This window comes from Juglans microcarpa x Juglans regia, chromosome 5S, assembly GCF_004785595.1.
Source record: "Juglans microcarpa x Juglans regia isolate MS1-56 chromosome 5S, Jm3101_v1.0, whole genome shotgun sequence".
NCBI lineage: Eukaryota > Viridiplantae > Streptophyta > Magnoliopsida > Fagales > Juglandaceae > Juglans > Juglans microcarpa x Juglans regia.
Genome location: NC_054603.1, coordinates 10157918 through 10230006, shown reverse-complemented (window position 1 = coordinate 10230006; position 72089 = coordinate 10157918). Strand labels below are relative to the sequence as shown.

The window sequence follows — 72089 nt, the reverse complement described above, 5'->3', positions numbered from 1 at the left end:
AAATGGATGCTTTAAAAATGGATATGTGGATTTCTGAGTGTGTGGTTTTCTGGGATCCTTGAGAAGGAAATTGATTTGGTACAAATATGGTAATGTTAAAAGATCTCGATTTTCCCTTTTATTGTCAAATGTGCATATTTGTCCGTGTTATTATTTTTGGATGTCATTCTATTGGCCATAGTCGCTAAGAATGTGAAATCTCACTATGGTGTCTCCACCTGCGGCTCCATTCCACAAAACCGTAGACTTTGATGTAGAGGAAGATTATGAGCTTGGAGAATTGGCTCTACCTGAGGAGTGAAGACCTGGGGACTTCACCCTTATATTGTTGCTGTGATGTTGCTTTTCTTTTATTGTTGTTGGATGACTATAATAAAGTTATGGATTATATTGTTGGGGTTGTAATTTGAATTTCTGGTACTTTTAGCAGTGCAGATTGCTGCTTTTATTTTTTTCCCGCTGTGAATTAACTGTACACATTTATCGAGCATGCAAGCACACACTATTTTCACGTTATGTGAGGGGTATTTGACCCAAGTGCCCAACATTCCGGCATCGTGACTTTTGTCAGAACCCAAGTGGGAGTCGAGGGCACCACACTAAGCAATTGAAGCGAGGACTCAAATTTGACTACAATATAATCCATGTATGCAAGAATGATTGTGTCTTATTTTGGCTATAAAATGAGCATGTGAGCGAGTGTTCAATGTACTATGAATTAAGATAGACATCTGACAAGCAGAATGTGTCCCAAAAAGTGGTATGCCACTTTACATTAATATCGATATTACAACGATTATATTATGTCACGTGTAATGATTGTAGACATGACATGGCATTCATCAGCCTGAGTTAGGAATGAGAATGTATTGTCACATTCTGCTAATTCTCAAGTATAGAAGGAGTTTGATTGAGAACACCCATGTTTTGCTGAAGAATTGCAAAATTTGCAACTTGGGTTGGCAATAAATGAGTTTAATCTATTTGAAAACATGAATACTAGTTATCGTACTTGACTGGTAGTACTTAAGCCATATAATTTACCATCATGGAAGTGCATGAAGGATCCTTATTGCTTATTCCTGGTCTGGCATCACCGAGAATTGAGATAGATGTACATTTATAGCTATTGATTGCTAAGCTGAAAGATTTATGGGAAAATGGCGTCTAGACATTTGACACATCAACAGTTGAGTCATTCAAGATGCATGCTTGTAGTGTTATGGACAATAAATGATTTTCCTATATATAAAAACTTATCAAGTTGGAGTATTGAGGGAAAAATGACATGTCCAACCTGTAACAAACACACCCAATCCGAGTGGCTTACGTATGGGATGAAACTATGTTTCATGGGTCATTGTCGATATTTACCTATTGACCATAGATGGTGTGGAAATACTAGAATGTTTGATGTCACTATTTAATAGGGCACCCTACACCATATTTATCTGGGCAAGATGTACTTATACAATTGGTGGATATTTCAAGTAATGACTTAGGAAAAAAAATGACAAAAGCAGAAACAAACTACAAATGAGTTGAATTAGATAAAGAAGAGAATATTTTTTGAACTGTCGTACTAGTCGATGTTGAAATTGTGGTATAGTCTCGATATTATGCATATTGAGAAAAGTACATGCGGTTCAGTGTTTGCCACATTGATGTCAGTTGAAGGCAAAACAAAAGATACAATATACTCACGTAAAGTTTTAAAACAGTTGGGAATAAGATCTGAAATGTACTTGCAACAAAGTGGCTCGTCTATCTATATGACAAAGTCTTGTGATACAATGTTAAGGAACAAAAGGGTTAGATTTTACGAGTAGCTAATGAATATTAAATTACCAAACGAGTATGTCTTGAATCTAACAAGATGTGTACGTACACATGACTGAAAGATCATTGGGTTAAAAATTTATGATTGTCATGTTTTTTACAACGTATCTTGCTAGTTGATATTCGTGGTTATTTGACAAGGGATGTGCGTGTGGCTTTGATTGAGTTAGGTGCATTTTTCAAATATCAATGTGCTAGAATATTGAATGTACGAGCTTTGGAACAAATGGACCAGAAAATTGGTATAATATTGTGTAATTTGGAGAATATTTATCCACCGTCATTCTTCAACATAATGCTCCACTTAGCCGTTCATTTGTCACGTGAGGTTTGACTTGTAGAACTAATCCAGTATAGATGAATATATCACATTGAAAGATTCATTGGAAAGCTGAAACGCATAGTGGGTAACAAGGCCCTCCCAGAATGTTCAATTGTAAAAACATATATTGACGATGAGTGGCATACATTATGTTCCAAGTACTCTCGTGGAGTTGACATGAGGTTTGATTGGTCAAAAAAAAACTTTGATGTTGATCAAGCTAGACAAACAAATAGATTTTTTGTATTTTCCTAACATGTATGTCCACTTGGTATAGAGCGTGATTATGATTTATGTGGAAAAGAGTTTGGAAAAGTTCAATGTTACGTGCTAAATAATTGCCTTGAGAAAGAGTCACTTAACTCTGTCATTAGTTTTCAATTAATATTATAATTTCCTTAAAAAAAATTATAAGATTATAAGTCATTTCATAATTTTCAATTTTAGTGGTCGTATCAACGTGCTCAAAGAGTAAGGAGTAACTGATATAAACCAGAAACATGAAAAAAGGTTCTCGATATGGTTCGAACAATGGGTAATGACATTATAGATGCCATTTTAAATTATTACCTTGCAAATATGATTGTTTACAAATTATATATATTTGTTATATTCAAGATATAGGTTGTACAAATACATGCAAGTAATCCGAATGATATCACTGAATAACTATATGCATTGGTGCGTGGCCCATTGAGATGCGCAGTTCGATATTCTAAATGTATTTCTAGGGGAAGTAGATATTAGACAATATATCGAGAACGTTATTGAAAAATACGAAACAATGGTATCCTAGTCGAAGGAAGTCATTAGGGAGAAAACATTATTTTCTATGAGATTATTGTCAATATAATTTGGCTTGAAATATTTGGGGGAGCTGTAGTATACATGTTTAAATGTGATTGGTTGGATTTGAGCAATCCTCGAAGGGCCATGCGCGATGATGAATACTGTTTTAGTATTAATACATCACGAAAATGGTACGATGATGATCATTTTTGTTTTGGCTTCTCATGTATCTCAAGTTTTCTATTTAGATGATTCTGATTTAGGAAATCACTTGCGGGTGATACAAAGATTTTTTCCAAGAATTATATATGACTTTATCTCCAAGGCAGAGGGAGAAGACAAAGATCAAGAAAAGGGTCCCTCTACATAAGAAGCATACAAAGAGAGCTCACTTGTCTTTAACTTTTTTGTGGATTTGAGGCAGTATGAAATAATTCTGTAATAGACTAAGCTAAGAAAAATGGGATCTAAGGAACAAAACAAACTAATTAGTGGCAAATTTCATTATGTAGAATGATAGCAAAGTATGTCTTCGAGGGGAGCTCATCCAAACAATCAAACAGTAAAAGTTATTCAAGGTTCCAGATGCTTCTCTAGGTTGTTACCAGGCTAGATATACCAGAAATGAGAAAAGACTAAATTGTCCTTTAGAGCAACTATTACAAAGAAACTAGTAAAACATAATAATATCATTGGACTAGGCCTTGGGCCCGTTTTGCTATCCGTTGCTTCCATCTTCCTTCTTAAGGCCCAACGATTTACATTAGGCCAAACCCACATGCATTGACCCGTAACTCTTTCTCCTTAAGCCTTCTATCTTCACCATTTGACTAAGTCTTCAAAGAACCGATGCCTAGAGTTGTTGTGTCCCTTCCTTCTCTCATGCTGTCATCTGAATCTTCTCCTCTTGAAATAGTGTGTCACAGATTCCTTTACATATGGATGATATTGAGGGTGAAGTTGTTGATGCAACAATAGAAGAAAATGTTCAATCATCTAAAGTTTCTACAGATGAGGAGGGTGAATGATTAACTGAAACTGATACGGATAAGTGATGAGTTTTGTGTTCACATGATACTTGTAAAGGTCAATAAAATCATGGTGAAAGCTTCATATTCCGGTGGTGTTGGAGTGAAGACTGTCTATGAGGTTGGAGCTTTAGGTAAGCCCAGTTACCCCCTTGAAACTGTTGTTCATTTCTCCCTTTGTCAGCATAACATTTCATTCGTTCTTGAGATCTGACTAAGTTGTGTTTCAACAGGGCCCAAAAATGATCTCTGTCGCGCAAGGTATTTTCTACTTCCTCAATTCTGGTTGTGCCTACTATGTAGCTAGATAGTTTAGGGGGCATGTAGCCGTATAGGGCTTGAAAGGGTGTAATTTTACTAGAGGCATGTTGACTTTAGTTGTAGCACCACTCAGCTATGCCCACCCACTTAGACCATTCCTTCAGCCTATCAATGACATAGGATCTCAAATAGTTCTCCACCCACTTCTTAACTGTCTCTGTTTGGCCATCTGTCTATGGATGGTAGGCTATAATGATGACTAGCTTGACCCCTTGTAGGGTTAGGAGTTCCTGCCATCTGCTAGTGAATGTGGGGTCTCTATTAGATATGATGGAGTTTGACATGCCATGGAGTTTAAATATGTGTTTGAGGAAGAGTTGGGCCATGGTTTTAGCAATGTATAGGTGAGTTATAGGGATGAAGTGAGAGTATTTGGTAAACCTGTCCACAATTACCCATAAGGCATTAAAGCCACCAGAGTTAGGTAAACCCTCAACAAAGTTCATAGTTATGTTAGTCCATGGTGTTGAGGGTACTGGAAGTGGTTGGAGCAGCCTTTGATGATTTAAGGTAGGTTGAAAGTGACTCATTTTGATGATTTAATGCACTAGATCCGTGGCCTGATTGAAGGATGGCAGAAAAAGTTTCTATCTTCTGGGGCTCGCATCTTGTTGCTAAGGCATATTGTGGCAAGTATCCTCATTCACCTATTTCTATTTTGTATGCTCCCAAGGCTATGGTGGCTAGCTTCAATCGGCTCATGAGTAAGTTCTTTCTGGGGTTCCTTTAATGGTAAGCCAAAAAGGAAGTGGGTTTCTTGGGTCAAGGTGTGCAACACGATTCTTGAAAGGGGCATGAGACTAAAGGAAATTTGAAAATGTGCAGGTATCGCTTTTCGTCAAGTTTGCATGGAATTTATTAACTCAAAACTCAATTTGGGTCAATTTCTTCAAGGAAAAATATGTCGAGGATAGTCATGTCTCTTTGATTGATGCCAGTAAAGGCTCTTTATTCTGGAAGAGAATAGTAGCAGTGTTACCTAAGGTGTTGGATAACTCCTTGTGGAAGTCAAGGGATGGTCGGGTTTCCCTCTGGCGGGATAATTGGTTGAAATCCGGTCCTCTTATTAACTCTTATGGGATCTCGGAGCTCCTTTTTCTCATAATAATGGAGTGTCGAATACAGAATGGGTGGGATGTGGAGCTTCTTCAAAGACTAGTGGGGGATTACAAGCTTGAGGAAATTTTGGCATCTTTAGGTGAGCATAAGGATGGAGCTGATATCCTGATTTAGAAACAGTCATTGAATGGTAATTTTTCTTCGAAATTGGCTTGGGATTGTATTCGTGTTAGAGCCCTAAAATCTGAATCTTTGGATTTGGCACTAAGCGCTTCCAAAGAAATACTCGGTTAGATTGTGGAAGGCTTTAAATTTTTGCCTCAGTGTGGATGTGCGTATTAAAGATGTGGGCATTCCCGTGGTTTCTAAATGTGAATGTTGTGAACGGGGTTGTATAGAAGATCAAGATCATGTATTGGCCACTGGCTCGCTAGCAGCGGAAGTTTGGCACAGGGTGTCTCTAAGTTTAGGGATGCCTTATGATTCCTCTAGGCCTTGGAAAGCTATTATGGAGCTCTGGTTTAGACAGGCCTCACACTCTTCCCAAAAAGGTACGTTGCTTGCTTTGATTCCGGTTATTTTAACTTGGTCCCTTTGGGTGTGATAGTGCAAGGCTCGTATGAAAGGGACAAAAGTTTTTGCGCAGTCATTGTGGTGTGCAATTAAGGCAGCAATTGCATGGGTGGGATTGTGCTTAAGGGCGAGTAAAAAAGTAAAAGATGGTGATGATCAAATATTGGCTGCCTTTTCTTACTTGGATGGCCTCGAGTCATTAGTCTGGTATGTGGAATACTTTTGGTGATATTCCGTGGAAGCTTAAAGGTATTTTAAATACAAATAAAATTGGTCTCCCCTCTTTGAGATCTTAATTTGGTAGGTTGTTGGTTGGCTCAAAGCAAGTCTCAAAGTTGATATTTGGTCTGCAAGACAGAATATGAGCGTCAAATGCTTTTATTTTGGTTGGTTGGTTTTTTTTTTTCTTATTTTCAGGCTTGTTAGTTGTTGGTTGTTTTTATATATTTTTATTGGCTTCTTTTGACACTTGGTTTTTGGGTTAGGTTATACATTTTTATTGTAATCCTCAGGTGTAATGATGTTACTACGGCATTCCTCTGCCACAAGTGAGGGTTAATAAATAAACTTGAGACAGGGCCACTATGTGTGTGGCTACTGGCTCTTTATAAAAAAAAATAAAATAAATAAATAAAAGGTGGTTGGAGCAGCCCACTAGGAAGGGTGTTTCCCACCTTAACAGTCTAACAAATGTCACAGCTTTTAAGAAAATGTCTCACATCAGACTTCTGGCCAGGCTAATAGAAGTCCCTTTTAATTCAATATAAGGTCTTATCAAAACCCAAGTCGACCCCTAGGGAATTGCCATGAAGTAATTCCAATAGTTTCTGAATGAAGGGAGGATTGGCAGGAATGTAAACTCTCCCTTTGTAAAAGAGTATCCCACTCTTGACAGCATAGAAGGATTATGATTGTCCCTGTTTGTGCTTCTCCCAAAGTTCCTTGATCATGTCATCTATGTCATACAATGCCTTGATTTCTACCATCCAATCCCAATTGGGAATAGAAATTAAAGACACATCACTTCAGAGTCAACTCCCTGTCTAGATAGGGCATCAGCGATTAGGTTCTCTTTACCCTTTTTATACTCGACTATGAAGTCATAACCCATGAATTTGGAGATCCATTTTTGTTTTTTTTTGCATAACAGTTCCTACCCCCTGGTCTAGTAAGAACTTGAGGCTCTAGTGATCTGTTTTGATTACAAAAGGTTGGCCCAAGAGGTTATGGTGCCACTTTTGGACTGCAGACACAAGGGCCAGAAATTCCTTTTCATAAGTAGAAAGCCTTAAGGTCCTCCCCTTCAAGGCTTCACTGAAAAATGCTAGGGGCCTCTCTGCTTGTATAAATACTACCCCAATAGCTTCCCCAGAAGTGTCACACTCAAAGACAAAGGGTTTTTGGAAGTTTAGTAGGGCTAGGACTGGGGGTTCAGTCATTGTTGTTTTAAGCTTATCAAAAGCCTTCAGAGCTTCCTAATCCCAAGCAAAACTATCTTTTTTCATTAAACTAGTAAGTTTGGCAGCTATAGCTTCATACTAAGTGCAGCCAAAACTGCACTTACTCAACCTAACAAATAGCTGATTTTTCCGTAGGATCTCAAAAGTCAGTTGTAGGTAGTGTACATATGTCTCCTCATCACTGCTATAGATTAAAATATCATAAAAAAATAAAAATAAATTTCCTTAAGTGAGGTTTAAAAACCTGGTTCATCAAACTCTAAAATGTTAAAGGGGCATTGGTAAGCCCAAAAGGCATAACAAGAAATTCATAGTGCCCCTCGTGTGTTCTGAATGCAGTCTTGGGAATATCTTCATGTTTGACTTGAATTTGATGATATCTTAACCTGAGGTTGAGTTTAGAAAACACCTTGGCTCCATGGAGCTCATCCATTAACTCCTCTACCACAGGGATAGGATATTTGTCCTTCACTGTGACATTGTTTAAGGCATAGTAGTCAACACATAAACGCCATGTACCATCAACCTTTCTCACCAACAAAACATGAGAGGAATAAGGGCTTTGACTAGGTCTAATGACACTAGATTCTAGCAACTCCTTTATGAATTTGTTCTATTTCATCTTTGCTAGCAGCCATAACAAGTTCACCTTTAGCTCCAATCCCAGCTTTGTGTTGATCTCTAAACATAGCTCCATCTACATTAAGCTTCAGAAAATTAACAATAGATGGTTTCCAATCACAGTATTTCTTAACCTCTTCAAGAGATTGTGTACATCCTCTAAAGAGATAAAGCATGCTCAACAACTTGCCTTGGCTCAAGTATCACCTATTCATGCATCTTTTTATTCCGCCTATACCAAAATCTCCAAAATATTTAGAAAAAAATAGTCAAAGCCTCTATTTTACCAAGAGCTTTAACTCGCATAACAACCTCCAAAACTGTGTTATTTCTTACCACATCTTGCATAACAGGCAAAAAAATACCCCATTGATCTTTTATGATGGACATTGAGCAAAAAATGAGCCAAGTCTTCACTTCCAGCATTACATAAACAACACACCTCCTCACTAATAATTTTTTTTGTTGAGATTATTTTGTGTTGGTAAATCATCATTACAAGCTCTTCATGCAAAGACCTTAATTTTGTTTGGAACGTGCACCTGCCAAATAGTCTTCCACAAAGCCTATTGTGTATTGGCATTCAAACATTCGCCTGAGATTTTCTGTGATCCCTGCCTTATCAACCTATAAGCACTGAATAGGCCATTCTTCTCTTGAATCCAAGTCCACCTATCTGGCTGAGTACCTGGGCAGATTAGTATTTTCAAAATCTCATATGCAACATTTGGATTGAATAGAGCTATTACTTTTGCTACATTCCACCAATTAATATTACTGTCCAATTAACTATCTATTGTTTCCTCCACATTTATTGCAACTCTATCAGGATTGGCCAAAGCAACATTACTAAAACATGGAATCCAAGGCTCAATCCAAAGCTTAGCATTTTCCCATCACCAATTCTCTATCTACAACCTTTGAGCGGCCAAGATTTTGCTTACCCTCCAGGTTTGAGTCAAAGAAATTTTCCTTAGGAAAGTATCTAGCCTTATAGATTTTGTGAAGCAGTGAGTTTTCAGCATTAAGAATTCTTCATCCCTATTTAGCAAGTAAGGCTAGATTGAAAGATCTCAAATATTTTAAACCAAGCCCACCTTTAGTTTTAGACTCACACATTTTTTCCCATCTAACCCAATATATCTTCCTCTCCTCCTTCTTCTGACTCCACCAAAACCTAGCCATCATGGATTTCAAATCTGAACATGGTGTACCATGTAATAAGAAGCAACTCATTGAGTAAGTTGAAATAGACAAAGCTACATATTTAATGAGAACCTCCTTACCACCTTGAGAAAGTACTTTTTCCTTCCAACTTTGTAGGTTATGCCAGACTTTGTGTTTAATATCATAAAAAGCCTTGGTTTTTTATCTTCCAACAACTGGTGGTAGACCCAAATATTTTTCATACTGTTGTTCACAACTTGTTCTCCACATACTCAAATGCTCTTCACGCACACCATCAGTGACATTTCTACTAAAGACCATAGAGGTTTTCTCCCTATTAATCTTCTATCCAGAGGCCTTCTCATAAACAGCTAGAAGCCCTTGCACATACCTATTCTCCTCCACATTTGCTCGACAGAAAATCACACTATTATCTGCAAACAATAAGTGGTTTACCTGGGAGCACCCCTACAAACACTTACACCAGATACTCTATTCTCAACCTCAGCATTGTTCAACAATGAGATTAAACCTTCTGTGCACAGTAGAAATAAATAAGGGGATAATGGATCTTCTTGTCTGAAAACTCTAGTAGGAACAATTGGCCTTTTAGGACCACCATTAATCAACACAAAATAAGTAACAGTGGAAATACATTTCATGATCATAGCCACTGGCTGTCTCTCAAACCCCATGGTAATCATAACAGCCTCTAAAAAACCTCACTCAACACAATCATACACTTTACTCATATCTAACTTAAGAGACATAAATCTTTTTTTTCCAACCATCTTGTGAATAAGTTCATAAGTAATAAGCACATTATCAGTAATCAAACGGCCAAGAATAAAAGCACTCTGAGACTCTAAGATATTACAAGGTAGCATACTTTTCAATCTATTTGCAATTATCTTAGACATCAACTTATACACAACATTGCATGAACTAATAGGTCAAAAGTCAGCTACTTTAGAAGGGAATTTCTTCTTAGGAATCAATGTGATAGAAGTGTGATTCAAAGAGTTGGGAAACTCACTAGTGTTTAGAGCTTGCAAAACAACTACAATTACTGATCCACCCACCACAAGCCAAAACTTTTGATAAAATATTGGTGTCATTCCATCTGGACCTAAAGCTTTCAAAGGATGCATCTGCCTCAAAGCTTCTATCACCTCTTGCTTAGTATACCTTGTTGCTAACCCTTCATTCATTTGATTTGCCACTCTTCATGTCAGGTTGTCCAGAAAATTCATAGATCCTCTCTGATTAGAAGTGGAAAACAGATTCGTAAAAAAATATAGAATAACTTGATCTTCACCATCCCCATTCTTCCATTTCCCCAATTTCATCTTAAATCTTCAGGATGTTATTCATTTTTCTCCTATGTGTAGCTTTAGCATGAAAGAACTTTGAGTTCTGATCACCTTCTTTCAGCCACAGTACTTTAGATCTCTATCGCCACACATGTGATGCCCCGTTAATTTCTATTAATAGAAGATTGACAAATGTATCCAATTGTAAACCTTGTTAAGTTCTTATATTAATTTTGCAAAAGTAAAAAATATTGTAGTTTCTAATTATAAAAATGTGAAAATTTAATTACTAATTTGACGATTAATCACATTGAAAAGAGTTAAAGAAAAACTACATATTTATGAGCCTACTTAGAGATAGATCTAGGTTAAAAATGAAGAAATAATAACACAGACACGACCATATACAAACTTTAGTACATATTAAGATATTTCTATGAAACAAGTTTTAAAATAATAATAACAAGAATTTTTCTTCATAAAAACATCTTCCAAAAAAAAAATATGAAAACACAATTTCATGCCTAGTTAGCTTGCTACCTCATCCATAGACCATACTGACACATACGGAACTCAGTTAAGCCATAGCTTGTAAGTGTGTTCATGAACTGAGATGGGATCTACCGAATAGACCATGAAGTTTGGTCCAGCGGTGTGCGACAACGTTGGCATGGAATCAGATATTTTGTTCTTTTTTTTTATTGTTTTTGCAATTGTTGTCAAATTGACGAGACCTGACTTGCTGGATGGGTTATTTATTTCGATATCTTATCCTCTCATCTCATATCACCTACTTACATCGTCTTCATCTGCATCTCATGTTGCCCTTTATTAAATTCCTCCTATAAATAACTTCGTTTTAGCATTAATATGTCCCACTTCAGTCACGCTTTGCCGGCATCACCTCCCGACCGACTACTGTATATATATATATAACAATGAAACAAAGAAAAGACCATTTGCTGTTAGTATTTGCTCAATAATGTCTCCATGCACGTGATTCTTCTAAACCATTCTCTTACGTCAGTATTATCTAAACTTAAGGATTTTAATGGAGAGATAAATATCCGAAGTCAATCTTAAATAAACATTACAGATGATATATATATACATGCTTTTATATATATATATATATATATATATATATATATATACACACACACATAAAAGGACCTATTTTATACATGATCTACGCTGATAACCTAACATTTTGTAAATAACATTCCCTAAGTTGACTGGATAAACAAAAATAAAGATCGATGCATGCTTCTTGTATCAATGTTTTTTTTTTTTTTTTTTCCCACAATGAGAAAATAGAATTTTTGACTAAAATATTGTTGTCATTTTATAATACACCCCATTTCTGAGAAATTATGTACTTTCCCTTAAAATTTTAAATTATTTTATTTTTCATCTTATTGTAACTGATCATTTAGTTCTTTCATTAAACAAAATTATACATCATGTACGATTCAATTATAGTTTGATTGAACCACGGCGAGAAAGCTTTTTACTTCCTGCCATGCAAGTTGAGTACGTATATTCTCGTTACAAATAATTATTTTCATTGTAAATAATTTTAATTTTTTTTTGAAGTGGACAGACATATTTAGTACCAAAGTTTCAAAGCAAGATATGAGTAGCTTGCACCAAATAAATGTTTATGAACGTAAGTAATACAATTATCTTTAATTTCTTGTTTCTTTTTCGGCTGCTAAAGTAACACTATTGCAAATCATACATTATACAATACACAATAGCTACGTGAACACTATTCACTGAACAGCAGCTAGCAGGACCACAGGTCCACATGCATCTTTATCATCGACGTTCATTATCAACGAAAAGCCCCATAATAGATATTTCAAAGATTTGAGGGAGGCAATTTGAGAATGGAGACCCTTCTCGGTTCCCAGCTCTCAGCTCTCAGCTCTCAGCCAACCTGGAAACCCATCCTTGAACTGGCTAATGGTACTGTACCCAGCCTAACACTGTCAGAAAATTGTTCTTAAGAAAAAAGAAAAAAGAAACAATTATTCAACCGACAAGGAAAGCAACGAATGAAGGATGGCCATATCACCATCAAATTAAACAACTTTATGACCATGACACACCCTGTCTGTGCACGTGTCATAAGCTCCGCAATAGAGGGAGCCGGGGAATAGGGCATGAAATTCTAGCACGTGTGCGTACCTTATAACGAAAGTGGGACTTTGAGGGTTCCTACCAGGAAAGAAGGACAAGTACCTTTGTTGCAGCAGGCACGCACGCATTATTAATTCAAAATTTTTTAGGTATAGTCACTTTCCTTATGCATTAATCTATTAATATAATTGTTTGTATCATTTTTTTTAATATAAAATAATTATTTTAATCAATTAAATTAGTATAATTCATAAAGAATATATAAAAATGATTGTATATAGTAAAATTTAATTACTAAAATAAAGAAAAAGTTTAAATAGTGAGTTTAGATGAGAAAATATGATAATTGAAAGTTGAATAAAATATTGTTAATAGAATATTATTTTTTAATATTATTTTTATTTTTAGATTTAAAAATTTGAATTATTTATTATATTTTATTTAAAATTTTAAAAAAATTGTAAAAATTAGATGAGATGATCAGAGATCAACTCATTAATCTTTTACATTTTTCTTTACACATACACGCGCATATTACACATGCAAATGGCAGTGCATGGCAGCTGCTAAGAGTGACTTTGAAAAACACCAAAGCTAGCTATACTTGCATTATCAATATGGGAAATTGGTAACCGATGCTGGAAGCTCGTTTGTTAGAGAATAACCTACATGAATGAAACAGGGAAATGTTCTTTAATAAACATGCTCGATATTACTAATAATTAGCTCGATCTTTGTAGATCTTCGAACTTCCGTACCAAAAATATAAGCTTGTAATTAAACTAAATAAGACTAAATCATGCATTCAGGCGGGAAAAAAAAAAATAACCAAGCCTAAATGGGCAGGCATTTCATTCATGATACCCAAGCATGTTCAAACATGTCTTTCTCTTATCATAGAAAAACAGCAGATCACAAGTACTTTCGGGGAATCAAAGATGTCTCTATTATTTCAGAGCCAGTACTCAATCTTACACACGATTTATGTGGACCGCTCATCATGCAGTACTACTGCTTCACTGCAGTCTGATCACTTTAATTTCTCTACTTTATTTAGTTCCACATCATTTCCATGTTTAATTTCTGCAGGAAGCTAGCTTGCTAGGCCAGATTATATATATAATGTACTCACACTTTAAAGGAACATTTTCTTTCTTTTTTTTTATTTTATTTTATCTTATTGGAAGATTAATAAACAAGTTTAAAGTAAATATAAATCTTCAAGTCCCATTGATTTATCATCAACCAGCATATTAATTATATATATAGTACCTATATATAGCAAGTAAAGTGAATACTTTAAACAAGAGGTGCAGTAATATTTTGGATTGAAATTGCTACAGTCACAAAAAGATTCTATAAAATTAAACTCACAAATTGAAATGACTTCATATGATCATACGTTAGATCTATTTTATAATAAAAATAGTTTTATAATCTAACATATGATATCAAGTCATATCAGTTTGTAGATTTACTTTTATTGAATTTTTTTGTGGCTAAATCATTACTTATCATTTTCTTGAAAGCTTACAATATTATACAATGAAGTAATTCAATTTTTAACTACAAATTTATGCAGAAAAGTAAAGCAGTGAAATTACCTAATTCAGACCTGCTGTTTGAATTGCCATTCTGGTCAATAGGTAGTAGCTGCAGGACAATAATGCAGGAGAAAAGAATGAGAAAGGAATAGATTTAAAAGATTGAAAGATACAAGAGATTAGGAGATAGATAAAAGGAAGTTTTGCTTAATTAACCATTACTCCGATAATGACTGATCATATATAGATGCATACAAAATGTCTGCAAATAGAATCTCACCTCTCTACCCCTTATTTATTGTAACCATATCATATATATATATATATATATATATATATATAAATAGATATAATCCCTAGGTCAGAAATAACTCACCCACTAATTGTCATCAGAATTATCAGTAGTACCGTTACAACTAGCTAGTCTTGTAAACTACAACCTTTTTTCTTGGATTTATCCTTGATTTTCAACGAATTATAGGAATTTGAATATCGAATTAATGATTGATTCACAGGCGAAATAACTGAAGAAAACACATCAAAGCGGGAAATTTTTTTACTGTTCATGTGGACAATAATTTCTCGAGGAGTGTTCCAATCAACGATGTTGTCGAGAATTTTAGATATAAATCATGATTTTTTATTAGTTTCCCCGACCATATGGCATGGAACTTGCCTCCACAAAATTTTCCTTGCCAGGCTAAACATGATCATATATATATATATATATATATATATAAGGATTTAAAGAAGGTTGTCATTAGGTAATTTACCTATAGATGTAGATGTTAATCAAAGGTTAATTAAGTCCATGTGCATGTCAATATATATTTCTAATTATTTAATGTCTTCTCTTCAGATCTGCCTCAGTACTTGACAATAATAAATGTACTCGAGTTTCTTCTGATCACTGCACTACTAGTTCTTGATCTTGATATTATTAAATGGCCTTCTCATCATTTGGTACCTTCATACAGTATTGGAGATATATATCCACACAATCTTGCAGGGATAACCAACTTCACCAGTTGGTTTATGGGTTATATATCTTCGTACTCAAATAATTTCTCAAATAATAGAACTGATCAGCCATTCAAGAAATTAATCTTCCGATTGAACACTATATATAATGAAATTTTGCTAAATCAACTTTAACAACAACCTCTCATCATGATGCATGATCAGTCATGTGTTGGTTGACAATTGAATCCAATTCTTTCCATTATTTTTGTATCTGATCTAATAGGGTTAAAAGAAGGAAGGTACTCTAACTCTAAGTTGTCCAAGAAATAGGATTGATGGCATATTCAAGTCATAGTACATGGTTTCATTAGACAAAACGATAATTTGTTCGACCTAAATGAAGTAGGTAGATTTTATATAAAGAAGATTTAGTTCATCATGTTTAATTTGATAAAGGTAGGAGAAGAACCCAATTCGACATTGATAAAAAAAAAAATTAGAGAAATCATAACCAAGTTAAGATGATATGGTTCAACCTATTCTTCTTTCGCCAAAGATCTTACTATTTTCAAAGAAGTTGGATCCATTACACCAGTTTAGATTTTCATTCAAAAGTTCTTATATGTTTCCTTGCCCTCTTACGACCCATAAAAAATGAACTTGTTCATTTTCTTTTCTTATAGGAACATATACAAGACCGTCTCTATAAAAATAAATTAGAATAGAGGGAATTAAATATGTCATTTTCAAATTTCGCAATAATGACAATGCATGTCCTACTAATTAATTAATTAGTAGGACATGCATTATCATTATTGCGAATGTCCTACTAATTAATTTAATTAGTAGGACATGCATTATCATTATTGTGATCAAATTTGATAATGACATATTTAATGGTGCCATTCCCTCTATTCTTTTTATAAAAAGATTTAGTACCTATGCAAAAAACATGATTTCATCGACATGAAAGCCTAACTACATTGCATTACACGCCTTGAATTTCACTCAAGTCGTATGGTGAGTTGCTAAACTTGTTTTGAAAATGCTTGGATTTCATCATTGATCTCGTAATATATATAATTAGCCAACACTCAAACATTACGACAAAACATATAATAATATTAATCTACTGATCAAGACCCTTTTTCTAAGGAATTGTTAGACTTCCAAGGTTTTCAACTTTAAATGTTTGCTTGAAGATAACGGCCACCTCCCTTAATTATTACATTGGATCGAGTGGGGTAGAGCATGGGAATGACTCCAAGTCTCCATGGATGGACGTTATGTTAATTAGTTTCTCACTTTGCTAGGTTAACTAGGTCATTGAAGCTGTCTTCGCGCGCTTCAACAGTTTATTTTTTTCACGTGCCAATTTGATACCATCTTCAAGATCGAGGGAGTGGATTCTCAAAAGAAATATGATGTCCTTTATTTGTATGTGCTTCATGCATGTCTTGAATGATGTACAGTGTACACCATAACCAAAAGGTCACCTTATAGCTAGGAGGAGGCTGATTATAGTCAAATAATCCATCTTGATTTCCACCATAATAGAAATCAATGTGTGTTGAGAGGAGCATAGTGATGTGATAACATTGACATGAAAAATCAAGATGATGTGGACGTTCATGGCTATTTTTTTTTTTTAGAAAAATTTTACTCATCATCCCTACATAACCATGCACACACCAAACATGATTTTTTTTTTATTTTTTTTATTTTTCTCTTTATCAAATGTGTCTTATATAGATGATAAGTATAAGAATTCCTTTAGTTTAACAAGAATAAAACAAAATATTAAAAAAAAAAAAAACCAAGTGTACGTGGTGTGTAGTGTAAAGATGATAAATAAAATGACTCTTTTTTTAGTGTTCTAATAATGAAAACATGCACTATTTCTTATCTTCTAATTAGTAGTGGACAAAGGGGTTAAATATGGGCAGAATTATTCAACCCCACACACTTGTACTTAGCTACTTTTCAAAGGGATCTACACATCCGCTAGGGAGAATGATCAGATTCCCACTATACTCATCAAGTGTTTTGTACAAGACTAACGAAAGGTGTGCAACATCCCAAACTTTCTACCATACGGAAAAATAAAAAAAAATTAAAACGAAATTTACATAAAGGGTATAATATTAGTACTCTTTTTCATTCTAATCTTTATAATTAATATCTGCGTAAAACACTTGGTGATGTGGCAAAATTTAAGTGCGTGTCATTAAGTGAATGATAGAAGAAATTACTTAAAATGTGACACATCATCATGTGGGTATAGCACGAAGATTTCACCTTTTTCATGATTGAACAAATTATATTTATCTCCAACTATTTTATGGTACAAGTCGCAAAGGAGCATGCATTTTAGCTGCAGTCCCATATCCATAGATCATAAGAAATTTCGAAATAATAATATTGACTATTCTTAGGAAATTAAATAATATCGACGAAAGACTTGTTTGGAAGAAGAGATTGTTTGATTATCTCATCTCATCACTTCTCATCTCATCTCATTTCATTCTCAAATATCATTTAAATATAAACACTTTTCAATTTTATATTTTTAACTTTTTATCTAATCACTACTTAATCGTTATATCTTTCTCAAATTTTCAAACAAAACACAAAAAATAATACAACTTTTTCAAATTTCAAAACAAAAATAATATTAAATAATTATATTCTAACAATATATTTTTATTTAACTTTTTCTCTCATTTTTTGAAATTCCATAAAATTAACTCAAACATTGTCACTGCTATTTACAAATCATTTCACTACTATTCATAGAATTCTCATATCATCTCATTCTCCAAGCATTCTCTAAAGCTTCCAAATAATATTCGATCTCATAAATACATACATATGGAGTTATTAGATATGCAACTGATCTCTATTTTCTTTGATGATGCATGCTTGAATGCCACAATCAATAATATTCTTTCAAGTAATTTATATGTTTTTCCACGTAAAAGATTGATTACAATCATGGCGTGATCTCAACGGTAACACACATCAAATGTTGAATGCAATATGGATGGTATTAAATGCTCTTCCATTTCTCTTTCTATTGGGATTAACATTACCTAGATTTAAAAAAATGATAAATGTGACGTTATGAAATCAAAACCATATAATTCGAAACCTATAACTAGGATTTTAGAAACTTGTCCTAAAATAGACCAACAATTCTAAATGATATCCATCCATACATCTAAATTTCTTAACAAGATGATAATGAGTAATTTTACTCATCATCTCAATTCACACCATCCTCCACTACAAAAAAACTGATTATTTGCGATCAACTAATTCCAACGAAATGACTATTTATAACTAAAATTAGTTGCAAATAATATTTTGGTTGAAATAAATTGATCACAAAAGTCAATTTTTCTTGTAGTACTCTCATCATCCCATAATGTAGCATTATATAATTGGTGACTATTTATTCTATCTCACTTGTGAACCTATCATCTAATGCCACATCATGGGATAATGAGAAAATGATAAGAAAATGGATGATGAATAGATTTTCTCATCATATTATATACTACATCATTATCTTACTTTCATTCTATTTTATAAATGTGACACTTTCTATCGTCCTTGAATTGTCTTTTATTTTATTCTTATATATAAAAAAAAATATAAAAATAAATGAATAATGACATTTTATCATAGTAAGATAATAGTGCAGCATGTAGAATTTCTTTTTAAAATTTAAATTACTACGCTAAGTAAGAGTGCAAGATTAATGAAAAATTAAAATATGAGATTAAAAAAAAAAAAGTTCGAAGTACAACTTCTAATAATGCTAGAGGTAGGGTATTGATCCCATAAAATTATTCTTAAAAGATAGTAAATCCGTACGATATCTTTTCCATATTTTTAAAAAAGTATTTTTATGATTGCATAAACTTTTGTGTTAGTTTTCTGTTTGTAGAAAAGGAAGAAAAAACTGAAAGCAATTTTGACCCTCAATTGCATATAAAGTGCCGAGCAGGCACACACAGCAAGATGGCTCCTCTCTATAGTTAGTAGCGCCTCTGCACTCTCCAGCTTTCCTCTCATGCACTAATATTTCTCTCTCCTTCTTTTTCTCTCTAAAATTCAATTTCAGTGACAGAGACAACCATGGTGGTTCTTTCTAAGGCAGCATTAGAGGACTACACTCTTATGAAAACATGCAAGCCCGCCGGCAGCATGTTCAACGGAATTCCAGTGGTGGACCTCGCAGACCCTGAGGCCAAGACCCTCGTAGTGAAGGCCTGTGAATTTGGGGTCTTCAAGGTGGTCAATCATGGAGTTCCAATGGAGTTCATAACCAAGTTGGAAGCTGAAGCACTCAGGTTCTTCAACTTGCCTCAGTGTGAGAAGGATAGGTCTGGCCCTCCCCAGCCATTTGGCTATGGCAACAAGAAAATTGGCCCCAACGGTGACGTGGGTTGGATTGAATATATTCTCCTCCACACCAATAATCTCGATGACGTCTCCCAGAAATCATTCTTCACTTTCCTGGAAAACCCAGAAATGTTCCGGTAAAACTAAAACAGAGACCTCTGTTTCTCCCTCTGGTACTACTCTCTATCTTAATATAATATTTGACAGTTTCTTTTCCTTTTTCCTGATGTAGGTCTACTGTGGATCATTATGTTTCAGCAGTGAAGAAGATGGCTGGTGAAGTGTTGGAATTGATTGCTGATGGGCTGGAGATTGAGCCTAGGAATATGTTGAGCAGGCTTTTGAGGGATGAGAAAAGTGACTCTTGTTTCAGAATTAACCACTATCCGCCATGCCTAGACCTCCAAACATTCAGTGGAAGAAACTTGATTGGGTTTGGAGAGCACACAGACCCTCAGATCATTTCTGTCCTAAGATCAAACAACACCTCAGGCCTGCAAATCTGTCTGAGAGATGGAACTTGGGTTTCAGTCCCACCTGATCAGACCTCCTTTTTCATCAATGTCGGCGATTCCTTTCAGGTGAATTTTTAACCAAATTTTCTTGCTTTTTTATAAATGTGCAAATTAAAACAAAGAAATCACACACCACCAAAACCTAACTTTATAATTATTCCTGCTATAATTAAGTGAATTCTTATGCCATCATTCTGGATTTTTCTTGGTTTTCATCAAGCCTGTCTGTCTCTCTGTCTCTCATCAACGAAATTGTTCCATTTCTTTATGGGTTTCTTCAACTTTTTCTTTTTATTTTTTAGAAATATACTAATTTGGATATGGGATTGATGCAGGTAATGACTAATGGGAGGTTCAAGAGTGTGAAGCATAGGGTTTTGGCTCACCATTCAAAATCCAGGCTTTCAATGATCTTCTTCGGAGGGCCACCTTTGAATGAAAAGATAGCACCTTTAGCCTCACTCATGGCAGAAGGTGAGGAAAGCTTGTACGAAGAGTTCTCATGGTGCGAGTACAAAAGGTCTGCCTACAAGTCAAGGTTGGGTGATCATAGACTAGGTCTCTTTGAGAAATCTGCCAGCCAATGATGCGCGCGGTCTATTTCCCTCGTTTATGCGAAAGATTATGTCTTTTTTTTTTCAAAGCTAAAAATAGGTTCGAAAAGTTTTTCAACTTGCCAAAGATGGTAAACGAATACAATGTTCTTTAATGTTAATTTTTTCTTCAGTATATGTTTATTTCTTCTTCAGTATCTTCACTTTGAATTCGTCTTCAATACTCTATTTACTTGATCGAATTTTGTTTTTTTTTTTTTTTTTTATGAAAAATAGACTTTATTCATTTATGAAAGCGAAGTTATAGCTGTAATTTAATACATACAGAAAAATTTCAGATTACAAATCAACTACTCATGGTTGGAACTCTACCAGTACATAAGTTCTTTTATAACTGGTATGATCTTAACTTCTATAACTCTTTATAGATAAACCGTCTCACACTTTACCTAAAGCAAAGATTTCAAATTACTTGATCGAATTAAACCATCATTTTATACAATTAAATGTTGTAAGATTAACATATTTTAACATATTTTATCTGTCTCCATAAAATCAAATCATCTAATTCGATCAAACAATTAATGAGAATATATATATATATATATATAATTTACTTCTAAACCTTCCTTCTACCATTAATACAAGGTTATCATCGTCGTCGTCGGTCATATCTTTTAACACAGCAAAAATAATGTGGAATTCGACTCTAAAGGACGGACCTCAAGCCGTTGAATCGTTGATATTTATTAATTAACAGTCGTGGTTATCCTTATCCATACCAGCTGGAGCCGGGAAATTACTTCATCAGCAGTTACTACGAAGTTTGTGTGGCTTTTATGTCAGCAACTCACAGCGACCATAAGTTTCTTTTCTTGAAATCCATCGTCGAGTGGACATAAAATAAATTAAATATATATACGTCGAGTCTGCAATATTTGTTTTTCATAATTTACACTTGTTAGCACCGTCAAAAGAACATAAAAAGGAAAGGAATAGTAGAGCTTTGTGAAAAAAAAAAATGTTCAAGTCGGCCATATACAGATCTCAAAAAATAAACTCACAAATTTGTATAGTTTGATATGAATCATATTATAAAATTATATTTAATGTAAAGTAGATATAATATATCACAGAAAATTATTTCAGTTTATGAATTTATTTTTATAACTTTTTTGTGGTTTTATCTGTAACACTCCACTGGAAGGAAGGTTTAAACCACTTAACTTATACTTCAAAAAAACTAATCAATAATACAATTAGAATTTTCTTAAAATATTATAGAGAACAAAAACTTCTCATTCTCAACCAATATGAAATCTTATACATTACATACTCTTATTCTTATCATATGAAATATCACAATTTCATCCTCTTAAATTCCTGACTCCCGACGTCCTCATTAGGTTAATCCATCGTAAGTGATACGGTTCAAGTCTCACATTCCTGATTAGGATATGCTTTGATATCATTTGTAACGTCCTAAAAGAAAGTCTAAACCATTTAGCTTATACTCTAAAAGAATTAATCAATGATACAATTGGATTAGTTCCATTAGAATATTATAAAAAATAAAATTTTCTTATTCTCAAAAAATATAAAATCTCGTACATCACCTACTATTACATAATCACTTCTCCTAAAAATAGAATTCTGCTCTATAATTGCACAGACAATTAATTAGGCACATTATATACGCACATGTGTGTCTGAGAATAAATATTTCTGCAGGTAATTTTATTATGTCCGATAATGCCAAAAAGAAGGAAAGGGTTTTATCCTGAAATTACGGCCCCACATCTACGAGATTGGACTCGTAATATATCAGATTGATGAGAGGAAGTAATCTCCAGAACCATCATTTTCAGTAGTGTGAAAATAAAGATCACCGCACAAATAAAAACATATGTTATTTGCTTCTAAATGCCATCGAACTTTATCGGATCCATGCTAATTGCTTTATACCAACACTACTCCAATTTTCCGTACGTTTTCCTTTTCTTTTCTATTTTTCTTGCTTGCAGTTCGGAAAGGATTTGAGTAGATTCACCAATTAATTTGGATTGGATCAGTCCCCACTTCCCCCACAACAATGAAAGGGATGCATAGAGAAGATTCTGATGATAGGGATAGAGCGCAATCACTCTCATCTACTAGTTTATATTTGACTGTAAATATGGTATCCAATCCCGGCCATGACTCTCTCTCTCTCGAAAGTATTGTTATTCAATGTTACCGACACAAATATCTTACAAACTGACGTGACTTAATATGATATATTAAATTTAATTCATAATATAAACGTAATTATACTATATAACCTATCATATCAAAATATTTTAATTTATACAATTTTTTTTTTAATATTCAAACTAAACTCAATCCCCCCAGTTTTCTGACGCAGCATTTCATCATCATTTTAGAAAAAGAGTAGTGCTGCCTTTTGGCGAAAACAAACAAAGGAAGAACTGGTGATTGAGCAGGCGCTAGCCTCATAAATTCTATCTTAATCATGCCGCAAGCATAGTGGATTTGAGTTTTGTCAGCCACCACAAAGTCATAGTGTGACAGCGTAAAGTAGTACTAAAAAAAAAAGCCATAGATGATATAAGTCGATTGAGGAATATTATAGGCATATAGCATAACACTCAAAAAGCAATACATACAATAACTCCATTGAAGAATATATTCACATGTAGCATCCCGTCGCACTTATATTTCGAGCCACATTTCTGGCCTTGTTTATCTTAATTATAAAAAAGTTTGAAAAATGGGGAAATTTTTTGTAAAAATACGTGCATCGATCATGACTATCCGATTTATTATCCCGAACTACGTACATAGCCATATATATATATATGACTTTACATTTGTCAAAATGATTCGTGACTTGAACCTAATTAACGATCTTTTTGTGAAGGGGTGCGCATAATTTCTTGGGCTAAAGGACACGTAGGTTAGATTATAGTATAAAGAAATGATATTTACAGTTATAGAGTGAGTAAATATTATGTATTTTTTTAAAAAAAAAATAAATAAATATGAGACTCGCATGAAAAAAATAATAATTTTTTTAATAAAAGACCTACTTTTTTCAAAAAAAATATGCAGCATTTACATAATCACTAAATCTAGTATTACTATATAGCATAACTGCACAAGGCCAAAGGTCAGCGGCGAAACCAGAAATTCTACTTTGGGGGGCCATATTGATCGATGCAATGACGACCATGCTTGCATACATGCGTATGTGTACGTGTATATTATGCACTTTGTTATTCATAATTATAAGAAAATATATTATAGACATAATTTAATTTTATATTCATTCAATTTATAAGAAATATTTTTTGGATTGTATATTTTTTAACTCATGTTTTCAAGTTTTTAAATTTTCGGTAGTATATTTTTGGTATTTTTTATGTATATATACTCATTTTTTATATTGAATTATTCTTTTAATCAATAACATATTGTTTACTAATAAAAAAAAAATATGAACTTTAAGAAAATATAGAAACCATTTTTCTCATACTTTTAGGAAGACTCAAGAATTTTAAATAATTTCATATTTTTAAAATATTTTAAGAAGCTTTTAATTTTTTGAGAGATCAATATTATTTTTTATCAAATTTTATTTGAATTTAAATAATAATGATGATTTTGTTTTGGGGAGGCTAGGGTAGCCTCAACGTGGTTCCGCCACTGTCAAAAGTGTTTGATATAATTTGATCATGAGTACGTAGCACATATATGATAAATTATATTTATAGTTATAGAGTACGTAAATATCACACACGTTATGACCGCATTCTTTTTTAAATAGAGTAGCACAATACTTACACAATTCATAACTGCATCTAGCATTACTCATTTATTTTGTGTAATGTAGACTAAAATATTTGTGTATATATGTAGGGATGTAAAAATAAACTGAAAAACTGGCCTAAACCGGTTGGTTCGGTCTGGGACCCGTTCCTCTATTTTAAAACCGGTCAACCGATCCAGTTCCGGTTTTAGGTTTTTCGGCACCAAACCGAATCGGTTCGTATATATATATTTTTAATTAATTTTTAATATTATATATAATATATATAATTATATATGAAAAAATGTTATATTATAATTTATAACATAAAATTTAAATCTTAAATATGAACATTTATTTGATCATATGTTTTAAATATAAAGTATATATATCAATTACATTTTATGACCTAATATTAATATTATTAGTAATCCACTTTAAGTCTATATATAAATTACTATTTAAATCACTATAATATTACTAATATTATATCACTATATGATACTATAGTGATATAGTGATACTAATACTATCAATGACATAGTTATACTAATATTATTATATAATTATACTAAATTAAAATCACTATAACAAATACTAATATATAGTTATACTTATAATAACTATAACTAATACTAATATTTATATTAATACTAATAGTTTAGTATAGTTATACTTATAAATCACTAAAACTAATAGTACTAATATATGGCCATACTAATACTAATATTATTATATAGTTATACTAATCACTATAACTATGTATAGTATTAATACCACTATTAGTATAGTATAAAGTATTAGTAATAATTTAGAATCAATGTATTATTATATTCAATAATGTATAACATATAGTATTAATATCACTATATCACAATAATATATATATACACTATATGCAGTAGCAACACTATAATAGTATAATATATACTAGTATATATTAATATAATATTAAAGAGATATATTAAACTGAAAAATCGGATCGAAATCGATAAAATCAGAACTATTGATTTAGGAGGATAATCGATACAGTATCGATTTTTAAAAATATAAAATTAATATATACCGATATGATTTTAAAATTTATTTAAAACCGGATCGAACCGGATGGATTATACCCTTTTATATATATATATATATATATATTATATGTTACTTTGTTACTGCATGGCCGAAAAGAATAGGACAAAGAAGATTAAAGAAGATTTCTAAACATTGGTGTTATGATATTTCTTTTTACCAACATCTTTTCATCATTTATTAAAGCGGTATTAATAGATAAATAAAACATAATAGATAATCATGTAATTACACTTCGAAAGATTATGAAATGATGGTAAGGCTAGTACATAGCTTGTTGAAGGACACAGCAATGAGTCGGTGAAACTCAAAGACAAATTACAATAGTGTAGGACAACTGTAGCGAGTGACATGAAACGAGATTTTTATGAATAATAGTAAAATAATTTATGAATAATAATGAAATAATTTGTGTAGTATGTTTGGATACAAAGTTAATTATCTCATCTTATCTCATTTCATCTCATCTAATTTTAACTAATAATTTTATTATTATTTATAAATCATCTCAACTCATCTCATCTCATTATCCAAATCAGCTCTAATGATATATGAGATTTTGGAAAATGAGAGAGAAAGTTAAATAAAAAATATTATAAAGTTAAAATATTATTAGAATATAATTTTTTAATATTATTTTATTTGTAAATTTGAAAATTTTGAATTATTTTTTATTTGAAAGTTTGAGAAAATTATAATGATTAGTTTGAAAAAATTATAATGATTAGTTTAAAAGTATTTATATTTAAGTGATATTTAAAAATGAGATAAAATTAAATGAGATGAAAATTTTAAGATAAAACTTTTTCCGAACAAGCTTGTGCATTGGATTCTCCAAGTTGGACAAATTTTATATAATATATCACTTTTTACCTTTTATTTATTCTACTTAAAAGTTAATCACACATTGCTTTGTCCATTTATCTATCTATAATAATAAAATAACTTATTTTTTCTTTTTCTATTTCTTGTCCATCTATCCCACATTAGCTTGTTGTTTTTTATCTCTTACATTTGGTGTGCATAAAGAGAAAATAATATTAAAAAAAGGAATGCCTAAACACTATATCACTACAAATTTGTTTAGTCACTATTTCTAAAATCCAAAAACCAAATGGTATGGCCAATGCAGGCTGATTTTGATCAATTTTAGACGAATTTTGACTACACGGTAATTTTACGGTTTACCCACTACTGCCGATGCCTTAGGAAAAGGTCCCCTTTTTTAAATTTAAAACAAAAAAAAATAGTGCGGGGCTTTTCAGATTCCTTGGGCCTAGATTTAAGGCTTTAGCTGGGGGCTTCTCAGAAAGTGTATATTTGAGATTAGAATGAAAAATATAGTTTATAATTTTAGAATTTATAGTTTATAATTTAAATAATAAGTTTTATTATTAAAAAATTATTTACTATTTGGTAAGTGGTAATCATATGTTTAAAATACTTTCAAACACGTTATGTTTATTTAGAAACAAATTTAAAAAAATATTTTTTAAGATAGAAATGACGATTATTTAAATTTTTAAAAATTATGATCGTATTTTTAAAAGTTTAAAAATTGTAATTATCTAAAAGTTGTATAAGTATTTTCATCTATTTATAATATTTTTAAAATTTTGTATTATCTGGAAAAGCACATTTGAGAAAAAGCATCAAATTGATATTTTTCTCAAACTTATTTTTTAGTTTATTTAAGATTAAAAATATTTTAATATGTAATACCTAAATAACTTAATTTTTTATTAAATAATTTTTAAAATTATTTAAATATTTTTTAAAACTCCTATCGCAATTCGAAACAGGCGAATCAAGCTGATAAGACTTGTCACTTGTCAGGATATCGCTTCTAAACCTCGAGTAATATTATATGAAAAAATTATTTGAGTAGATTTAAATCATGCAAGTTGGTATATTTAAATCGTGCAAGTTGGTATAAGTCTCTTGAAAAGAGTGTCTTGTTTATTTTAGAAAATGTATTCTTTTATGGTTAATTTTACTCTTTTTTTTTTTTTTAAGAAAAAAGAACTTACAATAATTGTACAAAATTTATACATTTTAGACCAATATTTAACATTACTCTATTATAAGACACGAAACTTTTATATTTTAAATTTTACAATTTATAATTGAACTCTAAAGAATCTTGATATGACTTTAAAGAACTCTCATCACTCCATATTCCTAAATCTTGAATCTATCTCCATCAATTAGGTGAATGACCCCATTGTCCAAAAATGGCACACTCAAGGTTATGATAAAGATCAAATCTTTTTCTTTTTCTTTTACTTTTATCAAACTAATGTGTTGTAGACATTCATAATAAGGCTTTGGCTCAACATCACTGATGGCTGCCGCCATGCCCATCCTGGGCAATCCAACCCTACCTTCCCGGCCACAATCCTTCATGGATATGGTCTGTTAGACGCCGACACCTCTCCCGGAAGTTGATGTTCCTTTGAGGCCGCCTAAGGTCTTGGAGGGAGAAATGTATCTCAGTTTCTCTAAGAAAGAAATACTCAGTTTGCTTTGCCATTTAGATACTCTCTTGTACTAAAGTTCCTTCGCCAAAGGCCATCATTGGACGTGATACGAGCTTTTGTTCAGAGCCACTGGGGCCTTCAATCCCAACCCATGGTCTCTAGCATGCAGAAACCCTAGAATGTGTTCCTCAAGTTTTCAAATGCAGAGGATTTCTTGAAGGCTTTCTCTTGTGAAGCTTGTGATGTGGAGGGTGTCTCTTACCTTGTGTTTCAATGGTCTACCCTGTTTAACGAGGAGCACGAACCATCTTTGGTTCCGGTTTGGATTGTTCTTCCGGGTTTGCCCCAAACTACTATCATGAAGCTTTCCTACGAAATCTCACACAACCGATTGGTTGATTCATTAGGCGAGATAACGCTACATGTTGTGCTACCAGAACAGATGGTGCGCGTGTGTGTATTGAGATGGATGCAACCTCTATTCCTATTAAAGGTTTCTGGATTGGAGTACCAAGAAAAGAAGGAAGTCGCTTCCAAGAAATTTCCTATGAAACGCTACCTGCCTATTGCTGCAATTTTCAAATGCAGGGCCACAATGTCTCTACTTGCAAGAAAAATGCTAAAGGGGGAAAACCAAAGCAGCAGTGGGTTCTAAAAAACATGGATGTGAAGGCAACACAAATTGTGGAAGAACCACAGGTAATTCCTACGCCTATATTTAATGTAGAGGTAGAAAGTATTTGCATTTTGATAGAAAGTAACCATCAGAGTTTAACATTGATGAATGGAGAAGTTGCTAGAAATGAAAATGTTGTGCAAGTGGAGGAAGTGGAGGAATGAGAGATACAGAATGATGTTGGAGTGTTTCGGGAGGTGCAGGAAGAGTATAACATAGATGCCATTGTGGAGGAACATTTAGATGCTCCTCAAATTAATAGTTATGTGACTCTTGAAGAGAATGGTAGAGAGAATAGAGGAAGTACTTATGGCTGAGATTAGTTTGAGGGTAATGTCTTGTGAGCATGAGGCTGTAACATGCTAGTCATAGATTTGGGGTATATAAATAAATCTTTTAGTTATTTTTCTATTATTATTATTTTATAATCTTATCAGATTTTACATTTATCAATTTTAATAATTACTATTATAATTTTACGTCCCCTAGAGTTTTGGTTTGAATTCAAATCTTAGTTTTTCTTATCTCCATCGAACCTCATCTCTTGATTTTATAATTCTAACCACATACTTATCCTTAACCCCTAATTTGGTAAATTCAAATCCTAATAGGAGACCAACTTATACCTGAAAACCTACTATATATCCTTCTTATCATCTATAGAAACCCACAAAGCCTCTGAAATAAACACAAAACCTTTTGAAGCCCTCGTATCGATCTCCTGCAAGCTGCCAACCCGTAAGTCCTGTTCTTTAGAACCACTGCAACCTTCCCCCTTCACAGCCTTCACCAACCACAGTCGAGCAGCCACCGAAAAATAGAGAAAATCGCAACCACCACTTCCCAGAACACATAGACCTCCACCAACCCGTCGCACCCACTCCATCCCGGAAACCAGTCACGTCGCCACCCTTCTCTCTCCCTCTCTCGGCGTCGCACCTCCCTGCCTAGAGAAACAATCATGTCACCCACCCACCTCCAACCAACTAGAGCTGCCACACATCTCTCCTCCCTCTCGATAAGTTTTTTCCCTCCATCCGCCATTCTCTCTCTCTTGTTTTCGGTTTAACAGTTTCTCTCTCTAAACTCTCTCTCCCTCACTCGGCATCGCACCACTCTACCAGAAGACTCAGTCACGATGTCGACCACTCTCGATCGCCTAGAATCCCCGAATCACACTGCTGCCCTCTATTTCTTTCCCACGGGTTTTCTTTGCTCTGTTCGTGTGTTTTGGTTTCTTAAGATCTTAAGGAACCTTTGATTCACAAACAGGCCTGGGCTCATTTTGATAAACCTATGTTTTAAAAGGTATTATGGCTTTGTTTTAGCTTGTTTGGTGTTTAAATCTGGTAGGCTAATTTCCTTGTAGACTGAGCTTGAGGTTAATTAGACATGTGCCATTGGGATAGATTTGTATTTTAATTTGGGCTTGATTTTATTATGTTTCAATAATTGTTTTAGTGATTTTTATTGAGCTTAATATTTCTAGTTGAGTTTATTTTTATTAAATAAATATATTAGTCATAAGCTCATTTTTATAAAAAAATGCTTAAAGAATTTGAAATGTATTTTAAATTATACTATTGAGTCTAATATTTTGTTAATATTCATTTGTCTAGTTATTAGGATTTTTAATAAAATTAATATGTTAAGAATATTTAAACAATATTAATATTTATTAGGTTTCTTATAAGATTGAATAATTATATTAAGAAATGAACCCTATTTTTAAGAATTGGGATTTTTATGACTTATTTTAAAATAGCCCTAGTATCCTACTAAATTATAATATGTTATTAGTATTTAAGCAATTTAAAATATCAGGATTTATCGATTATGGTGTTAAACAAAGATTTATTTGACTATCTTTTGGATTATGAATTTAATTAAGTAGGATATTAGTACATGTTATTCCTAGACAGATATAGTGATAGTTAATATTGCGTATAGGTGACAAGCTACGAAGTGAGACTCAAGAAGAAGCACAACGAGGTAAGTAATTTGATCACAAATTAGGATCATCACAGTTCAGCTTATATATAAGTATTATTCAAGCCAGTTCATTGCCAACCATTATTTATGCACCACTCATGTCATGTTTGTCCACTCATGTCATATGCAAACATGTCATCCAGCATAGAATACAACTATGTCATTCCGCATCATGTTTAAATTCAGAAATTATGATTATGTATGTAATATGTCATGCATCTCATGTGTATAAGACACATAAGCTATCTTAAGTTCAAGTGCAAGATAAGATAAAATCAGTTAATTAGATGGCCATTCAGATGCATGGTACCAATGCAGTTCAGTTTTAGGGTGGATGTGCAAGCCACGGGCTCAAGCGTGGTCCACCATAGTATGCCAAAATACTATCAGCGGCTCCCCTCATGGCCGCGGGACGTGGGGCCGGTGCACAACCTCGCACACAGGGTTAAGTGTGTTTGCCAGTCAGATTAATCAGTTAAATCAGATAAATCAATCACATCAATCAGTTAAATCAGATAAATCAGTCAGTTAATTCAGATAAATCAGTCATGCATAGCATAAGCATCAGTATGAACAATCATGAATTTAAACTCCTAGCATGAAAACTTTTATGAAAAGCTTATGTCTATTATATTTACGTTGTGATAGATTTCTTGCTAAGTTTTCGACTCATTTTAGTTTGTTTTCATGTTTTTAACCACCTAGGTGAGAATGATGAATACGAGTAGGCAGGCCAAGATTAGAAGGAGCAGTTGATTTAGTTTCAGACTTTCTAGAATAAAATTTACTTTTATGACATAAATTTATTCAGTTTATTCATTTAATATTTTTGGAAGACATTTTATTAGACATTTTTCTACAAAATAAATTATAATTTCATTTATGAAATATGAAATCTTTTGCCGTATTTATTTTATGAAAAATACATGACACTCCTAGCCTACGGGAATAAGGTGTTATAGAGGCTTTGGCCACTGAAGACTTAGGGTCCCAATCAAAGCCAGAGATGGAAACAGTCCCAAAGCACTTACAAAGACAATAAGAAATCCTCTTGGATGCTGATGAAGATTACCCTAATACTGTGTGGGAAGTGGGGTCTAAAGTTCGAAGCTCTTCCAGGGCAAAAAGCAGGCCTCTCAGAATGAATTTATGATGAATCCAGTTCTCTACTGGAATTTAAGAGGTCTCGGTACCTCTAGGAGAAGACTTATTAAACTGGTTAGGAAATTTAAGCCAAGCATAATGGCAATTGCCGAACCTTTCAGCTCTGACATCCATATGGTTAGACTACAAAACTGGCTACGCTAAAGGGATGTGTTTCCAATGAAGTGAGTGGTGGAAAGCTCTGGTTGCTTTGGGATAAAGGGATAAATGTTTCGATGGTAGGTGTGAATAAACAGTCCATTTCCATTCTTGCAAAGGTGGGGATCTTAGCAAGTGCGCATTACTAGTGTTTACGCTAAATGCCTATATGGAGAACGTAAGAGCTTGTGGTCAGATTTGCTGGGAATTAATCCTGTTTCAGCCCATGGATTGTTCTGGGTGACTTTAATATTATTCATAGGGATGGTGAACGCAGAGGTGGAAGACCCAGGTCAATGACTCCAACGGAGGATTTCAATAACTTTATTGATGTTGCGGGGCTATCGGAGATGAATAGTGAAGGAAATAAGCTTTCATGGTGTAATGGCCACCTTGTAATTGCTCAGAGTTGGGCGCAACTGGATAGATCATTGGTCAACCCCTCATGGAACTTTGCTTTTCATACAGCATAGCTTCTGTATCTTCCTAGAACAACCTCATATCACTCCCCTTTGGTTGTAGCCATTGTACAAGACTCAACAAAATATGGCTTTCCCCTTTTTAAATTCCAACAAATGTGGGCTAGCCATCCTTCTTTTAGGGACTGTGTGTGCTCAGCTTGGGACAAGGAAGCTCATGGGCATGGTATGGTTTGGCTAGCCTCAAAATTAAAAACCCTTAAAGGCAGCCTCCGTGTGTGGAACAAAGAAGTGTTTGGGTGGACTACAGATCACATCAATTGGCTTGAAGAGAGGGCCATATTACTGGAAGCTAAGTTACAAGAAGATTTCACGAATGACACGGAGCTTGATTTTCTTGGGAAAAAAATGGAACTAGATACTTGGATGAGCCGTGAAGAAACTAGGTTAGCCCAACAAGCAAAACAATCCTGCGAACAAAGGGAAGCCAACTCAATTTTCTTCAAGGCTTTAGCGTCCAAAAAGCATGAGGTCATCCGTGACATGAAGAAAATTGATGGGGTTTGGCTAAAATCATCAGAAGAAGTTCACCAAGGAGCAGCCAATTTCTTCCAAACCTTCTTGGCCTTGAAAAATTCTGGAGTCCCACATGCCTTGGACCACCTCATGGAAAAGGTAATTTCAGATGTTGATAACTTTGGTTTTCTAAAGCTCCCTTCAATCCAAGAAGTTAAAGCCGCCTTACTCTCCATTCCAAGTGATAACAGTCCCGGCCCGAACGACTTTGGTTCGGGTTTCTATAAATCTTGTTGGGATATTGTGAGTAAGGACGTGGTAGAGGCAAAGCATGAATTCTTCAAAGGATCCCCCCTTTGAAATTTTTTGCTACGTATTTTTTAGTCTTAATTCCAAAGGTGGACAACCTGAAGGAGTTTGACAAGTTTCACCCCATCAATCTCTATTATGTTTTTTATAAAGTTTGCACGAATATTCTTGTTGGGTGTCTATCCCCTTTGCTTTTTAGGATGATTTCCCCTAAACAATGAGCATTTATCCAAGGTAGAAGCATCTTTGAGAACATAAGCCTCACTCAAGAGATGATCCATAGTATCAATAAACTAGTCTAGGGTGGAAATGTGGGATTAAAAATAGATATGGCTAAGGCATATGATAATGTTGATTGGAATTTCTTACTTCATGTTTTATCTGCTTTTGGTTTTTCTGAACAGGTATTGCCATCTTCAAACAGTGTATTTCTTCGTCATGGTTCATAGTGGTAATGAATGGAACTCCAAAAGGTTTCTTCCAAGGAGGCCGGGACTTACGTCAAGGGGATCTTATTTCCCTGTACCTCTTTATCGTGATGGAAGAAGTCTTGTCCAAGCTCCTAAAAATACAATTCCAGGAGAAAAAAAATAACACCTTTCCACCACCCGCACGATGCACCGCTTATCTCCCACCTTTTGTATACGGATGATATTGTACTTTGTAAATGGTAGCAAAGCATCAATAAGAGCCATTGCCAGAACGTTGGAGATATATGAAATATGGTCTAGCCAGAAGGTGAATAAAGACAAGTCCTCTATCATATTTTCAAAGCATATCACGACTGCTAGAAAAAGATCCTAGCTTCATATTACCAGTTTCTACGAGGGAACTCTCCCTTTTAAATATTTGGGTGTTCCAATTATTTATAGAAGACTAAAATCAGTTCACTTGGATGAAGTAGTTGGAAAGATTCGGGAAAGGATTGATGGTTGGAAGGCAAGACTCCTTTCCAGTGGGGCGAGACTTCTCCTTATTAAGCATGTCCTTAGCAGCATTCCTATCCATTTACTCTCCATTTTACAGGTGCCAAAATCAGATATAGTATCTCTTAATAGATGCTTCGAAAATTTCTTTTGGGGGATGAAGGAAGGCAAACCAAAGAAACATTGGAGAGCTTGGGATGGAATGTGTAAACACGTGCAAGAAGGTGGAGTTGGGATTCCTAACATGTTGAAACTCAAAAAGCACTACACATGAAATTCGCTCGGAAAATTCTAACGGAGAAATCCCAGTGGTATCGGTTCTTCAAAGCAAAATATGTGAAGTCAAACCATATATCTTTGGTGAATCCAACAAAAGGCACAAGATTTTGGAAAACGGTTATTAAAAGCATGTCAGGTATCACTGAACATTCAAAATGGAAAGTAAAAAATGGGGAGTTGTCCTTCTGGAATGATAAGTGGCTGGGTGAGGATGCACTGGGGAAGCTTCTACCTATTAACGGCTCCCATAAGCTTCAAGTGAAGGAATGTTTCTTGGAGTCGGGTTGTAATTTAGACATGCTTAACAGCTAGTGGGGTCGGTAAAAGTAGAGGAAATAGCAAATTTGTTGAGTAAAAGAAAGGAATGGGAGGACATTTTGGTGTGGACTGCCAAGGGAGATGGGAAATTCTCCACGCGAAGTGCTTGAGAGTGTATTCATGTTAAAACCCCAAAACAAACATGGGCTGCCTGGATATGGCATGCAAGTCTACCAAAAAATACTGTGACAACCATGTGGAAGGCTATGAACAATGCTATAAGTGTGGATGAAAAAAATTCAAAAAGTTAGAATCCCAGTGGTATCACGGTGCAACTGTTGCGCTCAATGGGCATATGAAGATCAAAGTCATGTGCTTGCAACAGGGGAAGTAGCTCAGCTCATTTGGTCGAGATGTGTAGCGTTCGTGGCAATAAAATCGTCAACAATGGGGCTGTTTATTGGCATAATCCCTTCCATTCTAACATGGAAACTCTGGACCAGGTGTTGCAAAGTGGGGATGGAAGATGTGATGGAATCGGCTGAGGATGTTTGACATAGCTTGAAATACTGGATTGCCAAAGTTGCAGAAAAGCTTAAGTCCAAAAAATCTTTGACAAGCCGTGATGTTCAGGTGCTTGAAGACATGAAAATCCCCTATAACCCGATAACAAGGAAGTCAGCTTAGGTAGTTAGATGGCTGAGACCACAACATGGTTGATTTAAACTAAATGTAGACGGGAGCTTCCGAGGGAATCCGGGACAATTAGGGGCTGGTGGTGTGATTCGAAATGATCAAGGAAAACTGGTGATGGCCTTTTCGGAGTCTCTGGGTCAAGGCACAAGCAATTAGCACAAGCAATTATGCATAATGCTTGGCACTCCTTCATGGGGTACATTTCTAAAGAACCTATGCATCACAAGGGTTGAAATAGAAATGGACTCGTTGGTTGTAGTAAACTGGCTAAAATCTTCCTCTTGTGGAGTTTGGTGTCTTGAGGAGTATTGGGATGAGATTCAAGCTACTCTTCAGCAGATTCAAGTTACTTTCTGACATATTTTCAGACAAGGTAATGCACCTGCAAATTTTCTTGCTCAAATGGGATCCAAAGGCTCCTTGTTGCGGAAGCTTAATATGGAAGGCGCACAGCTAATAAGGAAGAAGTTTCCAGCGCGTTGATGGCTAATGAATAAAGAAGTTGTTTAGGCAACAATGCCTTGTTTCGGAAATATGGCAATCCGCATTTAATTCTCGTATGCCCTGTTTTGGAAGTGTATCGTTCAATATTTAATTTACGTAGGATACTAGCGTCAATATTTTTGGATAGCAATTGGCTATAAAACTGTAAGGAAGGTCTATCAATGAGGCATCAGAAAATTATTCACAAATTGTTTCTCTTATACGTTCAACATAGGAAAGGCACGGAAGAACGATCCGGCATCTTTTCCGGTTGATCTTCCATTTACTCATTCGGTCGCTAGAGCTCGTAACATTTTGGCATCAGAGCCGGTCATGGCGGACTCCCGAATAGAATGCCTAGAATAGCAAATGGCAACTTTAGAAACATCATGGAACGCCTTATGAAAAAATTTGAAGAGACTAGTGCGAAAGTGGACTCTTTTGCGAGCAAGAGTTTAGGCGATGGAGAGGGGTCAGGATCGAGAAATAGAAACGGAAGAAACCAGGGGGGAGGGCATAATGTAGCTGCGCCCAAGTTTGCTAAATTAGACTTTCCGAAATACAATGGTCTGGATGATCCAACAAGTTGGATTTACAGGGTGGAACAATTCTTTGAATATCAACAGACCGAGGAGGTGGAGAAGCTGCATCTGGCCGCTTATCACCTGGAAGGAGAGGTGCAAATGTGGTACCAGCTTTTCAAAGATAGTGAAGAAATAGTGTCCTGGGAGGCGCTGAAGGGAGGCCTGCGAACTCGTTATGGTCCAACCATGTTCGATGATCACTTTGTTTTAGTTAAGCAAGCTGCGGCAAACAGGGTCTGTCCAAGAGTATCAACTGCAGTTTGAACAACTTTTAAGCCGAGTGGGTGGACTGGCCCCCAACCATCAGCTAGGATGTTTTATCAGTGGACTCAAGGAACCTTTGCACACGGATGTACAGGCTGCGCGTCCCTCGTCCATTACGGACGCAATTGGTTTAGCGAGACTCTTTGAAGTGAGACATTTAAAGAAACCAATGCAAATGGAGGCCAGACGACAAATGCCCATGGAACCAACGCCACCTCCTCTGCCTTCAGCCAACTTATCAAGAACAAAAACACTGTCCATTCGACGTCTCACTTCAAGCGAGTTACAAGAACGGAGGAAGAAAGGCCTTTGCTTTAATTGTGATGAGCAATTCGTGCCAGGCCATTGCTGTAAGAAGCTTTTTCTAATTGAGGGAATATATGTGCAGGAGGAAGAAATTAATGACGAATGTGATAGTGAGGAGCATAATGAGTTCAATGAGGGGCCGATGATCTCAATACATGCGATGGTGGGTACCATTTCACCACAGACGATGAGGATTCAGGGAGCAGTTATGGGACAAGGCATCACAGTCCTTTTAGATTCTGGAAGCTCTCATAATTTTTTGAATGCTTCATCCGCAAAAAAAATGGGGTTGACTTCCCAGAGGACACAAGGTATGAAAGTGATGGTGGCGAATGGAGAAAAGCTAGACTGTGAGGGACGTTGCAATGGAGTGAGGGTATGGTTCCAAGGTACCCAGTTCTCTATTGATTTTTTCTTGTTGGTAATTGAAGGTTGTGATGCAGTACTTGGTACCCAATGGCTTCGTACGCTAGGCCCAATTTGGTGGGACTTTGCAAAACTTGTAATGAGTTTCAAGTATAATGGAAGGCAGATGGAGTTGAAAGGAATAAGAGGGTCGAAACATATGGTAGTGGAGGAAAAGGTTGCAGCACGAGAATTATGCAGGAGGAAGTCTGGGTTCCTTTGTCAATTGCTTCCGTTGGCTCACAAGGGACCCAAAACTACAGCTGAATTTTTCTCCATTAACTTGGGTGCTGATGTTGCAGGAACTACCTCCATAACCCATGAAGTGGGAAAAATATTGCAGGAATATAAGGATCTTTTTTCTGAACCAACGGGACTCCCACCAGACCGATCTCACAATCACCAAATTCCTTTGAAGCCTGGTTCTGGACCAATCAACGTTCGACCATACCGCTACCCTCATTACATGAAAGGAGAAATCGAGAAAATGATATCAAGTCTCTTGCAATTAGGGGTGGTGCGAACCAGTACCAGTCCATATTCCTCGCCTGTGTTGATGGTTAAAAAGAGGGATGGATCGTGGTGCCTTTGTGTGGATTACAGGCACTCAACCAAATCACGATAAAGGGTAAATTTCCTATACCCATTATTGACGAATTGTTGGATGAGTTAAATGGAGCAAAAATTTTTTCCAAGATGGATCTTCACTCGGGTTATCACCAGATAAAGATGCATGCAGAAGATGTAGAAAAAACAGCATTCCGGACACACCATGGACATTACGAATTTCTTGTGATGCCGTTCGGACTCACCAATGCTCCATCGACCTTCCAGTCCCTCATGAACGATATTTTTAAGTCCGTTTTACGGAGGTATGTGCTCGTATTTTTTGATGATATACTGGTTTATAGTCGAACATGGGAGGATCATTTAGCACATCTTCGGGTGGTGTTGAAAATGTTGCAATCTAACCATTTGTTTGTGAGGATGGAGAAGTGTCAATTTGGACAGGGCCAAATCAATTATTTGGGGCACCTCATTTCTGAACATGGAGTGGCCATGGATCTGGAAAAAGTAGCTGCAATGGCGGAATGGCCTAGACCCAACTCTGTTAAAGCCTTACGTGGGTTTCTCGGCTTAACCGGATATTACCGAAAATTCATTAGAAATTATGGCCAAATTGCAAGCTCACTTACACAGCTGCTGAAGAAGGACACCTTTGGGTGGAACGAAGGTGCTGAAGCTGCCTTTATTCAACTAAAGCAGGCAATGACTACGGGACCAGTCCTAGCACTACTGAATTTTTCAAAGCAATTCGTAGTGGAGTGTGATGCATCTGGTTTTGGCTTGGGAGCCGTACTCATGCAAGATGGTAGGCCCATCGCTTATTTTAGCAAGGCACTTCAGGGTTGTAATTTAAGTCGATCAACTTATGAGAAGGAGATCATGGCATTAGTTGCTGCCATCCAAAAATGGAGGCCATATTTACTCGAAAATAAATTTGTGGTCCGAACAGACCAGAGGAGCTTGCGATATTTATGGGATCAAACCATTGCTATGGAAGCACAGCAGAAGTGGTTAGTCAAGCTTATGGGTTATGACTTCGTAATCGAATATAAAAGGGGACATGAGAATTCCGCTGCGGACTGCCTCTCCAGGCGTGAGGAAGGCCTTCATCAAGAGAAATTTTTTTTTGCTCTCAGCATGCCACTACCACTCTGGACTGAACCCATAAAAGAAGAAGTGCTCACCGAACCGGAGTTACAGTCGTTAGCAAAAAATATTCAAAATGGTGAAGCTATTGGACCATGGAGTTTCAAGTCAGGGATCATTTTTTATAAGGATCGAATTTATTTGAGGCCAAATTCGCCACTGACCCAACAAATCATCAGTGAGTTTCATGGTGGAACTCATGAAGGATTCCATAAAACTTGGCAACGTCTCAAGGCTGTATTTTACTGGCAAGGGGCGATGTCTCAAGTTAAGGCCTTCATCCGTGGGTGCGACATTTGCCAGCGACACAAAGTGAGCACACCAAACCAGCTGGGCTCCTCCAACCTTTGCCAATTCCAACTGCCGTATGGTCGGATCTCTCCATGGATTTTATAACAGGGCTGCCCAGTTCACAAGGGAAGAGTGTTATTTATGTGGTGGTCGATCGGTTTTTCAAATTCGCCCATTTCATTCTTCTCAAACATCCATTTACAGCTACAATGGTGGCTCAAGTTTTCTTTGAGAATGTGTTTAAGTTGTACGGGCTTCCTACTTCCATCATATGTGATAGAGAACCCACTTTCACCAGCAACTTTTGGCAAGAGCTCTTCCAATTACAAGGAATTAAATTCAACTTCAGCTCCTCCTATCATCTGCAGACGGACGGTCAAACCGAGGTGGTTAATCGCACTCTCGAAATGTATTTACGTTGCTTCACCAGCTCCACACCTTCGGCATGGGTAAAGTGGCTTCCTTGGGTGGAATACGTATACAACACTAGCTTCCATTCCAGCATTGGACGATCTCCGTATGAAGTGGTATATGGCCGAACTCCACCCACGCTATTGTCATATGTATCTGGAACTGCACGAGTGGACACGGTAGCTCAGACTCTTACCGAGCGGGATCAGCTCGTGAAGGAAGTACGTCTCAAGCTTCAGCAAGCACAAAGCCGAATGAAGTTGCAATATGACCGTGGACATTAAGAGAGGAGTTTCCAACCAGAAGACCAAGTTTACGTTCGACTACAACGATATAGGCAGTAGTCAGTGGAAAGGAGGACAAACATGAAGTTGGCCGCTCGCTACTGTGGCCCTTTTCAAGTTCTAGAGCGAATTGGGCAAGTGGCATACCGCCTCGATTTTCCTGCAGGATCTCGTGTGCACCCAGTTTTTCACATATCTCTCCTCAAACTTAAGCTGGTAAATCACGAAACGGCAATAACGGAGCTTCCAAAGGCTACCTTCACCGTATCACCCACCCAACCACAAACTGTGTTGGCTTATCGTGGTAAGGGATGCAAAGCGATGGCCCTCATTCATTGGTGCGGTACTAACCCAGCAGAAGCTACCTGGGAAAACATAGAGACTATCAAGTCGCAATTTCCGGAGTCCATCATTGAGGACAAGGATCAATCTCATGGGGGAAGGAATATTGCGGAAGCTTAATATGGAAGGCGCACAGTTAATAAGGAAGGAGTTTCCAGCGCGTTGATGGCTAATGAATAAAGAAGTTGTTTAGGCAACAATGCCCTGTTTCGGAAATATGGCAATCCGCATTTAATTCTCGTATGCCCTGTTTTGGAAGTGTATTTTTGGATATTTAATTTATGAAGGATGCTAGCGTCAATATTTTTGGATAGCAATTGGCTATAAAACTTTAAGGAAGGTTCTATCAATAAGGCTTCAGAAAATTATTCACAAATTGTTTCTCTTATATGTTCAACATAGGAAAGGCACGGAAGAACAATCCGTCATCTTTTCCGGTTGATCTTCCATTTACTCGTTCGGTCGCTAGAGCTCGTAACACTCCTTGTACAAATGGACGTCTTATAGGAACATATCGCATCTTCTCAAAGGAATGTTGCGTACAAATAGTTTGGGACTTCCCTATATTAGACAAACTGGTTAGATAGGATGTTGTTTCTTTCTTTATGTTATGTTTATCTTGAATGTTGTAAACATGGTTTTCCCTCCACCAAAAAGTGAGGCTTATCAATAAATTTCCAGAGGTGCCATCCTCATTTATATAATATATATATATATATATATATATATATGAGAGTATCTATAGAGAGACATTTCTTTTACCACTTTTTTACAACTCTTTTTTTTTTTAAATGACTGTGTTTTTATAAAATAGAATTGTAAAGGAATTATAAAACTGAGTTGCCTTCATCATTTTTCCACATATAAATATAAGAGAAATGATATTTACAGTATTAGGCTGTGCAAGCTTTGCGCATCCTCTTTGAAAAAAATGAATAAATATAAGATTCATATGAAAAAATAATTTTTTTAATAGTGAACCCTATTTTTTTAAAAGGTAGTGCGAGAAATTTGTATATTATAGAATTGCATTTAGTATTATTTTAAATATAATGTAATATTGCAAATTCGATATTTTGGATTAGAGAAAAAAATAATGAGAAAAAAAACCAAAAAATAAAAGGAGAGGCTTTGAAAAAGTCCATATAAGAGCATTGATATTAGACTCATTTGGACTCATTCAAAATTTGATGAATTTATGTTTAAAATTATTACATTGGATTCATCAAATACTAAAATTTGAAACTTTGAACTACAATGTATTCTAAATCATCTTCAAATTTGAAGACTCACTATTCACACTCTATAACCATTATTTTATTTGCTTAAATTATTATTTCTTAATTTTGAGTCGTAATATATTTAAGTTGGAAAATAATAATTTAAGTATCAAATTAAATTATTAATTAATATATAGTTAGTGTAATTGAAAAATATGAAAAAAATAAATTAAAAATATTATTATTAAAAAAATATTATATTATTATTTTTACTAATTTAATGATTAATCTAATATAAAATTATGACCAGGAGAGTTTTGAATTTATAAAAAATATATTTTTTTTTTTATCAAATTTTAGATATAAATTTAATGTAATCAATGAGAATGCTTTAAAATTAGAACAAGAAGTCCTTTGGTCCAACGTGGTTTGGTCCACGTCCTCGGTCCTCACTGTCACTCCTCAGTCCTCAAGTCACAGCATTCCAATTTCCAACTCATCTCGAGTCTTCTTGACCACGTTTTGTTTTTTTTTTTTTTTTTTTTCGTTTTCTATCACGTGCAAGGCACGTCCCCCTGTTTCTTTCTTCCTCTCCTTTCTACTTGTTTATGCGCTTAGCTGCAGCCTGCTGCTAGCTACACGCCAGTGACGCCACAAACAGAGCAGAGAGAATTTCAGAAAGCTTTCTGTTTTGTTCTCTCGCAGATTCAAATCTAACTCCATGGCCGACGAACCTTCCCTCACTCGATGGTCATTTGCGGTACTCTCTCTCTCTCTCTCTCTCTCTCTCTCTCAGAGCTTGCGGAGATAACGACGGAAAAACCGAAAACAAAATTGGATATTCTGAATCTCGGATTTGATATTTTTCGCTACTTCACGGAACTAGGAGCTTCACTTGCGTAGCACAAATCTCGGCTTATTCGTGTCTCACTCTTTCACTTCCTTTTCATTTTCTTTTAAACGAATCAAAATAACCGAAAGGAGCAGTTAGTTTTTGGAGAAAATTTGTTTCCTTCTTTTTCCTCAAAATCTCTCAGCATCTAAAAGTAAAATCAATCTATCTTGTTTTCTTTATCTGCGTTATCAAGTTCAGAATTTATAGTATATTTCCTATGTGTTTTAGGAATGTTTGAGTAGGTATATTTGGATTATGCTCATCACTGTCTTATAATTGCAGATTAATCTATCGAATTATGACAAAAAAATTTTAAGGGATAGGATTTTACTGAAACCTGTGCGTTGTGCATTTATCAGACCTATTATGTGTATCTATAGGATTTTAAAATGTTTTATGATGCCAAGTTCGGTAGAAAGAGGTTGCCGGAGTCAGCGAATGGCCCAACAGCTGATAAGCCTTCCAGTAATGTGAATTCTTCAGCTGTGACGTCAAATGGAAACGCTCATGTGAATAACAGATCTGATATGGCCATATTTGAACAGTTCCGGGGCCAGGTGGTGCATTTGATACATCCTATGGGGAATTTATAATAGTATGGTGCATTTGATACATCCTATGGGGAATTTATAATAGTATGGCTTTTTCAGGACTTAATTAACTCAGTTATTTGTTTTCAGGCGTTGAGCTCGACACATACAAATGGAATTTTGTCTAATCAAACTGATGAGAGACCGTATGATTCCTTGCTTCTATATTTCATGTAGTTTTTTTTGTTTTGTTTTGTTTTGTTTTGTTTAATGTTTCCATTAGTTTGCTTTAAGAGTGTGCTAAAGGCAGTTATCAACAATGTTGAGTCAACCTTCCCTATCTCAGGGGTTTTTCTTCTTGAGCGTCTCTTCATTGGCATAAGTGATCTTGTAAGCATTTGTGACATTGTGTGCTTCTGCCAGTATTGAGCACCTATGATCTACACACTTGTGTACTATTAACTTCAAATAACTTCATTAATAACTGGCTATCAAAACCACTACATATTATGGAGTTTTCCCCCTTTTTTCCACCGGGCAGCTGGGGGAGGGGAGAGTTCCTTGTATTGCATTTGGGATCTTACTCTATAAGAACTTGAAAAAGTTGTGAGCCCTTCCTTTCCTATTGTATTTATATCACCCAGGTATCACATATTTCTGTTTTGTGAGTAATACATTGGTTGGCATTGATTAAAACACTGGAAATTTTAATCATTGCCTATAAAAAGAAAACACTGGAAGTTGGTCAAAAGTGGTTTGATGGTGCTGAATTATCAACTCGATTCATTCTTAATTTTCTTGATGATATTAACAATTTATTCTCTTGATGGTACTAAACAAGGGAAAGAAATCCTCTGCAAATAGCCTGCAGATGGTCTAAGGCCCCGTTTGGATGTTGACATCCAAACATTACTCAAACACAAACACACACTTTTCAATTTCAAATTTTCAATTTTTTCATCTAATCATTACCTAATCATTACAACTTTCCCAAACTTCCAAACAAAACACAAAAAACAATTCAACTTTTTCAAATTGCAAAATAAAAATAATATTAGGAAATTATATTCTAACAATATTTTAACTTTAGAATATTTTTATTTAACTTTTTCTCTCTCCTTTCCCAAAACCCCATAAAATATCTTAACTCAAATTATTTTACCACCATTCACAAACCATTCACTACTATTCACAAATTTTTCATCTCATCTCAACATCCAAACAAGGCCTAAGACTGCAGCCTAGGCTTATTGGAGCATTACTTACTCTTTTGATATATGTTCAGTTAACACAGGATTTTCTGAATCTGAAAATTGAATATGATGGAATAATTCTTTTTTGAATTCTTATATAACCTATTAACATTTTACATTCACCTTTTCAGGCAGAAGTCTCTTCTCCCTCCATTTGAGTCTGCAGAAATGCGTACCCTGGCAGAAAGTTTAAGTAGGTAATTGCAAACAGAAAATTACGAGGCAATACCTGTTATTATTATTCCATCTGCACACCATCTGGCTGGCCAAAGATGTTTTTCTGTTTAAGTTAGATGTTGGAATTGAAAATCACACATACTATCTTTATTACTTCTTGTGCAGAGATATCATCCGTGGGAGTCCAGATGTTAGCTGGGAAAGCATCAAGGGGTTAGAGAATGCCAAACATTTACTTAAGGAGGCAGTTGTTATGCCAATAAAATATCCCAAGTATGTCTTGTTCGTGAACATCTTGTAGATCATAATATCATAAGAAGTTAATTATGTTCCCCAAGTTAAAACGAGCTTTTCAATTTTTGAGGTACTTTACTGGTCTTCTATCACCATGGAAAGGAATTCTCCTTTTTGGCCCTCCAGGGACAGGAAAGGTTTGTAAATTTTCTTTTATTTACTTTATTTTATTTGAAATTTTATTTAATTAAGTGTGCTGTTTTTATTTTTTTATTCTCTTACCCTAGAGAATGATGCTATTTGGACTTCTTTTGTACTTGTCTTGATACTGATGTTTCACTGAGGTGGTACTTCTCACCCCTTTTTTTTTCCCTAAATTCTTGTGTAAAGTCGAGCTTTCATTTTGTCCCCTCCCCTTGCTTCCCCCTTCTCTTCCTCGTGGTTCCCTTTGAAGTTTCTTGCTTCCATATAAATCATTACTCAGCAGAGAAGGTACTCTACAGCAAAAAATGAGCTCTCTATAAAAAATTTGTAAATACTAAGTCACGTTGCGAAAAACCCTGTCCAAAAGTTGAACCAAATATTCTACGTCCTTGTTATCATTTCTTGTGAGATATTAAGTTAATTAAATCAAGTGCAATGATCTGTAAATCGGCTTGCCAATATCAACATCCTTGGAATTTAGGGGTGATAGCTTTGCTTTTTCTTTTTACTTGAAATGGTTTGCCAAATATGACATCTTTGTTCTCGCTATTTTAATGATTAATATTCTAGAACTTTAATGAATCACCATATTGTGTTGCCGCAGACAATGCTTGCAAAGGCTGTTGCAACAGAGTGCAACACCACATTTTTCAATATTTCAGCATCTTCTGTTGTCAGCAAATGGCGTGGTATGCCAGTGTCTAGCACTTTTTTTCTTGGTTTTTTCTGTGGTGAATTCCATGTTTCTTTCAGTGCATTGGTGTTGAAAACGTACAAACAAGATTATCATATGGAAGAACTATTTGGACAAAGTATTCCATAAAATATGTGACATAGAAAAAGGAGCAGCAAACTATGTTTAACAACGATAAGATTAAGTCAGTTGTAAAACGCTTGAGCTAGTTAGTTTCAACTAAAGAATGTGAAACAATAATGGGAACATATGGGTCCATTTGGTAAGTGTTTTCAAGAAAACTTTTGGTGTTTTGGTACGTTGGCACTGTGAAATGTGTTTTGGGGTGATTTATTTGGGAGTATTTCATTTTTGTTTGAAGTGATTTTTAGGTGGGGCTTTTGAAAAGGAGAGTTTTTTTAGAGGGTTGAGGATCTCCACCACCTGTGGTCACTGTGGGTGGTCTAACCCACCATGCATGGGAATGCTCTGCCACACACAGCAGGGAGATCTCTGGCAGCCATTCACAGTGGAAGGGATCCCTCAGTAGGTGCAGTGGGGGATCCACCCCTCCATCATGGCAACATGGCTGGAGGGGGAGATCTCTAGCAGATTCGTGGTGGAAGGGTCTCTAGCTGCAGCCGATACGAGCCAAGAGGAGTCCCCTCCAGCTGCAAGAAAATTATTAGGTACTCCCGGAACACGGATGTGGTGGTACTCCCATCCTATCATTGTACATCATGTAATTAAAATTTCTTATATAAGCACTAATTTTAATTGACATGGCATCCTATGATAGCATGGGAGTATCACGTGTCCATGCTCCTAAACACCTAATAATTACTCCCAGCCGCAGCCTGTGAGGCTGGCTGGCTGTCAGCAAGGTGGATATCCCCCTCCCCCGTGGTGGGGATACCTCCCCCTGCGGCTCCCAACATTGTGTTGCACACCAAGGATGGGGAGATATCTCCCTCTTGTGGCTCACCATGTGGCAGGGCTCCTCTCCCATATCAAATTTTACGTAAGGTTTTCTTAGTTCAAAAGGTGGGTGGTTCTATATTTGCCCACTATATTTCATAAGAAAGTGGTGGAACCTCATCATTAAGATGTGGGGCCCTTCGCATTGTGTATTTATACCACTGCTGATGTTTTTATTATTTTTAGCAATCCACTAATTTCCCTTCCTGATGTACATTTTTTCTTTTTATCAGCGTGATTCAGCAAATGAATTGCAAAATGGTTGTATGACATTACAGGTGACTCAGAGAAGTTAGTTAAGGTGTTATTTGATCTTGCGAGGCACCATGCACCATCAACTATATTTCTTGATGAAATAGATGCTATTATTAGTCATCGTGGTGAAGGACTTAGTGAGCATGAGGCAAGTAGGCGATTGAAGACTGAACTGCTCATACAGGTGATGTATTAAAATGATCTGCTTTATGTGTCACTGGACATTTAGATGCAAACACATGTGGCTCATAAACATAAAAGAATTTCTAGATCTTTCCAAAGGATGTTGGACGTTGAATCTTCTTGTTGCTAACAGCACCCTCTTAATTTGTTTGATGCATATCTATTGAGCATTATTTTAGGACGAAAGTTTTAGTTATCAGCCATCTTTGTCCACGTAATTACAATTATAGCTGTTGAACAATATGTAACAAGGACGGTTTATTATTGTGTCAAATTACTAACATGCATGGCAGATCCAAGCAGCAGCAACTCAACTTTCTTCCGTTTATTTTGAGGTTGTCGCATCCTGAATTGGAACCTGTGTCCTTGTGTCAATCTCCATTCATAATTTTGATTTTTGGCTCCAGTTCGTGATAACTCAGTACCTCAAATAAATCTCATCTCATCTCATCTCAACATCCAAACATCACTCAAACACAAAAACTTTTCAATTTCAAATCTTCAACTTTTTCATCTAATCATTACCTAATCATTACAACTTTTCCAATCTTTCAAACAAAACATAAAGAACAATTCAACTTTTTCAAATCCCAAAACAAAAACAATATCAAAAAATTATATTCTAACAATATTTTAATTTTATAATATTTTTATTCAACTTTGTCTTTCTCCTTTCCCAAAACCCCATAAAATATCTTAAGTCAAACCATTTTACTACTATTCACAAACTATTTCACTAATATTAACAGAATTTTCATCCTATCTCATCTCATCTTAACATCCAAACAAGGCCTTATTTGCTTGTGGAATATAATGTTTAACCTTTTTCTGCTTTCTCAAAAACTGATCACCCAGATTAGATTGCAGATGGATGGTTTAACCCGGACAGATGAACTTGTTTTTGTTTTGGCGGCGACAAATCTTCCCTGGGAACTAGATGCAGCGATGCTCCGGCGTCTTGAGAAGCGAGTATCCTTTTGAAAATCCAGTCCAATTTTATGCAATAGGAAAAAAGGAATAGGTTAAGTTGTTATAGCGTTCTAGTGGCTATTTGTGTAATTTTGGCTATAATGGTGAACTATATTTATTATGCAAGAGTCTTAATTGTTGCCATATTATCATACTCTTGGAGGTCCTAAATTTATGTGGCTATTATTGCATAACCTATTCTATAAGTAACAAAATTGGGTTATTGGTTCAAATTTGAAGTGGGAACTAGTTGACTGCTGGTCAGTTGATGCTCTTCTTACCATCAAGCAGAAAAGAAAAATCTATACAATTTGACATTGAAAAACCAAGATATTTCAGTCATTCTGCTTTTGGCAGTGGTTATGATTATGCTTCACTATAATTGTATATAATAATTAAAGAAGTACATTTTAAAAGGCCTTGAGGTTGTTCTACATCATCTCTCTCCTCTTGACTCCTCTTCTCATTGTGTTTGGCAATGGTACTTGGATCAATTGCCACCTCCTCCCACATAAAAAGAGGTTATGTATGATGTCATGATTGTTTTACCTTAGATGAAAAATAACTAGATCTAGCAACTAAAGTTCAGGGTTTCTCTGTTATTAGTTAAGTGGTTATCCTTTTACCATGATAAATAAGATCCTAGTGCCTCTTCCAGAGCCAGAAGCAAGAAGAGCCATGTTTGACGAACTCCTGCCATCACAGCCTGACGAGGAGAAGCTTCCGTATGATTTGTTGGTTGAAAGGACAGAAGGTTATTCAGGTTCAGATATTCGGTTACTGTGCAAAGAGGCCGCAATGCAGCCCCTTAGACGTTTAATGGCACTTCTTGAAGAGAGACAGGAATTGGTGCCTGAGGATGGTATGTGACTTCCAAACTTTTTGCACTTTTTACAGTTATAAAAATGTCTGATACAAGGAACACAAGATGAGTACATAAATTTCTTATGGTTTTATTTGTAAACTTGCAAAAGATTGTGTAGAGCATCATGTGGACACATTATACATTATACTACTCTGCATTCTAGAATAAACTGGCAGAGGAATGCTCTCTGCTTTATCACCTCATTGACGAGTTTCTACACTCAAGAAACATATTACTGTGTTTATTTCTGATCAAAATAATAATAATAAAGAGAGCATATTACTGTGGCTAAAAGTCCACTTCCACATGCTAATAGTCAGACATCTTCTCCTGCCAGATAATATTTTCCCATGTGCTTTTGTTTTTAATTTTTCCTTCTGAATTTTATGTCTTGAGTTGCTTTTGTTCCCTGATGCTCTTGATCTTTGATAAGTGATCATTATTTATGTAATACTAGAAGTCTTGGGCTGTCAGGCTTAAAATCCACAGGTTCATGGCTTGAGTCACCAATTCATGCAAAAAATTTAAAGGATAGAACCAATATCTGATCTACACCGCTCCCAGAGTCCCACATAACTGGGATCAGTGCTGAGTTATGACGTGAATGGTTTAAATTTTATGTGGGACCAAACCAGAGTGAAAGTATGCCAGAATCTATCAAATTTAACTAAGCAGAATGAGAGAGCGTCTCTTACTAGCTGATACTTGTGTTCAACAAAATCTAACTCTTTTTCCCCCATCAATCTAGTCTTTATATAACAGTTAATAAATCTCTATCATGAACGTCTTTTATTGTCTTTCTGTCTTTCTTGTTTCTTGAGCTTTTCTGGTGGCATATTTGGGTGGGACCTCCCGCTTGTGCATCAATAGAAGTTTTCAAGTGCAATCAATAGCTTTCTAGGCTTATTTTTTGGGTTTTCCAAACTTCAGAACTAGGATAGATTGTGTCGAATCATGCAAACATCTTTTCATGTGGCATTTGATTTGGGACATCTAAATTCTTACCCAACATCCTGATTCCTGGAATTTAATGTTCGGGAATTTAAATGCCCAGATGTGCAATGGTGCTAGCACCTGAAGATGTGCTGTTCATATGAGCTTAACAAGATTCATGGGAATGTGAATTTTCCACCTGCCCTTCATTCTAGGGAATCTTGTATGACTTTTATCTTATTTCACCCAAACTGATGTTAGGCATCTGGATTTCCATGAGCTGAAGGCAAGAAAATAAAGGGATTGCTTCAATTTCCTTTCTACATTTTTGGGAGTCTTGAAAGATGTGAACCCAATGTTATTGAACTGTTTGACACTTCCAAGAGAGCAACCTAAACAGCATAGGACAAGCTTATGAAATTGTTCATTATTAATTACTTTGTAAGCAAAGAAAGTTAGATACCCGAGTTCAAGTACCATCAATGTTGTCTTGCACAATTATATTTTTCTTTTTGCTGTAATGGGTATTATTTTTTTAAGTTATATAGAAGTTCAAAGCCATTACATCTAAGGTTTGAAGATTCCCTATTCATGAGTATTGTGACTCTACATGGTATAACCTCTCCCTCTTTTTATAAACCTGGATAAAACATCTACACACAAGACATGTTTAATTTCATTTGTTCTTTAATTCTTTTTTCTTGAACATCTGGATCTTTTACCTATTCTATAAATGTCATTTGGAACTGAAGGATCAATTTATGACTTGCAGAGTTGCCTAAAGTGGGACCAATCAGACATGAAGACATAGAGACAGCTTTAAGGAACACCAGACCATCTGCTCATCTGCATGCTCATCGTTACGAAAAGTTTAATGCCGATTATGGTAGTCAAATTCTCCAATGAAGGCCCCATAACCTTGCTCCCTTCAACCGTGAAATGTGTATGTCCAAGTTTATTTCTTTTATCAGATGGTTATCATTTCATTAACAACCTCAATTTTCAAGCAGTGTATTGTTTATAGTTGCCAGAGTAGAACTCAGCCGTTTCAAGCACATTGGATATTCACATACCTCAATTCTTTGCATTCCCTTGGACCATACGTATATTTCATATTGTGAACATGTTTGACTAGAAAAAGAATAAACATATTTGAGTGTATTTGAAGAATATACCCCTGCTTTCTTTCCCTCCTCTTGTTCTTCTTTTCCATCCTTGGCTTCTTTTGTTTCATTGAAGCTGTTTTATGAGGCTTTTTCTTCCTTTCTCTCTCTTTTATTAATCCTTTCAGACACAGCTAGAAGCTCATTCAACAATTAAAATGGAAGGTGTTTGAGGTCAGAGTTATTTATGGGAACCTCTTCACCACGTAGTGTTCTTTATCATTGTTGCTAAGATTATTTTCCAAAATAAAATAGTTCTACTCAACATTTGTTTTAAGCATCGTGTCCGTTTGATGTTAAACGTTCGCATATTACGTAGATAATGGGAAGTGATCTTGACTATCGACCCCGTTATTCAGAGATGAATTAAGGTAATGAGGTAAGTTGAAATGATCTTAAATGAGTTAAATAAAATATTATTATTATTTTAAAATTTAAAAAAATTAAATTATTTATTATATTTTATATAAAAATTTGAAAAAAATTATAATAATAAAGTAAATTGAGATAACTCCGAATCCAAAGACGTTCTTTGTGGGATTTTCTTTTTTCTTTATTTGTGAGATTTTCCTTTTTCTTTATAAAATCTTTAATAAAGATAAAATAAAATACAACCATGATTGATCTCAAAATTGTTTTGAAAAAGACTTCGGTCATTTTAAAAATTGTTCCTAATCATTTGAGCAAGGCCTATTCCATGTGAAGAGGTAAAGATGATGTAAAAAAGAACTTTATTTATTTATTATTGACATCATGTGGCCAAGAACAAAGTCACATCTAATTCCAGAGACAGTTCTCCGCAAGTGCATTTAAGTAATTTACGAGAAAGTTCATCTAATCTAATGGCCTCTAGAAATTATTTGTATTTAAAAAGATTCAAACCTTAATCCTGAAGGGAGCATAAAGGCCAGTACCGCTTGAGCCAACCCAGGTTAAAGGGAAGAAACTTACGAGAGAAGAAAGAATAGAAAGCTGTACAAACAAAAATTAAAGACAGCACAAGATAATCATCATGAGTGGACCACCAAACCATTGCGAAACCATGTACACGCCAAACACCATCCAGTCATAACTATCAAAACTTCCCACCATAGTCCATAGTCTAGTCTCAAGGATATCCCTTTGAAGGGTCGGCTGTTTTGCCAGACCTCGCATCAGTCCATGCTTTTGCAATTGTTCGTTTCATTTCATCGTCCCCTTCCTCGTACATATTCTGCAATTTTCAAATCAAGGTATAAGAAAAGAAAATAAGAACTCTTACAACAGAAACATTTGGTATATAAAATATATGCACAGATGTTTCGAGACACGGCTAAGCCCAGATACTGTAAACATGAACTAGACAATTTGGGATGCTAATCTTATGCATTTTAAGGATGAAGTGGGTGATCATGCACATCCGTTGCTATGAACAAAGCAAGGAGAAACTCACTTTCATTAAATCCATGATTCCAGCCATGGGGTCTCGATCTTTATCCAGATTTGGTTTCAACTGTTAGATAAAAGTGCAATTAGTTGACTATGTTCCAAAGGCAAAATATATAATCCAGCTGAAGTACCTCTCACAACAAACAATTTAATTTACCTTGTCCTCTTTAAACTGCAAATCTAACCAGTTCCCTTTTGATGCTTTGAACAATGTGATAATCACCCTTGTAGGCTTAACTACCACCTTACACTTATCCGGAATAATCTCCTTGTTCAATTTAGCTATGGCACATCGGTAGTTCTTCCCTTGGACATCATGAAATTTGACATCAATGGACGTTGGCTTAAACTCAGTTTCGATTTTTTCATGCTCAGCTCCCTCAAGGGATACATATATCTGTAGGGCGGCAGAATCAACATTAGAGCAACCAATGTCCTTTAAACCGAGAAATCGAAAACGAAAACTCAGAAAAAAAACAACATTTTACATATTATACTTGTTTTAATGCCTTTCAACGCTTTGATGTCTATTTTGCTTCGAGGTTATAGAGAACCTAATATTTAGTAGCTTTATTAAAACCCCTTTTCAGAAATAAAAATCAGTTATTACCTTGACTTTGTCATTGTCCTGATCCCAGCTGAATGATCCGAGTGTAACATATTTCAAAGCCGGGTCCGAGGACACCTTAGGTGCAGTTGAAATAGGAGTTGGAATTTGCGAGAGAGGCGCGGAGACAGTCTCTTTTGACAACTGCAATGGGAGAATCAACAGCAGGTCAGAGTTCACCAAAGCCGCAGGGAAGGATATGAAAACGGCATGTACAAGCATAGGCTGCTCGCATATAACAACGAAAAGGGCTGAATGTGCTATCTATCTGATCAAAGCGCATCAGTGACGCTCACTGATTGCCTTCATGTTCAGTAAATTTGACCAATAAATATTTGGAAAAAAAAAAAAAATCACTTCCTTAGAAGATTGCTAATCTTTACCACTTCCACTGACAAAAGTATAAATCAAGAAAACGTAGGGAAGCCATAAACGATAGTTCTCTCCAAATCAAATATATACGTGCATATCTATAAGACTATAATAAAAGTCGCATAGTTGTAGTAGAAACAAGAAATTCACTGCTTTCAGTAAAAGCAAATCGAAACATTTAAATTCCAAAACACTCACGAAAAGGAAGCAAAAATCTGGGCGTTCCTAAACAACAATCTCATCAAAATGGCCGAAACACTAGGTTCAATAAGAAAGAAGAAAGGAGGAGGACCTTCTGGAGGTTGCGGATCTCGGAGGAGATGAAAGAGACGATGCGAGGCCTCTTGGCGATGCTTTGGAGGTGACGAAGCTCTTCCAAGTCTAGAGCCAATTCGTCCGCCATTTCTTCTATCACACTTTCAAGACTTCGGTCTTTTCAAAGCTCACTTTCGCTGCTCTCTGCGGAGGCCCTCCTTTTTGTAGGGCCTTTCGAAACAGAGAACTAGAGAAGGTTCTGGACTAGTGGAGGGTTTGCTTAGACTATAAGAAATCGACACGTACAAATTTTAATGAGAGAGGCAGTCCGGTTTGGGTGCGAAGGCATTCTAAAATCATTTATTATTTTATTATTATTATTTAATATTTTATTATTATTATTCATTGAATACCTCATTACTCAACATAAACCTCTCTAAATTGGGTAAGTGAAAGGACGGAGACCATTGAGCCTGTCTTCGGTAACAATGATAATAATAACAGTTCCTAATTTTTTTTTTAAAAAAAATATCAATGTAACTTGAATATTCTAGATACGTATACATTATTTTGTATCATTTACTGATTTGTAGTGACACAAAAAAATAAGTAGTAAAAAAATTAAAATATTTCAGTTTATAGAAGTAAGATCCCGTTTGGATATAAGAAGCGATTTATTTCATCTCATCTTATTATTATAATTTTTTTAATTTTTCATATAAAATATAATAAACAATTCAATTTTTTCAAATTTTAAAACAATAATAATATTAAAAAATAATATTATAATAATACTTTATTTAACTTTCAACTTTTATTTCGACTCATTTCATCTCATCTCTACTTTCTATCCAATTGATACCTAACTCTTCAAACATTCAATATTATTGCAAATCTTTCGTGTGTTACAAATGATCTACAAGACTACATTTGATAAATATGTGAGCATAAAGTATACAAAGGGTAGGATATATTGATGAATTTAGAAATTCTATCAATTAATACATGAATGAATGAATGAAAATTTCAAGAGGTAGAATCTAAATAGTTATCTATCATTGTATATATTAACATGACATCTGGGGACAAGACGAAAGTGACATATATTAGGATGTCCAAATGAGAAAATCTTATAAACGGTCCAACTGTTTCACCTCAAAAAAATAGCATTCCAATAGAAGCATGCCACGTACGCTGTCAATGGTAGCTACGTTGTGACCGCACCCCAGCAGAATCTCAATGTCATAAATTCTCATCACTCTTCAAACCTTTGTTTCCCCTCTCTCCTTCGCTCCCCCTTTGACATTCAGCCGCAGCATCCTCGCCCCTCACCCACCATCGGCCACCTCTCGGCAAACACAGAACAAAATCGCCTCGCCCGCCTGCAGCCCAGTCCCCTTTTGTTCCCTCTGTCTTCTTTGCTCCCCCTCGCATGAATCGCAGCACCCTCGCCCCTCACCCACCCACGTCCCCCTCACCAACCATCAGTCACCTCTCGGCAAGCACTGAACAAAATCACAGGAGCCACTCGCCCACCCGCAACCCCACCCACCATCGGCCACCTATCGGCAAACACCAAAAAAAAAAAAAATGAAATCCCATCATTCCCCCGAGCTCCCCCTCTCAGCCGCCTCTCGACAAAACTAGATGCAAAACTCTCAAAATCGTAAGCCAGTAGAGATTGACGGCACATTCTCAGAATCACACCATTGAAGACCATTCTTTGAGCTCTGCAATTTCGTTGGGTAATCTCAAATTTGTAGCTGCGAATTAGAACTCTCTTGTATGTATTAATAGTTGGATTTGTTAGAACTCTCTTGTATTAATGGTTGAATTCTATTAGAACTCTCTTGGGTTGAATGTTTGTATTCAGGAAAGCACAAATGAGCCACAAACTATATTAATGGTTGAATTAAAAGGAAAGCACAACAGGTGTTTGAAGAAAATCTCAAATGAGCCACAAACTAAATTGGCCGTTTTGTTCACATAAATAACATAAATGGTCTCCATTTTCTTGGTAGAAATCATCATTAACAGTCAACTAGCAATATTGGCATGCCATAGACAATAAAAGTCGTGATATTGAAAAATAATAAGCAAGACACGAGCCTCACAAGTTTAGGCATAGAATGGAACTAAAACTTTAAGAATTGAGCTTTCTGAAATAGCTCATATATTCTATTTCTGCTTGTGTGTTTTTTTACCCAAAGACCATGACTTACAATTTTTTCCCTTAGGTTGAAGGAAAAACCAATTTTTTCCATTTCTGGCTCCATAAAAGTATAGCTTCTTGTAGTTGCTACTTAATTATTTAGTGCTTCAAACCTTATTTCATTATGTTTTTTTTACTTCAGACCTTATTTCATTACGTTTTTTTTCCTAATAAGAAACTATGTTTCATTGTTTTAATGCTACCTTTGTTATCTCTCAGACTAAGTGCCCCAATTCCCTTCAAATTATTTGTTTTTGCTCAATGTTTCTATCTCTGTCTGCTAGAGTCAAGTCAAATATGAGACCAAATATAGCTCATCTTGAATGCCCCTACCCTCTTTTGGTAACCTAGACCAAATATAGGAAACAAGAATGCCCCTACCAACCTGCATACCTCCGACCCTACTAATGCCAACACCTGCATACTTGTCGGAGCAAACTGCATGCAAATCTGCATCATGCAAACAAGATTACCTTAGTTTCACAAGGTATCTCTAAGTAAGAAGTCTTGTTTCTGTAAACCCATTTTCTTGTTACTGCATACATTGCTAGCTCTCAGACTTAGTGCTTAATTTCTTCCATATTTTCTAGGTTTTCATCCGATTCAAGTTCTAGGACTGAAAAAGGGGAAGACAAAGCTATTTTGGAATGAGAGGGTACTTCATGAACGTGTTATGATTGAGTAAGCCAAATTTAAAACAATGAAGAAGAATTATAGTAGAACCTTGAAAGCATTGTTGTTATCATGGTTTATTTTTATTGTAATGAACATGTGGTGGTTAATGTAATGGATATGTGGTGACTAATATGGGAATGTAATGGACATGTGATAACTAATGTGGGAATGTAATGAAAATGTTTAATGTTGTTCTTTTTATATAAATGGTGAATGTTGTTCTTTTTATTTTTATGTAATAGATGTTTCATACAAAAATTACCAATCTGGACAGCAAAGCTTCAAACCATAAAAAGATACCCTCAAAACAAAAAAAAAAATACCAAATCAAGACATGACATAATCACATAAAATGATAGTTTCAAAACATTCAGAATTACATAGAATAATAAATCCACTCTCAGTTACATCCACTCTCAATTAAAGACTATGAAAGAAAAACAACAAAGCTTCAATCCACTCTTCAAACCTTCAATCCAATTTACTCTTTAAAATTCACAATCTACTGCATTCTTCCCTGTCATATCAAAATAAAAAGGGATTAAATTAACTTTGCAATAAAATTTTTTAAATTAACTATCCATAACAAAGGAGACAAGAGACAAAAAAAATTCATACTGCACTTAAGCAATTTCACTAAGAATCCAAATTTAGCTCAATGTTGTCAGACTGCACTCCAAGATCCCTACATAAAACACAACAGAACATATAAAATATTAACTTCTTCGATTAAAGACCAAAAAATAAAACACAGATATTAATAAGGTATTATACCTCACTGAAGGACAATTGTTCCTCACATGTCCATCATTCTTGCAAATGCTACAATATCTTTTCTTTGTTGTTTGAGTTTCTTTTGGATTTTTTGCTGTTAAATATTTTGATCGTCCTTTTGTTGGCACTCATAAAGGATCTTGGACTGTCTGTGAAAAGTTCGATATAACTTGATTTCTCAACATCTGAGAATCATTGGTTGGCACGTCTCGACATGAAAAATTTGTTTCCTCAATATCTCCATGACCTTCCATCAGAAGTAACTCTTTGTGAACCTTTTCTAATGCAAGAGAGAGGTAGTTTAGTTTTTTTGTTGACTACGACCCAAGTTCTGCAATGTCATAAAATTGCATCATCAACTTGCTTTTTCTCAAAAGGTGATCATCTTGTGTCAGGACTTGCCCTTCAAAATGTGGTATGTCTGGAATAGGTCAACTCTTAGCATTAACAGTCCATCTTTCTAGAACATACTGTGTGACAGTCTATCTAATTTCAATTTTGTGGCAAGGACACATAGGATATGCCTATAGAGAATTCCCATAAACTCAAACATGTGACATGCACATGTTGCATGTTCTTCATCACTCTCAAATGTCACATAATAAAAATGTGTTTCTTTGCCATGAGATACCACTCCATATGTCTTCCTTCCACCCTCTTTGAAAATTTTTGTTAATTTGTATCGTTGACTATTAAAAAGCTCATCTTGAAAGATCATGAAAGACTTTCTTGTATAAACCATAGCCGCCTCCTCTTCAATTTATGACATGTTTTCAATATCGCTCGTGTAAATTTTTCTGCATATCCTTCTCTTTCTCTTTAAAATAACTTGCATCTATAGCTTTTTCATATTGATGCACAAAGTCACTAACCATAGTGCTTGATCGAACATAATCCTTGAAAAACTTGTTCATGATTTCACTTCTTTGAGTTGTTGACATACTCGCATAGAATGTTGAACATAAGTAGGCCAAGACCCGCTTATCACGTCTATTGTAAAGATTTTGTAGCCAATTATTTTCTCATAGCTCATACTTCACTAAGATCGAACTTCATTCCTCCTCAAACTCATCAGTTGTAATTGTCTTATATATGCAATGACGAAAATCTTTTTGAAAGTCTGGAAACTTGTTATACACATGAGACAAATGTTCTGAAAATTTTTGTAAAATATGCCACAGGCACAACCGGTGAGTTGTATTTGGAACTACCTCTGCAATGGTCTTTGTCATGGCTTTATCATCATCAGTAATTATGGTTGAAGGGGCATGCCCAAGCATTGCCTCTTGTCATGTTCTCAATAACCATATATATGATTTGGTTGTTTCATTAATTAACAAAGCACAACCAAACATTATGGTTTGGTGATGATGGTTAACTCCAAAAAAGGGGCACAAATGACATCTTATAAATATTGGTCAGGTAGGTGACATCAAATGTAACAACATCCCAAAATATTGGTATGTAGCTCTAGATTGAGCATCTGCACAAAAACAGCTTCTCATGCATCCATCATCATCAACTTGCACGGAGTACACAAAGCTGGGTTCTTTGCATTGTTAATCAATAAAGTAGGCATATAACCTTTGTGCATCCCTCTCCTCAATTAATTTTTTCCTTTTATTTCCCAATTAATTTTCAATATCCTTGCCAATACAAACAATATTAAAGTCTCCACCTGATTCTTCACTTAACACCAACATTATCTTTCTTATCGGTACACCGAACTCATTCAAAATCATAGTAAGTTTTTTTTGGACTTTAGTAATTCCCCTATGTCCATGGAGTAAACTCGTACTTCTCGGTGTAAGTAGAATATGGTTATGTTCAAGTATAAACTTGTTAACTATCCATTTTCTACCATCTATTTTTATTCTCATCAAAGCTTTACATCCAATATTTGTCTCAACAGGTTCAGGAATTATTCATTTTTTTGTTTCTGACTTTCTCGCTGGTATCCTTCCCTTAAACAAACATAGTCGATTGCAACTAATTTTTTCTCATCTTTTGACAAGCGAGTATGGTTGGTCCAAATTGTAAAACTTTTTTGTCTTGCATATGCCTTGTAAAATGCTTGGGCGTCTTCCACGTCGTCAAATACCATACCAATGAATGGCTCCATAGAACCACTACTTGAACATGGGTTTAACACATTGACTCCATCATCCATACTCACTCCATCTTCGACATTCACTCCATCTTCCAAATTCACTCCCTCTTCCAAATCCACTCCCTCTTCCCCCATTCACATTACATTGTTTTTCTACACTTTTAGCCTCAAGTCCTGCATTCTCAACTTCTTGACAATCTCCATACATCTGTAATGATATACATGATATTTACATTATGAAATAAAAAGTTGTAAAGAAAAACTAGATAATAACAATTTAATCTAAAAGATAAGGAAATTTTCATCCAAACAAGTAAATTTTCAAACTCTACGTACTACTGCTTTCAATAAATGTTTTTTGTGCATAAGACTCAAAATGCTTTTTGTGCGTACCTTTTTTTTCCCAAATTCATTTGACTACTAGACAAACTTTCAACAAATGTTTTTTGTGCATAAGACTCAAAAAGTCTCAAAAGCGGCACCATGATATCGGCTTGAAGAAAAAGTCGCAGCAACAAATTCAAACAGAAAAATTCATAGTAACAAATTCATTGCTTGAAGAAAATCAGGAGAAAACTGAAATTAAATTGAAAACAGAAATATCGGCAAGAAAAGAAAACGATTGAAAACTGAAATATTGGCAACAAACTGAAAGAACGTGGCTTTGAACAAATTCCATTGACCTCTAATATTCTAATGGTCTTGTGTTTAGTTTCATACTAGGAAAAAAATAGATTGCAGCTAATGAGAAAGAGATGGAAATGGAGATTTCTGCATCTACGAACACATCACCTACCCGAGAACCATAGGAAAAAATCCAAATTAAAAATTACCATGAAAGTGGCTGAAGGGACGACAGCGATGGACAACCTATTAGACCCCCACGTCGAGTTACCTCTAGAAAAGCCGCACATGCCCTAGTCATGATGGGGACATACCCTTTGGCTAGCTCACAAGCATGCCTTAGCTCGTGGAGTGACGCACGAGGCGCCTAGCATGCATGCATGTCTTGGCCCGCGCGATGGCACATACGAGGCGCCTAGCATGCAGGCTAGCGAGGTTAGTGGGTGTCTACCCATGCGCGCGGCATTGTGCAGGCCCCCTACACATTCCTATGCTCTGCATGGCCCTGTGCATACTCAGGTGCCGCAAGGCCATGCGCATGCGCATGCGCCGCACAGCCCCCATGTGCGCTCCCAAGCATAGCGCAACACTGTCAGGGCCTAGGCCTCCAGCTTGGGCCATGCCACTCAGCAGCACGCCCTAGCCCACCTGCCGCACACTAGCGAGGTTAGTGACATGCCCTCACAGGCATGCCATCCAGCTAATGGCTCCAACCCGTGCCTTGCAGTCTCAATGCCTAAGCCACCAGCTTGGGCCATATAGAGCTAGCGTCCAGGCCACCAGCCTGGGCCATGCAGCACACACACATGACTCACCATCAGCAAGCCATGCCGCACCACCTAGCCATGGACCAGCCTAAAGACCACCATGCACCATCCTAGCCCACCATGGGCCCATGCATGCCACAACCAAGCTTGGTCCATGCCATTATCTTTTTGTTTTATTTATTTATTTTAATTATTTATTTTCAAGAGACTTATTGGGAGTTTCCAACTTTCATTTATTATAAATAGGATATCATTCACTTGCTTTAGAATCTTTTGAAAAATATCCTAGAGGGAAGACTATTGTTTGAGAGATCATAATCGGTGCCATTGCACTTGGACTTTTTGGGTAAAATTCGTGAATCCCAAAGAGAGGATCACACCTTGTAAATTCTTTAAATATGTGTGAATCATTTATCTCGTTCTTGCAACTTGGTTATCATTGCTTTTATCATTTGATCAATATATGAGGTTTATTCAACACTTGTGCAATCCATGGATCAATTGTTCAATTGTTATCTTTGTTCATTCAAGTTCTTAAGTATTTTTGCTTTTGTTCTTGAGTGTTCTTCATTGTGTTCTTGGTGTTTATCACATAATTGCTCTTCCAATCCATCCAAACCTTATTTTCAACCAACCATAGTGTTTGTCACTTTCCATAAATTGTTTGCCTTATCAAACCTTGCCCTAGCCGAAACACATTAGCCTTGCCAATTCAAAATTCAAATTTCGGCAATCACTTGCCTTATTTGAATTGCCCTAGCTACCCACTCCATTTTTCATATTGGTGTTCCTATATTTTAGAAATTCTAATTGACCAAATCATTCCCATAGCCGGCCATACCACTTACCAAATTGAGTTTCAAGATTTTAGGAAGTCTTCCTAAAATCTCTCAATTGACCAATCAATCCTCATCCACTTGTGGTCGTCCAACCCTAGCCGCCCAACACTCTTACCATAATTCCAAACCCTAGCCGTCCATCATCAACATCTAAACCCTAAACCTAATTCTCAAGTGGCGCCAACCCTAGTTCCTCACTAGTGCCGTGCGCCCCCTTACACCATTGTAGCCCATACACTTCATCACCCTTTTTCTACCATTCCATACATCAATCCTAGCCTAAACACATAACCTCACCTTACCAAAGTGGTCATATTGGCTATCATTATTCAAGAATCAAGCAAGAGAGAGACGGAGATTCAGTCATCACAAGGAGAGCCTTGGCGTGGAGATCATAGTGTTTAGGGACTTGACTGAGGTCCCTAACACAACCGCGACGGATGACGATGATAAGGCTGCTGAAGTGCACTCGTGCAACGGCTTGAACAATATGTATTTCGGGTGTGAATAGGGCTCCAATCAATCTGGTGTAATAAGCTTCATGCTGGTTTGGTAGACTTGCTTATGTGTCTTAATTTTAACTAAAGGTTGTTAAGGCCATAAAGACAGCCCGACCAGTCCAAAGCGGACCTGTTTCCAAATTACCAAGTAATTGTTCAGCTCCAGTGATTAAACTAATGGGCTGCCTATTTTTTTTTTAAAAAAAAATTGTCATTTTTTTGGACTTGCACCTTACTCGTACTAAAATATCAGCAAAGTGTGATAAGATTCAATCAATTATCATGGGAGATGATACGAAGTCATAAATTCTCAGAACAGGGCAAATTTCCGCCTGAGAAAATTCAAGACACCATCAATGATAGCAACAAATGTCCAAGTCAAATGTTTCAAGGCTAATCCCCCTTTGATCCAGTGTAACCTAATAATTGTTCAGTATAAGCGAGACGGGAAGACTGCACATACCAAAGGAGTAATTGAAAGAAAAGTAGTTTAATTCTGATACTCACGCATCATTTCGGAAAACTAGCTATTTGACCCCATTGTTCCCAGCAACTGAGACGCTTTCCTTCCTTCTCTCTTGATTTGGTGCAGTTAGGACAACTACATATTCTGGAGCTGCTTTTGCAACTGTGCTCTCAATCGGTAACTAGAAGCCATGCTTTTATCCAAACTCTCTTTCACAGCCATGAGCTCAGACTTCCTCATTTCAGCTGCAGCTATCTCTGAATTGCTAAAGTATTTATTGTTTCCTTGGAGATTGGTGATAGTTGACTGCTGCTGCAAGGTGTGGTTTTAGTTTCCTCTAAATAATCCATTAATAACTTGTACAATAGAGATTTATCTCTTAATATTATCATGGTAAGAATCATGTTAAGATATATTTATTCAAGACCTTCACTATTGTGCCAGTCTTCAGGACTATCTGAAAACTCCATGGACATGGTGGTAGTTTGGTTCAACATCATTTCTTATGGTGCCTAGAGTGAAATTATCGAGATCCATGTCGTGAAATCCATGTTTTTTTCTTTTTTTTTTTTTTTTTTTTTTTTTTTTTTTTTTTTTTTTTTTTTTTTTGAGAAACATAGAAAATATTGAAGGACATGAAACACTTTGGTTATGGAAGCATGATACACAAAGGAAGAGATCTTACAGCTATTTATAGGTAAAATAATTGGTGGAACAAAGCTAAGAAAGCCACTTGCATGTTCAAGTCGGCTTTTAGGAGGCTGGAGTATTTCTCGCCAGGGTAAAGAGTTTTCTGGAGAGAGAGATGATAGAGGCAGTGAAGAAGAACTTTCTAGAGAGACTGAGAAGGCGGTGTTGCTTTATCGCCTTGACAGGTAATTGCAAGTTTTGAAGGAGCCATGAACGCAATAATCGTATATATATATATGAGATATTAAGTGATCACAAATAGTAGAGACAAACAACAATGAGCATGCTTCTCAACCGAGAAAAAAAAAAACCCTAGAAATTTTTTATTCATAAAAACAGACGACGGCTCTTCTACTAAGACTGTTCGATACTGACACTTTCTTCACTTAAATTGTATTTATACTCGCATGAATTCACAATCGCTGTATTCCACAATTCGTCCAAGGAGGAATATTCAAGACGATCAGACAGAGCAACCCTATTTGTTACCTCTTTTTTGCAATTCCTCAATTCCTCAATACACATTCGACATTCCACGAGGAACTTCTTCACACTTTCACTGAATTCCTTCATCTCGCAAATCTTCAATTCGTAAAACTTATCCCTCTCCTTCTCCAACTCCCCAAGCTCCTCTACCTCCCTCCTCAAAATCCTAAACAATCGAACAATATATCTAGAAAAATATTACATTCAGTTCACAAAGAGCTAGACCACACGAAGACGTTAGCCTTCTTCTTTTCTTTTCTTTTTTTTTTTTTTTTTAATTTTTATTTATTTTTTTACCTCAATTGTTGCGAGTCGGTACAGTATTTGGCATCGAGACTCTCGATCTCGGACTTGAGTGCCGAGATCTTGAAGTTATCTGCCGCTATCTTTTGATCAAACACCAAGCACCTTTGTTCCATGGCCCTGATGTTTGCGTGCTTCCACTCCAAGACCTGAGACTTGTTCGCTTGCCATTCTTTCTCGGCCTGCAAGCATTTTCGTCACAGTAAACAGAAATTTCCAGAATCAGGGATTTCTAGAGAGACATAACGAGGCTTTGCTCTCTGTTCTAGGTTTCGGGGAATATATACGAAATTGAAGGAACATAAAAGAAAGATGGCAAGATTCTACAACGTCGTTAGATTTATTTTGTTTCCCGCGATTCTAGGAACCGAAACAGAGGAGAGAAAGATGAGGGTTTGCATTGGGGACCTGAAGCAGAGAGATACGTTGGTTTCTGCTGTGTTCCATGAGCTCAAGCCGTTCGCGGAATGCAGAGGAAAGCGCCATTGCCGAGCGAGATGCTATGAAAGGCCGAGAGAAGAATTTGAAATTTGGGATATATATATATATATATATATATATATATATATATATATATGAAATAATATTGGCATCAGCCACTCTTTGGGATCATCTAAAACACACCATAATAAAATGACAAAATCACCCTCACAACAAAACTCACTTCCCTCTCATTTCACATATTTCATTTTGAAATGTTTACTTCCTCTCTCTCCTCCCCCCGTCGCCGTCCTCCCCCATCCCCACTACCCAAATTCGAAATACTATTGGGCGGGGTATGAGAGAGAGTTGATGAAGGAGTGAGAGAGCTGATGAGAGAGAGAAAGCTGATGAATGAGAGGTGGAGAGCAAGAGAGAGGTGGAGGGCTTGGCTGGCTCAGTGGGACTAGAACCGACACTCGGCGGCGATATGGCCCCGAGCTCGTGTGAAACCCATTTTATAGGTAGTTTGCGTGTGTGCAACAGAGAGAGAAATGGAGGTTCGTGGTGGTTGGGTCTATGAGAGGTAGTCGCCGGTGTGAGGTGGTGGAGGTGCGATGGCCCCGGTGGTCACGTACGAAGGTGCAAGTGAAGAGAAATAGGTGAAATCTATTTCGGTTGGGTTACTGCAGGGGAGAGAGAGAGAAAGCTATGCTTGGGGAAGATCAGTGGTGGCTGGCTTGGTCGCCGGCGTGAGGAGGAGTCGTGTTAGACCCCTACGTCGAGTTGCCTCTAGAGATGCCGCACATACCCTAGTCATGGTGGGGACAAACACCTTAGATAGCCCACAACCATGCCTTGGCTCATGGGGTGACGCACACGGGGCGCCCAGCATGCATGCATGCCTTGGCCCGCGCGCTAGCACACACGAGGCGCCCAGCATGCGGGCTAGCGAGGTTAGTGATGGCCTGCCTGCGCACGCAGCCATGCGTCGCACGCCCATGCGCGTGGCAACATGCACAGCCATGCGCCACACAGCCATGCGCCGCACGCCCATGCGCACAGCAAGGCGCGTAGGCATGCACCGCACGCTCATGCAGGCAGCCATGCGCGCAACTCTGGACCGCGCGCGCATGCGCACGACAATGCAGGACGCAGCGTCCCGCGCGCCTGCGAGTTATTGTGCGCAGGCCCATGCGCTCCTTGATGGGCCGCGTGGCCCTTTCGCACGCCCATGCGCCGCAAGGCCTTGCGCGGCACTGCCAATCCACCCAGTGCGTGCGCGCACCTGCCCAGCCCTACCGCACTCCAGCGAGGTTAGTGGCATGCCTCACAGCATACCATCCAGCGCACGGCTCCAGCCCATGCCATGCAGAGCAGGCCAGTGGCATGCCCACCAGGCATGCCATCCAGTGCACGGCTCCAGCCTATGCCCTGCAGACTCAGCACCTAGGCCACCAGCCTGGGCCATGCCGTGCACCACCTTGGCTCACCATCAGCAAGCCATGCCGCACCACTTGACCATAGACCAGCCCAAAGACCACCATGCACCAACTTAGCCCATCATGAGTCATGCATGACACGGCTAGCCTTGGTCCATGACCACTATCTTGTTATTTATTTTATTTAATTAATTTGATTTAATTATTTATTTTCAAGGGACCTATTGGGAGTTTTCAATTTGTATTGCTTATAAATAGGACATCTTTCATTTGCTTTAGAATTTTTTGGCAAAACTCCTAGAGGGAAGACTATTGTTTGAGAGATCACAAACCGGTGTCACTACACTTAGACTTTTTGGGTGAAATTCGTGAATCCCAAAGAGAGAATCACACTTTGCAATTCTTTGAATAAGTGTGATTCATTTATCTTGTTATTTGCAACTTGGTGCAATTCGTGAATCCAAGTTGAGTTTATCAATATATGAGGTTTATTCAATTCTTGTGCAATTCGTGAATCAAGTCTTGAATTATTATTGTTTATGCTTTTGTTCATTCAAGTTCATAAGAATTTGCTTGTGTTCTTGAGTGTTCTTCATTTTGTTCTTGGTGTTCTTCATAAATTGCTCTTCCAATCCATTCAATCCATAAAAGTCGACCAACACATTTTTTGTCAACTTTCCATATTTGATTTGCCTCATCAAACCCTAGCCTAGCCGAAACCGAAACACACTTTCCCCCTTGGTGCAAAGTCCTATTCGGCTACTACTTACCTTATTGGGACTTGACCTAGCCGACCATTCCACTTACCAAACTAGGTTCCTATAATTTAGGAACCCTAGTTGATCCAAACACTTCACCATAATTGGTCAACCACCTTCCAAATTGAATCCCTAGATTTTAGGAACAACTTCTTAAAATCTCTCCCTAGCCTTGTTCGGCCAACCCTAGCCGACCACATACATTTCCATCTTCCAAACACTAAACCTAAACCCTAGCCGTCCATCACACACCTTCCAAACCCTAAACCCTATCTTCCAAGTGGCGCCAACCCTAGCCCACTCTAGTGCCGTGCGCCCATCATCTATTGTACCCCATACCATTCCTTGACCCTTATCACCACTCCATACATCCATCTTAGCCTAAACACATAATCTCACTGATCAGCTTCTAATTTTGACTTCCAAGCGTAGAAGTTGTCAAAGTAATACAAGGGTAAATCCCAAGATCGAATTCACAGGGACAATGAGTTTAGCAAACATTTCATTTTCGCAAGACAACATATTACCGTTTGGAGTGACACGAAAGTTTGAAATGATAAGAAAAGATTAAACTAAATGAGTTAGCAATGAACAAAAAAAGAATAAAAAGAAAAAAAGAATAAATTTTAGAACTTAACCGCTAACTATATTCACACCTAAATGGGGCTATTCACTAAAGGAGCGTGGAATGAATTATGAGAGAAATTGTCGGGAAGCTCAAGCATAAGTAAAGCTGAAAATAACAAGTGAATCTATTTTTCTAAAATTGCTAAGAATCAAGAGATTTAAAGAAAATGTGTGGGAGTTGACTTAAACTTGTAGGAAGCAATTAAACAAACACTTGGGATGCAATTTTCGCCCACTAATTTAGTGATGGATTTACTTCTCTTTTCATTTTCTCTCAACCATTTTTTTTCATTCCTAGAAAATCATGGTCGGATGATATAGCAATGAACCACCATTTTTATTCTAACAAAACTACTTGACAAATTATATGACAATTATATAAAAGTGAAAGAAAAACATCAAAGTCATGTTACTTGTTCAAGTATCATTTGTGCCTTTACGTCTACAATTGATCTAAACCAAGAACAAAGAACTCTAATCTTTTCTAGATGCACATTGAAATATAATCCATCAAGTTAATCATCAAAAGCACTAAATATTGAAGAGAATCCAATCCCAAATAGTCATGAGTTACTCATTGAATCCCAAGCTAAAAATCTAGCCTATCATCTCTAGATTAACAAAATGTTCAAGAAGATTAAAATCCAACATCACTAATTACTGCACTAAACAAAAATTGCAAAATGAAAATACTGTAATCTCCAAATGTGCTGAAAACCCCAAAAGCCGAAGAAGAAGAACCAGCAGCAGAAAAATAATACCGGAAGAAAAAATCTCAGAGTAAAAACAATGCTGAAGAAAAAAACAGACGAAAACGAAAAAAGCAACAACTAAAAACAGCGAGAGCGGCGCATGAAAATTTCTTTTTCTCTTTATACTCTCTAACCCTCTCTGCGTTTTACCCAGCCCCTCTCTGCGTTTTGAGTGTGCGTGCGTCGTGGCCTTTTCATGCGTTTTGCCAGCCCAGCTTCCGCGTTTCATCTCTCCACCTCCTGCGTTTTGAGCCAGTCCAGCAGTTCACCTTCATCTGCGCATCTCCTGAGCCGATTGCTTGCCGTTCGTGCGTTTTGATCTCTGATTTCGCGTTCCACTTCGTGCATGCGTGCTGCTGTCTTTCTGCCCAGCACAGATCCGCGTTTCATGTCTGCAGCCCCGCGTTTTGAGTCCGTGCTGTGAGTGCGTGAGCGGCAGCTCCTGCGTTCGTGGTGCGGCCCTCTGCTGCTGTGCGTTTCGTCTGTGCAGTGCAGTGCAGCACCTCGCGTGAGTGGATTTGCTGTGAGGCCACAAGGTGAAGCCATGATCGTGCCTCCCCTGCCCTCTTTCATTTCTTGTCTTTATTTTGTTTCCAATCCCTAGCTGTTGTGCGTTTCTATTGTTGCTGCCATGCTAGTTGGGTACTTCCAATATTACCCATATAATTTTAATATCTTTCCCACAATGCCCTGCAATATTAACAAAAATATCAGAATTTAACGTTGAGTCGAGCATTAAACTTTTACTATATACTTAAGTGCTTAATTCATTCTTTGGTTAAACAAATCATTCATTTTAGCAACTTAATCATATAATTTTTAACACTTTATCACTCACCATATCTAAGTGGTCATCTTGACCACCATTGCTCGAGAACCAAGCAAGAGAGGAACAATGATTCGGTCATCACAAGATCACCATTGGCGTGGAGAACTTAGTGTTTAGGGACTTGATCGAGGTCCCTAACAAGTCGTTAGTGGTGGCGGTAAAGCTGGGTGACACACAGTAACGTCGGGCTGGGCTGAATAAGAATCAGGAGAGAGGAGAGAGAGAAAGTGAGGAAAGAGATTGGTGTTTTACAATAAAAATATATATATATACACGTTACGTGTGCTACAGATCAACTACTATTTACGACTGATCCGTAGCACTACTCATTCAAAACTGGCCTTTTATTTTGAATCAAAATGCACGTTTTGGTTAAAAAAAAAAAAAAAAAAAAAAACACTTAGGTTGTGCAATGTGTGACTCCATAGAAGAACTCATAGCAAAAATGATAAATGTGACGTGACTGCCGTGTCAATTTGTGCAATTTATTGATGCACAAATTTGTATAAACGCCCGAACCCCTTCCTGTAATTTCCAAGAAAAGAAATAGTTATATTTAGGTCTCAGAGTTGAACTCAACGTTAATTAATTATTATAATTTTTTTAAATTTTTACATAAAATATAATAAATAATTTAATTTTTTAAAATTTTAAATAATAATAATATTAAAAAATATTATTTTAATAATATTTTATTTAACTTTCAATTTTTATTTCAATTTATCACATCTTATGCAAATCTAACTTTAGTAAAAATTATGATTTCTCTGACTTATATATATAACCGCCAATAGCCATTGTCCACGTTATTGAGCTTACACTATACTCGAGTCTACCGTACTTTTTGTTTTCGGATGCCAAGTCTGGTATTAGATAGATGGTTGTTGAGGCAACATAAGTCTTTTAGTGACGTTTCCTGATGAGATGGCTTACATTGGAGATCATTAGTTTGGCTTAAGACACAGAAGAGATTTTAGAAGGATCTAAGAGATTGTTGTGTACTCTCAATAGATTATTCATCTTATTTTTTAAAATATATTATTAAAATTTACATTTTCTATTTTATATAATAATTTTTATAATATATCATACATCAATTTATCTATTTTTTCTTTTTATCATTTAAATATTATATTTTTATATAATAATTTTTACAATATATCATACATCAATTTATCTATTTTTTCTTTTTATTATTTAAATATTATATTTTTTTAAATATTTTTTATTCATTTCAAATATTTTCTCTGAATTATCAATAGTATCCTCATATTTTTTGATATTTGTAATATATCTTCATGTACAATGTCATATAATTATATTCTATTTTAAATTAATCTAGATTTATAAGCTAAACCAAAATATTAATTAATTAAAAAAAAAGAAATTTTATAATGAAATTAATTCAAATTAGAGTCATTTCTTTTCAGATGAGAGTATATATGTATTGGATATTTTTATATAATCTGCAGCAATTCTAATATATATATATTTGATATTAAAATTAAAGTTGCTGAGAAGAGTATAGGAGACAATGAGACACGCAAGTATATTTAAAAGTGTAGATTGCACGGAAGATGAGTAGATGAGAGAGAAATATTAAAAAATTATTTATAACTGTGAATAGTTACCGCTAGATGTAGCGGTAACAGTATAGTGAACTCGAAATTACAGATGAAATAGTTAATCCATTGGATGTCACTTCTTTATCATTTTCTTCAAATTATACAGAAACAAGAGTTTTACATAAACTGTTGGGAGTGCTATGGGGACTAGCCAAAAAGTGGGTTTTAGATCTAAAATTGTAGCAATTTTATGGAAAACATTAGCCAAGTTTGGGTTGATACTCCAAAAGTACAAATTACACAATTACAGCTACTTGAAACAACTTACTTATAAACTTCAAGAAGTGCTAGGGAAGAGCTCAAGCTTGGATGTTAGATCCAGAAGGAGCATCACTTTCTTCTTTTTCATCTTTTCCTCCCATCTTTCTTGAATACCACGTGTTCCTTACCTCCATTTGGTTCCAGTGGGTATTTTTGTAAGTTATTTTGAATAAGTTTATTTTGAATCCATATTTCCATTTGCATTTATTATTTCTACTTACTTTCGGCACTCTCTTTATTATTATTATTATTATTATTATTATATATATAGAAGCATCTTCCTCAAATTATGCTAACCAAAGGTAACCTTTAGAAAGAAAACCCAGTCATCATGATTCCTACCTGCTTGATATAGTGGGAAGCTAATCAGCCCATCATCATAACCTTATATTAAAATCACAAATCTCAAAATTGCAATTTCCACATGCATGCCTTTGCGGCTTTGCCTTTGCATTTAAAACCAAATAATTGTATTCTAGCTCTATAGCATGAAGAAAAGCCATTTGGTTATCATCACCATTTAATCATTTAATAGGTGAAAGGGGTATTCAAGTGTATCCTATCCTATCCTATACTTTTGTCGATGCAACCTTTGACAACTTAGTATTTCTTTGTCCTTTTTTTTTTCTTTCTATTTTGTGTCCACACTTGTATCCATCGTTCACTTTGGTGATATAACAGAGAAGAAATTATGTTTTTAATAAGAGTATCAGTAAGTCAATGATGAGGTGATATTGCTCATCAATTTTTAAATTATTTTTTAAAAGAATTAAAAGATCATCTAAAAATGATAAAAGATGCGATATATATATATATATATATATATCACTACAACAAATAAGGTCTTTTGAGACAAAAAGTTTTGTCTCAAAAGACTGGAATTTCATCTCAAAATATATTTTGAGACAAAAAAAAGCGTCCCAAGATCGTCCCAATAAAACTATCCAAAAAAGTATTTTGGAACGAAAATCACAAATTCGTTCCAAAAGATATCTTTTGGGAAAAAATTTAGTTGGATCATTCGATCGCAGTGGAACGAAATTTTTTTTCTGGGACGATTGAAATTCAGCTCAGAAAGTCGTTCAAACGGCCAAAAAAACGTTCGAACAATATGTCTGTTCGAACTGATACTTCATGGCCGGTCGATCGATACCAGTATGTTCGACCAAATACACATGAAGAAACGTTCGAACGAACAAATTGATGATTGAGCGTAAACTAAGTCGTTTGAACGTATTTGAGATGGAAAGAGTGAATTGCCTGTTCGAACGTGTTCGAATGGGGTGCA

At 35.9% G+C, this 72089-nt stretch overlaps 4 protein-coding genes across 7 annotated transcripts; 2 read left to right on the top strand and 2 right to left on the bottom strand.

Moving 5' to 3' along the window:
• Window positions 1–19148: 19148 nt before the first annotated feature.
• Window positions 19149–20793, top strand: LOC121268026 (gibberellin 2-beta-dioxygenase-like). The gene is made up of 3 exons (XM_041172128.1): window positions 19149–19691; window positions 19787–20135; window positions 20405–20793. The coding sequence occupies exons 1-3, from the start codon at window positions 19288–19290 to the stop codon at window positions 20654–20656; spliced, it is 1005 nt and encodes a 334-aa protein (XP_041028062.1). The 5' UTR covers window positions 19149–19287; the 3' UTR covers window positions 20657–20793.
• Window positions 20794–42127: 21334 nt separating this feature from the next.
• LOC121267998 (katanin p60 ATPase-containing subunit A-like 2) lies at window positions 42128–50988 on the top strand. The gene is made up of 11 exons (XM_041172095.1): window positions 42128–42427; window positions 42943–43119; window positions 43243–43298; window positions 44477–44542; window positions 44688–44795; window positions 44887–44953; window positions 45565–45649; window positions 46890–47050; window positions 47917–48018; window positions 48658–48880; window positions 50589–50988. Exons 1-11 carry the CDS (start codon window positions 42389–42391, stop codon window positions 50720–50722), a joined length of 1218 nt encoding a protein of 405 aa, XP_041028029.1. The 5' UTR covers window positions 42128–42388; the 3' UTR covers window positions 50723–50988.
• Window positions 50989–51996: 1008 nt separating this feature from the next.
• Window positions 51997–53899, bottom strand: LOC121268514 (calcyclin-binding protein-like). The gene is made up of 5 exons (XM_041172828.1): window positions 53679–53899; window positions 53018–53158; window positions 52565–52804; window positions 52412–52471; window positions 51997–52192 (listed from the first exon to the last, which is right to left on the bottom strand). The coding sequence occupies exons 1-5, from the start codon at window positions 53787–53789 to the stop codon at window positions 52088–52090; spliced, it is 657 nt and encodes a 218-aa protein (XP_041028762.1). The 5' UTR covers window positions 53790–53899; the 3' UTR covers window positions 51997–52087.
• Window positions 53900–59356: 5457 nt separating this feature from the next.
• Window positions 59357–64629, bottom strand: LOC121266987. 4 transcript variants are annotated; one of them, XR_005940956.1, is made up of 5 exons: window positions 64496–64629; window positions 64082–64269; window positions 63788–63950; window positions 62650–62920; window positions 59357–59620 (listed from the first exon to the last, which is right to left on the bottom strand). XR_005940956.1 is itself a non-coding variant. In XM_041170862.1 (4 exons), exons 1-4 carry the CDS (start codon window positions 64571–64573, stop codon window positions 62744–62746), a joined length of 606 nt encoding a protein of 201 aa, XP_041026796.1. In that variant the 5' UTR covers window positions 64574–64629; the 3' UTR covers window positions 62082–62743. The 4 variants fall into 4 exon arrangements, 3 of the variants coding, with proteins under 3 accessions (XP_041026796.1, XP_041026797.1, XP_041026798.1); XM_041170862.1 differs by lacking the exon at window positions 59357–59620 and having other exon boundaries at window positions 62082–62920; XM_041170863.1 differs by lacking the exon at window positions 59357–59620 and having other exon boundaries at window positions 62082–62917.
• Between the last annotated feature and the right edge of the window lie 7460 nt (window positions 64630–72089).

Bases quoted from the DNA above. Each gene is read 5' to 3' on its own strand.
- LOC121268026 (XM_041172128.1), top strand. From the start codon at position 19,288: ATGGTGGTTCTTTCTAAGGCAGCATTAGAGGACTACACTCTTATGAAA. The intron at 19,692-19,786 runs GTAAAACTAAAA...TTCCTGATGTAG, and splicing joins GAAAACCCAGAAATGTTCCG to GTCTACTGTGGATCATTATG. The intron at 20,136-20,404 runs GTGAATTTTTAA...GGATTGATGCAG, and splicing joins ATGTCGGCGATTCCTTTCAG to GTAATGACTAATGGGAGGTT.
- LOC121267998 (XM_041172095.1), top strand. From the start codon at position 42,389: ATGGCCGACGAACCTTCCCTCACTCGATGGTCATTTGCG. The intron at 44,543-44,687 runs GTAATTGCAAAC...CTTCTTGTGCAG, and splicing joins CTGGCAGAAAGTTTAAGTAG to AGATATCATCCGTGGGAGTC. The intron at 48,881-50,588 runs GTATGTGACTTC...TATGACTTGCAG, and splicing joins GGAATTGGTGCCTGAGGATG to AGTTGCCTAAAGTGGGACCA.
- LOC121268514 (XM_041172828.1), bottom strand. From the start codon at position 53,789: ATGGCGGACGAATTGGCTCTAGACTTGGAAGAGCTTCGTCACCTCCAA. The intron at 53,159-53,678 runs GTCCTCCTCCTT...CTCCCATTGCAG, and splicing joins AGATCCGCAACCTCCAGAAG to TTGTCAAAAGAGACTGTCTC. The intron at 52,805-53,017 runs GTAATAACTGAT...GCCGCCCTACAG, and splicing joins AGGACAATGACAAAGTCAAG to ATATATGTATCCCTTGAGGG.
- LOC121266987 (XM_041170862.1), bottom strand. From the start codon at position 64,573: ATGGCGCTTTCCTCTGCATTCCGCGAACGGCTTGAGCTCATGGAACAC. The intron at 64,270-64,495 runs GTCCCCAATGCA...AAATGCTTGCAG, and splicing joins AACGTATCTCTCTGCTTCAG to GCCGAGAAAGAATGGCAAGC. The intron at 62,921-63,787 runs GTAACAAATAGG...CACACCTTGCAG, and splicing joins TGAGGAATTGCAAAAAAGAG to CAGCAGTCAACTATCACCAA.